A 66,786-nucleotide genomic window follows, 5' to 3' on the forward strand; every position below is an offset into this window, starting at 1 on the left:
GGGCAGGGTGGTCTGGGACATGCTGTGTGTCCTGGGGCCCATGAGAGCTGTCTCTGGGCCCATGATTTTTCATCAGGGCCCAGGGAGGAAGATCCCACAGGGTTGGGAGAGGACTTGGAGAAAGACTGTCCGGGGCCAGTCGAGGAGATTCCAGAGGAGCCATGACCCAGAGGAGGGCCCCAACCCCACCTGCGTTCCCAGGGCAGAGTCGCTCTGAGAGAGTGCGTGTGGGTGTCTAGGCGTGTGCCCACCCCAAGTGCTGTGTGCATGTGTGTGTGTGCACACACGTGTTCCTGAGAGCCTCAGTACCTTGGGCCTTCTTCTGGAGGGGTCCATATGTGGCTGGAGGTGCAGCCCAGAGGTGCGTTTCTGGATGCATCACGAGCCCAGGGCCTGGACGCAGCCTCACACTTCCCATGCCCAACCTGGCAGCATCGCTCCTTCCTGACAGCGGGGCTGGTGGAGCCCAGAGCTCGTCCTCACTGGTCGTCGCTCCCTGTCCGCCCCCCACCGCCTGGCCCATCCATCTCCCCGCGGCCATGGCTGCCACGCGGCCTCCCGCTATTGAGCAGCGAGATGAAAAGGTGTGAAGAATATGGGGGCACCAGGGACAGGCTGGCAGGCAAGATGGATGAGGGGCCAAGGAGCCAGGAGGCGCCTCCGGCAGGAAGGGCAGTTCAGCTGGGGAGGAGTCTGTAAAGGGCACGCCACTGTGCGTGGTGTGTGTGTGTGTGTGTGTGTGTGTGTGTGTGTGTAAGACAGAGCGTGTTTCTGTGCACAGGAGCGGTGGCAGGTCATCAGGCCTCAAGATCGTGTATGCAGGTGGCTGGCAGGTCAGCGTGCTCATGTCCATGATGCGGGGTTCCCGTCATGCAGACCAAAGGCGTGTGCAAGCGCGCACACACACACATGCACACACACATCAGGAGCCATAACAGGACCCTGGGCTCCTGGACTGGCACGGAGCCCTCTCTATCATCTCTCCTATTTCCCACCTGCCCCGCTGTGCATCCTGGGACAAGGTGGCCTGGCTCCACCTCCATGAGTGGTGCTCCTGGGAGCCGCTGGGACCCTCCATTACAAGCATAGAGAATGCCCCCGATCTTGCCCAGCAGCAGACCCCAGGGCTGGCGAGGCCTTGCTCCACAGCAGGGCGTGGGTCTGTGCCACCCCCATCTGTGGGATTCCTCCCAGCTGGGCAGGCAGGGGCCTGGGGCTCCAGGGGCTGAAGCAGCAGACCTCCCTGAGCTGGAGGTGGGGGTGGCCTGCCCCCCTCCCACCTGTGCCTATGTGCCCAGTAGGGATGGGCATCTGCCAACCCCACTTCCCTAGCGCCAGACTCTGGAGGAAATGGGGAGTTCTAGCTGACTTTAGGGACCCCAGCCCGCTGTGCTCCCACCTAGCACTCCAACCTGGGGGCCAGCCTGCAGTGCTCCCTCCTGGAGTGGGCTAGGCTGGGATCCAGCCTGATGACCTGCCCTGGGCCACATGGCAGCAACCAGCTTCCGGGGACCCCCTCCTCTGCCTTCCCAACCTGCCATCTGGGCGTCCCCTAGCATGTCAGCCCCAGCCAGGTCAGGCTGGACAAAACAGACAGACCCGTGGGCAGAGCAGACGTACCCAGAGGCCTCTGGCCAGGGCCGGCCTCCCACCCTGTGGGCACTATGCAGACACGGTCTGCCAGGATGGGGACAGCTTGCCGCTGCCCAGGCTGGGCCAGCCCCTCCCAGGCAGGAGCGAGGATGCACTTGGTTCAGTTGGGGAAACTGAGGCAGGGGGACGGTCGGGGTCCTGCCAGCGGTGAACAGGTCATTGGAGCACAGGGCTTCCTGCCTGCCGGGCGGGGTTTCTGCCTCTGTTAGTACTTGCTGCTATGGCCCCCTGGGCTCTCCTGCCCAAACTCCCCGGCAATTCCCCACCAGCAGCCCCAGGTCAGGGTTCTGAGCCCTGGTGAGAGGGCACCGCCTCTGCCATTGAATCCTCTGTGCTCCTGCCACTACTGTGACCCCCATCTTCCCTGAGGCCCTGTCAGCCAGGCCTGGGTCCCTGAAGATCACCCAGCCTGTCCTGGAGATGGGCCCCCGCCCTGCGCCTGGGCCCATTGATCAGGAATGGGCTGGGGGCTCCTAGCCGGGAAGGGGAGGAAGCTGGGAGGGGAGAGGAGGCTTGGCCACGTCAGAGCCTTCCCACCTGCCCTCCTCCCGCACAGCATCGCGCCTGGAGTGGACCAGCCCTGCCAGTGGCCTCGCACAGTCCAGTCTGAGGGTGGCTTGGAGAAGGGGCTGCGCACACCCAGTGCCGGGGGTCCCCCTGCAGAGACCAGAGAACCAAGACCTGGGCGATCGAGAGGGAAGGACAGTCCTGCCAAGAGACTGGAGACCGTGTAAGGGCCTGAGAGCTAAGCTGTGCTGCCGAATGGCTCGGGAGACCAGGAGAGGCTGACCGCCCCTCCCGGCAGGCGGAGGCCCCAGCTGAGAAGCCCTGCTCCAGGAGCCAGACGTCCAGAACGTCCCCATGGCAGGTAAGGTGCTGGAAGACGGGGCAGCCCCATGGGTGGGCTCAGGATCCAGGGTGAGGGGGGCAGGGCAGGGACCAGGCTTGGGGACCAAGGAAACCCCGCTAGACCCAGGACCTGGGCAAGAGGAGGGGGCAGGGGCACCCCAGGCTGAGGACTCAGATCCCGCCAGGGTGGGGCTGATCGGCTCACAGCCACCCAAGTGCAAATGTGGGGGTGTTCCCAGGCAGGGGGACAGAGCCACATCTGAGAGGTGAAAGCCTTATCAGGCATGGGTGATCTTGAGCCTGGCCCCTCCCATCTCTGAGCCTCACCCCTTGAGTGTCAAGGTGGGGGCTGGACAAGGAGCCTCTAACTTCCCCTCCAGACCTGATTCATGGCCTGTGGGAAACTCACCTCCTTCCCCTAGAGATGCTGACTTTTAGAGGAACCAGGCAGAGGGCAGGCCCCTCCCCAGCGTTACTGAGGGCACGCAGGGGTGGCACACGGACCAGGATGGGCAGGGCGAGGGCTCATAGAAGACTTGGGAGCCGGTGACCAGCCTGTGAAGCCTGCAGACCCAGCAAAGACATGAGCCTCTCCTCTGGGACCCATCACCATGATCTGGGCTGGCATCAGTTACCTGGATGATGTGACTGCCCCCAGCAGGACGGCTGAGTGATGGGCAGCTGCCCATCTGACGGCCAGATCCCAGGCGGTGGGGGCCTCAGCCCATCCACCCTTCGTGCTCCTCTTGCAGATTTGGACCCAGTATGGCCCATTCTCTCAGCGAGACCCACCCACCCCCAGACTGCAGAACACCCAGGGGCTTTAGTGAGATGCTACTTCTCATACACGCGGCTTTCAGCGTTGCTCCTTACGGGCCACGGGCCCTGGGCTCTCACCAGGCATCTGCTGTGCACGGCTCTGACCTCCTGTTAGCTCATTACATGCTGTACCATCCCAGTGATCCCCCATCTACCCATCCATCCATCCGAATTCTACCGCTGCCTAGGGGCCTCAGGTGTTAAAGTATATATAACAGGAGTTCCCGTCGTGGCGCAGTGGTTAACGAATCTGACTAGGAACCATGAGGTTGCGGGTTCAGTCCCTGGCCTTGCTCAGTGGGTTAAGGATCCGGCTTTGCCGTGAGCTGTGGTGTAGGTTGCAAACGCAGCTCGGATCCTGTGTTGCTGTGGCTCTGGCGTAGGCCAGTGGCTACAGCTCCGATTCGACCCCTAGCCTGCGAACCTCCATATGCTGCGGGAGCGGCCCAAGAAATAGCAAAAAGACAAAAATAAATAAATAAATAAAGTATATATAACATAAAATTACCATTTTAACCATTTTTAAGTGTTCAGTGGCATTAAGTACATTTATTTTTTAATTTATTTTTTACTTTTTTGTTGTTGTTTTAGGGCCACGCCCACAGCATATGGAAGTTCCTGGGCTAGGGGTTGAATCAGAGCTGCCTATGGCACAGCCACAGCAGGCAATACCATATCTGAGTGGCATCTGTGACCTACACCACAGCTCGCGACAACGCCTGATCCTTAACCCACTGAGCGAGGCCAGGGATCGAACACATGTCCTCAAGGATACTAGCTGGGCTTGTTACCGCTGAACCACAGTGGAACTCCTATTTTTTACTTATTTGTTTTATGGCCGCACCCATGGCATATGGAGGTTCCCGGGCCAGGGAGTGAATGCAAGCTGCAACTGCGACCCACGCCCCAGTCAAGGCAATGCCAGAATCTTTAAGCCACGGAGCAGGGCCGGGGATCAAACCCATGCTTCCACAGCAATGTGAGCTGCTACAGTTGGATTCCCAACCCATTGCACCGCAGTGGGAATTCCAAGCACATGTATATTGTTGTGCAATCAACCGCCCTTCCATCTCCAGAATTTAATGCAACCTGAAAAACTGAAACTCTGTCGCCATGAGACGTTACCTCTCCTTTCCCCTTCCCCAGCCCCTGGCAACCACCACCTTACTTCCTGTCTATGAATCTATTTTAGGTGCCTCTTAGGAGTGGAATCATACAGTGTTTGTCCTTTGGTTTCACTTAGCGTAGCATCCTCAAGGTTCATGCTTGTTGCAGGCTGCATCACCGTCTCCTTCTTTCTAAAGGTGGAATAATACTCCATCGCCTGTAGAGACACATTCTACTTATCCGATCATCCCTCAGCCGACACTCGGATGCTCCCACATTCTAGCTGTTGTAAAGAATGCTGCCGCGAACCCTGAATGTACACACATCTGTCCAGGTCCCTGCTCTTGATCCTGTTGGGTATATACCGAGAAGTGGAATTGCTGGATCATATGCTAATTCCATCTATAGTGTTTTGAACACCTATCAGTCGTTTTCCCCATGGGCTAAACCATTTTACATTCCACCAGCAATGGATAATAGTTCTGACTTCTCCACATCCTCACCAACACTTGTAAGGTTTGGGGTTTTGTTTTTGTTGTTGTTTCGGTTGTGGTAAAGCCATCCTTGAGGGTATAACGTAGTACCTCACTGTAGTTAGGATTTTTTTTTTTTTTTTTTTTTTTTTTTTTTTTGCCATTTCTTGGGCCGCACCGGCAGCATATGGAGGTTCCCACGCTCGGGGTCTAATTGGAGCTACAGCTGCCGACCTACGCCACAGCCACAGCAACGCTAGGTCTGAGCCACACCTGCGACCTACACCACAGCTCACGGCAATGCCAGATCCTTAACCCACCGAGCGAGGATAGGGATTGAACCTGCCACCTCATGGTTCCTAGTCAGATTTGTTTCTGCTGCGCCACAATGGGAACTCCAGGATTTTTTTTTAATTAGAAGGGGGAAGCATGGCAAAGCTTTTGGCCAAGGCTTATGCCAGGACTGCAGATCAAAAGATGGGCCCTCTGAAGTTCCCACTGTGGCTCAGAGGTAATGAAACTGACTAGTATCCATGAGGATGCAGGTTCAGTCCCTAGCCTCTCTCAGTGGGTAAAGTATCCGGCATTGCCGTGAGCCATGGTGTAGGTCACAGATATGGCTTGGATCCTGCGTTGCTGTGGCTGTGGCATAAGCCAGTGGCTCTAGCTCCAATTCAACCCCTAGCCTGGAAACCTCCATATACCCCAAGCATGGCCCTGAAGAGTGAAAAAAAACGGGAGGGCTCTTTAGAAACAAGTGAGGAGGCCAGAGCATAAAGATGTGAGAACTGGCTTTTTTTTTTTTTTCCCCCTAGGGCCACACCTGCAGCATATGGAGGTTCCCAGGCTAGGGGTCTAATCAGAGCTGTGCCCGCCAGCCTACACCAGAGCCACAGCAATGCCAGATCGGAGCCACGTCTGCGACCTACAACACAGCTCATGGCAACACCGGATCCTTAACCCACTGAGCAAGGCCAGGGATCAAACCAGAAACCTCATGGTTCCTAGTCAGATTCGTTAACCACTGAGCCACGATAGGAACTCCAGAACTGGCTTCTGGAGGCAGAATTTGGGCCAGTTTGGGGTCAGAGACGGGCGAGAGTCATTGGTGGTAATTTGAGACTCTCCTTCAGCTCAGTAGTTCTTAAGCAGCGCGAGGCAGCCAGGTCTCCACAGAGAAAGACCCCACCCCCAACCTCCAAGAGCGCCCATGTGTCCCACATCTGTAACAGGTGTCCTTTATGAAGGGCCTACTGTGTGCCAGGTCCTGAGTGTGTCCTCACAAACCCTCACATCAGCCCCATGAGGCACATGGTAAGAACCCCTAGTGACAGAGGTGAAAACTGAGCTCTGGAAAGTGGAAGGACTTGTGCAGGGCCACACGGCCTCCTGATGGCCCAGAGATTTCCTGGAGGGCCAGAGAGACCCTGGCTCTGATCTCAGCAGCTTTACGTAAGCATTGACCTCATGAAGTGATGCTGACTCGCGGATCCTGTGGCAACACATCCCTGGCAGTCAGGGAGGGCTTCCTGGAAGAAGCAGCAGCTTGGTGCAGCCTGAAAGAAGGCTGGCGGGGTGAGCAGGAGCCTACCTGCCGTCCTCTCTCCCCAGCCTTCCTCTCTGCTGGCCTCGGGGTATTTTCCCCCTCAGAGACCTACACCTCGCCCACGACCTGCTCCAGCTGGGGGCCCCACCCGGACTCCCTGTTACCATCAGGCCCTTCCACCACCTCCACCGGGGCCCAAGCCACGGCCAAAGCCACCGGGCAGGGCCCCAAGAACCCACGTGTGTCCAGCGTGACGGTTCAGCTGGAGATGAAGGCTCTGTGGGAAGAATTCAACCAGCTGGGCACAGAGATGATTGTCACCAAGGCTGGCAGGTATGAGCAGTGGGGGGGGGGGGGAGGCGGGGGCCAGGGCGGAGCGACGCGGGCTGCTGAGCACCCCCTCCCGCAGGAGGATGTTCCCCACCTTCCAGGTGAAGATCCTGGGCATGGACACGCTGGCCGACTATGCCCTGCTCATGGACTTCGTGCCCCTGGACGACAAGAGATACAGGTCTGGGGGCTGGCGGGGGATGCAGCTCAGACCTCAGGTGCCAAAACGGGGAGGCAGACCCCCACCCGCACGCTGGGTGAAGCAGGGCACAGCCCCTGAGCAGTGTTGGGGGCCTATCCTGCGCCAGGCGGGGTGGGCCGGCCCAGGGCAGCAGGTGCATCATGGGGAACACAGCTGGGCGGCGTTCTCGGAGCCCGGGCTCCTCATGTGCAGCTGGCGCTGGCACATGGGCAGTTAAGGGAGCTGCTGGCGAACCATCAGTCCTGGCTGCCAATGGGGGCAGCAGATGAGGTGCCGTCGAGGCGCCTTTGCCACCTTGCTCTGTCCCCAGGTACGCCTTCCACAGCTCGGCCTGGCTGGTGGCCGGCAAGGCAGACCCGGCCACGCCCGGCCGCGTGCACTTCCACCCCGACTCGCCCGCCAAGGGCGCACAGTGGATGCGCCAGATCGTGTCCTTCGACAAGCTCAAGCTGACCAACAATCTGCTGGATGACAATGGCCACGTGAGGCCCGGGCCACAGTGGGAGGGGTTGGGCCAGGGCAGGGGACACGGGAGTCTGACGGTGATGAAGCCCGGGGCCAGGGCTGGCTGGGCCTTTGCTGCCCAATGGCCTTGGTGCCCCGCACCCCACCTGCTGCTGACAGCCAAGGCTGGGGGCCGGGTCACCTGGCTGGGGTGTAGACAGCAGAAGGGACGCCCAGGCCAGGGGGGCCAGGCCCACCGCAGGTGCAGGAACATAGCCCTGCCGACACAAAGGACAGCGATCCCTGTCCTGATGGGCTCACCTCCTGGGGTAGAGGGCAGGTGATGAGCAAAGAATCCAGATGACAGATCCTGGGGACAAATGTCAGGAGGGAAAGGAAGCAGGGAGGGGCCGAGGCGGAGGTGGCTATTCAGTTCAGGGGTCTCAGGAAGGGGGCTGAGGAAGTTCCCTTGTGTCGCAGTGAATCAAGGACTGGCATTGCCACAGCTGGGGTGCAGGCCACAACGGCGGCTCGGGTTTGATCCCTGTCTGGGAATGTCCACGTGCCACGGGTGCAACAAAAAGAAAAAAAATAAAATAAAGAGAAATGTGAAGGAAGAGGAGGAGGGAGCCTGTGCTTCTAAGGGGGGAGCTGTTGCAGGCAGCAACAGCAAGTGCAAAGGCCCTGGGGCTGGAAAATGCTGTGAGGCGGCTCCCCTGTGGCTGGAGTGGAGCAAGGAGGGGCACTGGGAGGGGAAGAGAGCCTAAGGGGGGGCCAGCGCTGACCTACAGGGCCAGTTGGCTGCAGAGAAGATTCTGGTCTTTACTGTGAGCAGGGCGGGAGCCACAGGAGCGTTTTGAGCTGCAGCTCATCAGGGCTGTGGGGGTGGCGGGGAGAAGGGACCCAGGCACCCGGTGGAGGTGGGGAGAGTGGCAGGGAGGCAGCAGAGGACAATCCAAGAGAAAGATGATGGTGGCCAGGCAGGGTGGAGGCAGCAGGTGGGACAGGGGGTCAGATTCCAGACAGGTCCCTGAGAGCTGGGATGCGGCGGTGAGAGAGGCCAAGTGGCAAGGACGCTCCGCCACAAAGGCGCCTGGCTCAGAACGGCAGACGCACAAGCTCAGACCCGGGCCCGTCACAAGGCTGCCGCGCCCAGCCCTGCACAGCCCCTTCCGCACCCCCACAGATCATTCTCAACTCCATGCACCGCTACCAGCCCCGCTTCCACGTGGTCTTCGTGGACCCCCGCAAGGACAGCGAGCGCTACGCCCAGGAGAACTTCAAGTCCTTCGTCTTCACGGAGACCCAGTTCACGGCCGTGACGGCGTATCAGAACCACCGGGTGGGTCAGGCCACGGCTTGTGGGGCAGCTGCCAGCCCATCGCACAGGGCGACTCTGAGGCCCCAGGCCCCTGGGCCCCACAGGCACACAGACCCCTGCCCTCTCTCCTTCCCTGGGACTCAGTGGGGATCTGTCCCCAGCCATTCCCCTGCCTTCATGCCCACAGGCTCTGTGGTTCCTAAGTTGAGGGGTTCAGGGCCCAAGGCCCAGGGCCCCCAGGTTAGGGTGTCCAGGGAGGAGAGGGTGGCTGAGCCTGGGGCCCTTCCCCAGCCCCGGGGCTGGCCCCTAATGGCACTTTCTCCTCTACAGATCACCCAGCTGAAAATCGCCAGCAACCCCTTTGCCAAGGGCTTTAGGGAGAGTGACCCGGACTCCTGGTACTGGCTGGCCCCTGACAGTCCACCCCGCTGCCCTAACCCATCCCCTCACCCCTATCCTTATCCCCAGACATCGCCGAAGTCCTTGGTTCCTGAACCTTCTTTCAGGGTCATGCCCATTGGTTTGCGCTGGGGTCCCCCCACCTGACCCTGACCCCCGGCCCAGGCTCTCCATCCTGACCCCCTGCTCGTCCCACCTTTAGGACTGTATCTCCACGGCCCCTGCTCAGCGTCCCGACCCGGAGGCGCAGCAGCCTTGGCCCCTGTCTGCTGAAGGGCTCCACTGAGCAGGAGAAAGGTTTGCCGGAGGCCCGCAGATGCAGTGAGACCAGGGCCTGCATAGTGCACAGGAAGCATGGGGCAGGGTGGAGGGGAATGGGAGGACAGGGCCAAGGGGCCTCCAGGAAGGGGCTTCAGCCTGCTTAGCAAGCTCACTGGGCTTCTGTGTGGAGAGAGAAGGGGAGGCAGAGATTTCTAAGACAATTTGGGGCCCAGGGCAGAGAGAGGAGAGCAGGGAGGGCAAGTAGGCTTCCCGGAGGAGGTGGCTTCTGAGCTGGCCCTGGAGGATTGGGAAGGTTTTGGACAGAGGGGGAAGGTGGGTACGAAATTCCAGGCAGAGGGAACGGTAAGAGCGAAGGCCAAGAGGTGGGCAGCTTGGGATGGGAGGAGCGGGGGACAGGCAGGCAGCCTGAAGGTCAGGGGAGAATGGGACCCACTCAGACCATTTCCTCCCCCAGACCCCAACAAAGCTCCAGCCTTCACCTCCAGGACCCCTGCCAGGCTCCACCATCAGCTGCTGGCCCCCACTGAGGCTCTGCTAGCCCAGGCCACCTACCAGCCCCTCACCTACCAGGGCCTGTACCCTGGAGCCTCAAGCCCCCTCCGAATCCCAAGGGCCCGACCGACACCATACCCCCTCCCCAACATCCGGCCTGATAGAGATCAGGGGGGGCTGCCCCTCCCAGCAAGGATGGGGCTCCTCTCCCCAACTGCCATGTGCCTGGGGCCTGGCCAGGACCCACAGTGACGGTGGAGGAGCCCTGTGTACAGAGCGCCTACCCTGGCCTCACCTCTGTAGAGACCCCCCTCCCCTCACAAGGAGAACAGAGCAAGTGGAAGCCCAGAGAGAGAAGTGACCTGCCCAGAGTCACAGCAAGGCTGCAATGGCACCAGGGTTGAAACCAGCCCCCCCCCACATCCCAACCTGCCCCCTTCTGCCTTGGGGGTGACGCCTCCAAACGCTGCTTTACCTTTCTTCCCCCCAACATTAAACCATTTGGCACAGGTGGTCAGAGCACTTCTCTCTTCAGAGGTCAGGGAGGAGGGCCTCAGGAATGCCCATGCCCCCGTGTCTGGGCAGACATCCCAAAGCTCTACCCAGTGCGGTTGGCTTCGTTGGGGCACAGAGTGACGGGAAAGGTGGTGACACAAGCTGAGCGTCAGGGCTGCGAGGGAGGCTGTGCAGCTCAGGGAAGCACCTGCCATTCCACGTTTAGGTGCCACGTGCAAATTTGGTTCTCAAGGAGCCAGAGGTGGCAGAAGGATGCAGAACACCACAGACAGGGACCGCAGGGGTCAAGGTGGGGGTGGAAGAGGAGATTGAGAATGCGATCAGGACTCCAAGCAGGAGCTTCTAGAAAAAGTGACACGTAAACCAACACCTATAGAAGTAGAAAGTGCGGAAGAGCGGGGGCAGGAGGAGAGGCGAGCTCCCGGCTCTGGGAAAAGCATGGCTAAGGGGTGGGGCTCCAGTGGGTTCCCTTTGGAACGAGAGGGTGCGACGCGCGCCACCCAGCGGAATCAGGAGATAGGGCCCGGAGGGAGCGGAGGGCCGGGCACTCCTCCCGCAGCCCCTGGCGTCTCCGCCTCCCGAAGGGGCGCGCCGTAGACCCCCTGAACGCCGACTGGAAACATCCCGGAGCACTTCCTGCGAGGTCCCGGACACTCGCGAACGCGAAGAACGCGGGCCCGGCAAGGCTTCAACAGCCAGACACCTTGACTACCAACCCCGCAGTCGGCAAGGGCGGGGCCAGCCGCCGGGCCACGTGCAACCCCAGCTGCCCTAGGGTACCGCCAACAGCCTAGACCATCCCGGGCAGCTCCGCCGCGCCCGCCCCTGCCCCTTCCCCCCCTTCCCCTTCCCCCCCTTCCCCCTTTCCCCCCTTCCCCCCTTCCCCTTCCCCCCCCTTCCCCCCCCTCCCCTTTCCCCCCCTGCCGGAAGCCCAGGCTATCTGGTCACGCCCCTTCCGGGCCCGCCCCCAACTCGAGGAAGGGCCTCCAGCCTGGGTTGGGCCCCGCCCCGTGGGCGTGGCTGGTGCTGCTTTGGAGGCCCCACCCGCCCATGGGGACGGGAGACTCCTCCCGCGGTCCCCTCCTGGGTTTCCGAAAGACCTGGGAGTGTGAGTGCTGCCCTCTCTCCCTCGCGCGGCCCAGTGCCCTTGCTGTCCCGGCCGCGCCCCGCCGGACATGCTGCCCGACTACCTGTCGGCGGAGGGCGAGCAGCGCTGCCGGCGACTGCTAGCGGAGGTCACAGTCCGGCTCCGCGCGCGGCCTGCGGCGGCCGCGGTATTAGTGCCGCTGTGTTCTGTGCGCGGGGTCCCGGCGCTGCTCTACACGCTGCGGTCCAGTCGCCTGGCCGGGAGGCACAAGGGTGACGTCAGGTACACCGGCCAGGAACTCCTCTCCCTTCTTGGAGGAGGCCAATGAACCCCGGCGACTTCAGGGTCCTGGGCAGGGCACTTACCCTCTCCTAGCCTCGGTTTCTGCCTCTGTGGAATGGGTCTGGGGAGGCCCCGTCCTGCCAGCGGGCTGGGGCAGGAGTCAGCGACCCGCGTCCCTCCGCCTGGAGCCTGGCGCCGCGGTGCAACTGCGCGGGCGCCGCGCGGACCCTTCGAAGAGCGTCCCGCTACCCTTCAGGCAGACGACATGTCTCTGATCGGGGTCCTTCTCTAAAAAGGCAGGACTCTGCCCCCTTCTGGCGACTATGGGGAGATTCGAGTTTCGGATCCGAAGAAGCGCTTGGGGCTGGGCTACCTGACTTCCTGACCTGGCCCCGCCCCAGCGGGAACGGGGGACACCCAAGGGTCAATGTCAGCGCCACTGGGGCCACCATAAGCAGAGTTGGCTTGTCTGAGGCCCAGGGCCTCTTTCTTACCCTCTTTGCTCAAGGAGGTAAACTGAGCCCAGAGAAGTCAGGTAGCTCGCCGACACGGTCGTCTAGAGACAGACTGGATTTAGGTGGGTCACTAGCCCTCTGCCACAGCTGCTCCCCCACCCATCCATGGCCATGAGCACCCAAGAACCAGGCTCCCCGTGCCGTTCAGTTTCCCAGGTGGCAAGTGTGACCCCACTGACCGGGACGTAGTGCACACGGCCCTGAGGGAGACCCATGAGGAGCTGGGCCTTGTTGTGCCGGAGGAGCATGTATGGGGTGTCCTGCAGCCTGTGTATGACCAGGTAAGCCTGCCAGGCCCTGAGGCCCCCACCAGCCCTTATCCCCTTCACCACCTCTGCTTGCCCTGGGCTAGGAGCAGGGACCCCCAGGGACAAGGGAGTGGTCATGGACTCCTGCCATATGGTGGAGCCCCGGATACCTGCCTGGCAGCTGTGTTCCATCCTCACACAACCCAGTGGGACGGGGCCGGGGGTATATTGTCCCCCTTTCTCAGGGGACACTGAGGCTCAGGTACTTGGGTGAAGGCAGCTCGGCTCATCTTGGTGGACAGAGCTTGGGGACGGCTTTGCAAAACAGGTAGAGACTGAATAACAGTTGGGACATTTTAAGGTAGTAAAAGTAAGAAAAGGTTTTTCTTTCTTTTTTTTCTTTTCTTTTTTTTTTTTTTTTTTTTTTGGTCTTTTTAGGGCTGCACTCATGGCATATGGAAGTTCCCAGGCTAGGGGTTGAACCGGAGCAGCAGCCGCCGACCTACGCCACAGCCACAGCCATGCCAGATCCAAGCTACATGTGACCTACACCACAGCTCACGGCAATGCCGGATCCTTGGCCCACTGAGCGAGGCCAGGGATAGAACCCTAGTCCTCATGGGTAGTAGCCAAGTTCATTACCACTGAGACACACGGGAACTCCAGGGAAGGTTTTTCTAAGGGGAGGGAACAGTCTATGTAGGCCCAGAGTTTGGAATGGGTCTAGTGTGTTTGGGGGGCCTAAGTCAGTCCGCAGGCCTGGGCAGGGCCAGATGGACCGGGCCTGCACAGCTGAAGGCCCTGGAGTCCTCCTCTCTGGCCCCACCCCACCCCCAGCCCCAAAGCCCTGCAGAGGCCATACCTCCCCTGACCGCCTGCCCTCCTCCTGCCTCAGCGCAAGGTCACTGTGGTGCCCGTGTTGGCTGGTGTGGGCCCACTGGATCCCCAGAGCCTCAGGCCCAACCCTGAGGAGGTGAGTGGGATGCCCAGGGGAGAGGTCGGGTTGTCCCTGTGGTGGGGGGGGACACCCTCTGTCTACCCTCTTGCCGCCTCTTGCCCACAGGTGGATGAAGTGTTTGCTCTGCCTCTGACCCATCTGCTGCAAGCACAGAACCAGGGCTATACCCACTTCCGCCAGGGGGGCCACTTCCGCTACACACTGCCTGTCTTCCTGCACGGGCCGCACCGTATCTGGGGGCTCACGGCCATCATCACTGAGTTCACCCTGCAGCTGCTGGCACCTGGTACCTACCAGCCCCGCCTGGCCGGCTTTAGCCTGTCCAGGCGCTGAAGGCCTGGCCCCGAGCAGCCCCCACCTTTGCACTGCCAGGCCAGCCCCCTCCAGGACTAAATAAAGAGCCTTCCCTGACTCCATGGCAACTGCATCTTCTGCACTGGAGCCCTGACCTTGAGCAGACCCCATGGGACAGCTGGCTTCCTGTGGGGTGCCCCTGGATAGTCACACTGTCACCCACAGAAGTGGGCACTACCTGTGAGCACTTACTATGTGCCAGGCGCCTGGTTGGGATTTGAACCATGCCCTCTCTGACTCTAGGAGCCCAGACTCCTAGCCATCATGTTGTTCCCTCTTCTGTGTCTGGCTGACCCTGTGCCAGGTGGCAGGAATCTAGAAAGAAACCCCGCAGCTTACTGCAAAGCTCTGACTTACCAAGCTCCCACCAGGTGCCAGGCGTTGTGCTGGGGCCACATCTATGCACAAGCTAGAGGCTACCCTGCCCTCTGGGGGTGCTCAGTATGGGGGAGACCTTAGACCAGGTCACAGGGATAATCACATGATTGCACATTCATTACTCCCAGATGATAGCAGAATTATGTATCAGTCATTTAGAGGAGGGAGCTCCCATTGTGGTGCAATGGGATTGGCAGCATCTTGGGAGCCCTGGATGCAGATTTGATCCCCGGCCCAGCACAGTGGGTTAAGGTTCCAGTGTTGTTGCAGCTGTGGCTTAGGTCACGTCTGTGGCTCGGATCTGATCTCCAGCCTGGGAACAACATGCCACAGGGCAGCCAGAAAAAAAAAAAAAAAACACCAAAAAAACGTAAAGCAGGGTTCTGTGAGAGAGCTGAGGGAATGATGGTCTGACCCTGATGTGGCAGACTGGGCAGTATTAGGCAGGACAAGCGATAGAGAACTCCACCCACTAGCTGACTGCTAAGAGAGGAATGGTGATGACAAACTAGAGAGAGATACTAGCTTCAGGCATAGCTGGATCCAGGAGCTGAGGCTCCCTGTCTCTTTCTGGGCTTTCCACTATATTGGCCTCAGCCTCAGGAACATTTTCTACACCACAGGGATGAGAGGTGAGGAGAGGGCAACAGCTCTAAGATGGCATGCTACAGCATGTGATCAGTGGAAAACAGCTTCTCTTTCTGGGCCAGTCTATCCCAGAATTGTACAGTGTGGGTCTGCTTTGCTCACTTGCCCGTCCCTAAGCCTGTCACATGGCTGCTGGATTTGGAGTTCATTGATTGGCAAGGTCTGGGGAGCAGGACGAACCTCCTGGACTGAGAATAGGGAAGAGGTGGCCCCAAAGGACCAATGGAAGAGACGGGAAGTTGAGCAAGTAAAAGCCAGCCACAGTCCCCTGCAGAGAGTGATCTTGAGACCAAAGGTACAAAGGAGCAGGTGCACTCAAAGGGCAAGGGGGGGAGGTCGGGACAGAAGGAGCAGCACATGCTCAAAGCTTGGGTGGACCTGAGGGAAAGGGGGCTGCTGGGAGGGGCAAGGGGACAGGCCTCAGCGACGCATTCGGATTTTATTCCCCTCTGGGAGAGGGGAAGAGAGGTGTGGAGCATGTTTTTAAAAGCTTGAGCTGCAAAGGGACCAGAGGGCAGACGCCCTCCCCCATTTCACTTTCCCAAAGTGCCCCCACCCTCCCCCTTCCCAACACCTCCCCAGCCCCCTCCGTCTCACCTAGTCCTTCCTCCCCACACTCCCCTCCCTGTGCCCCTCACACCCCTGTGTCACCCCTGGCCCTCCAGCCTCCTCACCTGGGAGCAGAGCCACATGATGGTGGTAAAAATATCTCTCGGACAGAGTGTGAACTGGGGGGGCAGGGGAGGAGGGAGGCCGAGCCCTCCCACTAGGCAAAGGACCCTTGGGGTGGAGGGCAGGGCACTGCTGGTCTCCTGGGCTCTGGGGACGGGTTCTGAGTCCCGCCCCTTCTCCCTCCCCCACGGCCACCCTGGCTCTCCGGTCCCCTCAGTCAGGCGCACAACCCAGTGCCAGCAGCACCAGCTGGGAGCCAAGCAGGTGGAGGAGCTCAGAGGTGAGTAGCCCAGCCGGCCTGCCAGCACATGAGCCCCCTCCAAGCTGGAGCCCCCACCCCACCAGCCTTGACCTTGTGCTCTGTCCTCAGGTCCCCACTGCCGCCCAGGACCCCCCTTGGCACCCTCAGTGATGCCTCTTTGCCCTGTCTGGTTGGCCCAGTGCAGTCCCCTCATCTCCAGTCCAACGGGGCTCCTCTGAGTCCCCACCACCCATGTCTGCGCCCCCATGGCGGGCATGGCGACAGCGAGCCGGGGGCGGGTCACCATGCAGGAGCACATGGCCATCGATGTGAGCCCGGGCCCCATCCGGCCCATCCGCCTCATTTCCGACTACTTCCCGCACTTCTACCCCTTCGCCGAGCCCGCCCTGCGCACCCCAGACCCACAGCCTGCGGTGACCCCCGCCATCCCCTCTGCACCGCAGCCACAGCTGGACCTAGAGCCAGAGGGAGACTCAGATGACAGCAGTGAGTGGGGGGGTGGGGGACGGAGAAAGGGCTGTCCCTGGCTTCCGACCAGGGACGGGCAAGGCAGGAGGCCTGGGGCCGGGGCGGGGGCCGAGGTAGAAGCTGACCATGCCCGCCCCCCTCCCCGCCCTCAGCTGCGCTTGGCACCCTCGAGTTCACCCTCCTTTTGGATGCGGACAACAGCACCCTGCACTGCACGGCCCACCGCGCCGAGGTGAGGATGGGGCGGCGTCCCTGGGCCCCCGGCCTCGACCCCGGGCCTTTCCCACATCCACTCCCTCTTTCCAGGGCCTCAAGCCACCAGCCTCGGGCTCCGTGGACACCTATGTCAAGGCCAATCTGCTCCCGGGGGCCAGCAAGGTGAGGGCGAGATGCAGGTCCCTATGGCTGCCCCTTGGCCACACCCCCAGCCTGAACCCGCCTGGCCTGCAGTGCCCCTCTGCCCCAAGGCCTTGACCTCAGGCGTGCAGCTCCCCACCGCCGGAACCAGAGACCCTAGCAGAGAGGGGGACCCGGATAGGGCCCTGGGGCCTGAGAAGGCTCTGACCCTCCCTGCTCGGTCCCTAGGCCAGCCAGCTGCGGACACGCACAGTTCGGGGTACAAGGGGACCTGTCTGGGAGGAGACGCTCACCTATCACGGCTTCACCGTCCAGGACGCCCGGCGCAAGACCCTGCGGTGAGGCTGGGGCCCGAGCTGCAAGGGGAGCAGGGCTGGGGGCCTTGCCTGGCCAGGTCTGACCTGGGTGGCCACCAGGCTGTGCGTGTGTGAGGACCCACGGCTGCGGCGGCGGCGGGGGGCACCTCCCCTGGGGGAGCTGCGGGTGCCCCTGAGGAAGCTGGTGCCCAACCGAGCCAGGAGCTTCAACGTGTGTCTAGAGAGGCGGCGGCTGGTGAGTGGGGCAGATGCACAGGGTGGGGCTGTGACGGGGTCGGGAGGGAGACCGCGGCAGTGTCGGCCAAGGTGACCGGGCTCTCTGCTCTTTCAGACCAAGAGGCCCAGGAGCCTGGACACAGCACGTGGCATGTCTCTGTATGAGGTGGGTAGGACCCAGCAAGGGGTGGGGGCGGGCAGGTCTGGGGTGGCCCAGACTGAAGTGTGACAGACAAGGGCCAATGGGGGCTGGGCAGGGTCCAGGCGCAGGCAGGCTCGGGGAAGGCTTGGCCATCTCTCTCACAGGCCGTGAGCACTCATAGAGTCCCAGGGAACAGCCAGGCCCCGGTGGCTGGGCAGAGAGGGTGACACCCCTGCCAGGGCAGCCCAGAGGAGCTGTGGGGAACTGGCACAAGTCCTCAGAGAGCAGAGACACAAGCCAGCTGGAGGCAGAGGCTGACTGGTGGGACCTGTCCATGGTCAGAGCTAGGAGGGCAGGTCAAGGTCCAGGAGAGAATGGATGCGGTGGGGCTCCCTGGCTGCTAGGTCTGCCCCTGGGGCAGTGTGGGTGCCATTCTGGGGCTGGTAGCCCCAGACAGGCTGTTGTCAAGAGGCAGTCAAGGTGACTGCACGGGATCTGCAATGGGAAACCAAAGACCTGGCCAGAATCCAAGCCCCCGCCCACAAAGCTGAGGCAGGGCCCTCCCCAGCCGAGCCGGATGGAGGGCAAGGGGCTGCTGCCCTGCCCCCTAGCGGAGCCGCAAGGTGCTGCGGCTGTCAGTTAGGCCAGGCCAGGCTGGTGAGTCCCACCAGGTGGGGCAGGCACCTGGGACAAACCCTTCCTGTCCCAGACCCCACAGGCAGCAGCCCCTTGGTGCATGGCCAGTGCCCAGGGGGCAGTCCCTTCCCGAGAGAACTGAATGTGAGCAAGGCAGTTGGGCTTTCTGCGAATCAGAGCCCACAGAGAGTGTGGGGAAGCTTGTTCTTTCCAGGCATCCTCCCTGAGTCCTTCTGGGAGCAGCGGCGCAAAGGACATGGCGAATCTGGCCTCCTGGGCTGCGGGGTATTGCAGCTGCAGAGGTCTGTCTGTCCTTGGGCAGAGAACAGCCCCAGAGCCGCTTCTCTAGCAAGAGCCCCGCAGGAGGGTGGTGACGGGGTCCTAATGCAAGACCGCTTAGGGAGCCATTGGCACATTGGGGGCCCTCGGACATCAGCTCCCTTCCCCTCCTGACAAAGACGCACTGAACTGACCAGTCACATGGCCTGAGCCAGCCCCTCTCCTTCTCGGGCCCTGGAGGGTATGGCTGACCTCCAGGCCACTGGGCCAGTGACTGTCTTTGGAAACTGCACCATGAAATCAAATCCTGGGCCTGATTTCTCTGCAGCCAGTCTGAGTCCTCACATCAGGGCCAGCGCTGGTGGGTGGCTGGACTGTGGGCCACACGGGGGCTGACCCAGCCTACCCCTGCAGGAGGAGCTGGAGGCAGAGGCGGCAGGAGAGGAGCGTGGGCGCATCCTGCTGTCGCTGTGCTACAGCTCTCAGCGGGGCGGCCTGCTGGTGGGTGTGCTACGCTGCGCCCACCTCGCCCCCATGGATGCCAATGGCTACTCAGACCCCTTCGTCCGCCTGTGAGTGTGAACAGGGTGACAGGTGGGCAGCAGGGGTTCCTCAGAGCCCTTATGGGACTCACCTCTCCAGGGCCGCGCCCACCCTGAGCCCATCCTTCCCAATCAGCTTCCTGCATCCAAACGTGGGGAAGAAATCCAAATATAAGACCAGTGTTCGGAAGAAGACCCTGAACCCCGAGTTCAACGAGGTAGGCCGGGGCCACAGAGGGGGCAGTGCTGGCTGCTGGGCAGCATCCCGCCTCGGAGAGCGAGGTCCCAGTCCCAGCTCGCCGGAGCCGTCCCCCTGCCCTGGTCAGCCTCCTTCCTGCCCCTCCCGCAGGAGTTCTTCTACGCCGGCCCAAGGGAGGAGCTGGCCCAGAAGACGCTGCTGGTGTCCGTGTGGGATTATGACCTGGGCACGGCCAACGACTTCATTGGTGAGTGGGAAGGTGGGGAGCTGGGGAGGGGGGTCCAGTGGGCTCCCACATGGCTCCTGACCTGTCCCCCAACCCAGGTGGGGTGCAGCTGAGTAGCCAGGCCAGCGGGGAGCGCCAGCAACATTGGCGTGAATGCCTGGGTCGCAGTGACTGCCGGCTGGAGCTGTGGCACCCGCTGGACGGTGCGCCCCTCCAGCTCAGCGACTAGCAGGGGCCCCCCATCTGGGCCTGCTCACCGCCCCTCCCCAAACCAGCCCTCGGCAGTTCCCACGGAGCTGGGAAGACCTGGAGCTGCCTCACCCACCACACCCAGCCCCTTCAATCCCTTCCTGCCCCTCTTTCAAATCCATCCCGCTGCCCAATCATGAAGCAAGAATAAACCTCTCCTTCAAACCTGACTGGGCAGTCTGTTCTTTCCCTGCCACTCCCTCCCGGGGGCAGACAGGCCTGCTCGCCTTCCTCCCGCCCTCCAGGGCCACCGCTCCCCTCCCGACCCCTGCTCCCCCGCACTGAGGGGTAAGTGCTCAGGAGGTCTATGACAGGCTGACCCCCCAAAAGCCAAGGTGTAATATTGTGCTGACCTGTTCCTCCCAAACCTCCATCTGCCTGGGAGACAAGCCTCCATGAGTAAAGGGCACAGCGGCAGAGGGAAGAGCGAGACCACAGAGAAGGTGCAACGAGAGCCTGGGCAGCACCTGCTTTATTGTCCAGAGAGCCCAAGGCTCAGGAAGCAGCCTGCCTGGCCTGGTGCTGCAGGGCAAACTGCTGCATCCGCTCCTCAAGCTCGGGCCGGAAGTGTCGGATCAGGCCCTGGGGGAAGTGAGGTGCTGTGTGAGGCAGGGGCTGAAAGGCCCCCAAGGCCTGGGCCCTCAGCGCCACCCCCGCCCCCAGCAGAGTGCCACGCAGTGGGGCAGTGGGTACCTGCACAGGCCAGGCGGCTCCGTCGCCCAGGGCGCAAATGGTGTGGCCTTCTATCTGCTTGCTGATCTCCCACAAGGAGTCGATCTCAGCCGGCCTGGCGTCCCCCTTCACAAAGCGGGCCATCACCTTGTTCATCCAGTCCACACCTGAGCCGTGGCGGCAAGAGAGGGCCCGCTGAGCACCCCACGCTGGGGCACAGAGCACGGAACTTGAGGGGTACAGAACACGGGGAGGGTGGGACTAGGAGAAGCCACTGCAGGCTGGGAAGCAGCGGCGTTTCTCCGGGTCCGAGCCCAAGCCATGCTTGTCCTGTACCCAGCCCGGGCCTGGGGCGGGCCGCAGAGAAGGCCCGGCCCGCACAGCGCGCTTACCCTCACGGCACGGGGTGCACTGGCCACAGCTCTCATGCTTGTAGAACTCGATGAGGCGGGCGATGGCTTTCACGATGTCCGTCTGGGGTGACAAGGGGCAGTGAGGAGGCACCCAAGGCCTGAGCCTCAGCGCATGGCAGCAGGCCCTCCTGCCGCCAGCCTCCCCGGGCATCCTGAACTGCCAGGCTCCACAGGTGTTCTCTCCCAGAGAAGCCCTGCTCCCCTCCCCGTCCCACCTCACTATCTCCGGTTACACCAACTGGGACCTAGGAGCTGGCAGTTCTCCAAGACACCCAGGATGGGGTAACTAACCAGGCTGGCGTAAGGCAGGCACTGGGAGAGGCGCATGGGCCAACGCTTACCGAGCGGTCCATGACAATCACCGCAGCCGTGCCCAGGCCCGTCTGTGCCTGCACCAGCGCGTCAAAGTCCATCAGCACCGTCTCACACACGGACTTGGGGATCAGTGGGGTGGATGAGCCACCAGGGATCACAGCAAGGAGGTTGTCCCAGCCACCTATGACACCTCCTGGGGCCCCAGCCAGTCCCCAAAAGGATGGTCAGGGCTGGGGCAGGCACAACTGCCTGCTCACACCCTGCCAGCCCCCACCCCAGCCCAGGCTCCCGAGGCCCTGCCACCAGCTCTGTTCCTGGGCTCCCGCCCCCACTACCCGCTGGCCGGCCCCAGGCCTCACCCGCATGCTTTTCAATCAGCTCCTTCAGTGGCACAGACATCTCCTCCTCCACAGTGCACGGGTGGTTGACGTGGCCAGAGATGTTGAACAGTTTGGTGCCGGAGTTGCGCTCTCGGCCAAAGCTGGCAAACCACGCGCCCCCACGGCGGCAGATGGTAGGGGACACAGCCACTGTCTCCACGTTGGCCACGGTTGTAGGGCAGCCAAACACTCCTGGGTGGGGTGGGGGGATGGGATGAGAAACTGGTGGCTGCCAGTGGCAGCGACAGGCTGGGCCAGGCTTCCTGGCAGTGAGGCCTGTCCAGGTCCTGCTCTTGTGGCAGAAAGCCCCGCTTTCACCCCTTTGTTATTCTTGTCCCCCACTGGCCCCCAGATTCCAGCTGGAGCCGCAGCGCCTCCAGCACCCTGCCTCTAGCTCCTGAAGGGTCAGACAAAGCGTGGGGGCTGAGGCAGGAGGAGGGGCTGCAGGTGGCACTAGGGGTACCCCTGTGTTGTTACCGCCCTACTCTGTGTCTGGCCCCGGGTACAAAAGGAACTCAGAAACTACCTGAAGCCAGGTCCCGGGTTCCACAGGACACAGGGCAAGGCCCAGGATGAGGCCAGGTGCCAGGTCTTACCCACGTCTGCGGGGAAGGGCGGCTTCAGGCGGGGCTTGCCCTGCTTGCCCTCGATAGACTCGATGAGCGCGGTCTCCTCCCCGCAGATGTAGGCCCCAGCCCCGCGCACCACAAACACGTCAAAATCGTAGCCGGAGCCGCAGGCGTTCTTGCCGATCAGACCAGCCTCATAGGCCTCTCGGATGGCCACCTGTGGGAAAGGGCTGTGAGGGACCGTCCCCGGGAGCCCAGGAACAGTGTGTGTGAGTGGAAGGGGTACAGGCCCAGTGAGCCCATCGCTAAAGTCCAGAGTAAAAGCTCCCCTGAACACGAGCAGAGGGCCCCCAGGAGAGGGGTGGGATTTTTACGTGTATGCTGCTTTTGGAATAACATTGACCAACTCTCCAACTGTATGTTTTTGATTTTGTTTTTTCTTTTTTTAGGGCTGCACTTGTGACATATGCAAGTTCCCAGGCTAGGGGTCGAATCGGAGCTACAGCTGCTGGCCTACGCCACAGCCACATGGGATTTGAGCCACATCTGCGACCTACACCACAGCTCGTGGCAACGTTGGATCCTTAACCCACTGAGCAAGGCCAGGGATCGAACCTGCATCCTAATGGATTCTAGTTGGGGTCGTTAACCACTGAGCCACGAAGGGGAACTCCCTATATGTATTTTTTAAAGACTTCAAGGAGATAACGAAAATTTCGGCAAGTAGTTTCTCTAGGTAGTGGATCTATGAGGGATTTCTCTTTTGTGTGTGGTTTCCTATTTTTATGATGAAGGCGTATTGCTTCTTAGTACAGGAAAAGACCCTGAAGACTTATTTTTAAATATGTAATAGCAATAGCACTTATGCACAATGCAGCCATGTGCCAGGCACTGTTTCAGGTGCCACATCCCTTGTCACTGGCAAGTAGGAGCCTAACAGAAGGATGAGGTTTTGGCCCTGAACTAATTACTACAGGCATGACTAAGCCGAGAATCACTGAAATGACCCCTTGACGCCCCTACAGGAAAAATGCCCACATGTGAGCTCCCCAGCCTACCCCTGCCCCAGGAGTCATGGAGCCCTGGAAGGCCTCCCAGGCTGAGGCGCTGGAACATATAGAAAGCGAAGGAGGCTTTGGGGACCAGGTCCCATTCACGACACAAGGTGCGCAGGAGTGGTCACCACTCTCACCGTTCCACCCCGGACAGAGTCAGCGGTAAAATCTAAGAACAGGTCTGGCCAGCAACGGGGCGTGTGAATGCACGTCGAGCACCCTCTCTGGTGACGGCCCTCCCCCTGCCCACCTGCAGATTGGAGGCCTCGTTGTAGAACTCCCCTCGGATGTAGATGTAGGCGGCGCGGGCGCCCATGGCCCGGCCCCCCACCAGGCAGCCTTCCACCAGCTTGTGGGGATCGTGGCGTATGATCTCCCGGTCCTTGCAGGTGCCGGGCTCCCCCTCATCAGCATTCACCACCAGATACTTGGGCCTGTGGGAGCCAGCAGGTCACTCAGGCTGTAGGGCCACCAGGATTGGACCTTCGACCACATGCCACCCCACTCCGCCCAGGGGAGGCTCAACGCCATCTCCTTGTTGTCCTCCCAACGTGTTCCCAGGGGCTCTGCCTGCTCACCGCCAATGGCAGGGAAATCTCTGCCTATTCCACACTTGGGTGGCTATGACCACAGGAAAGCTATTCGTTCTGCTCAGTCCAAATGTCTCCCTAGCGCTTTCCCCAGAGTCCAAACTTGTCCTTGGTCACAGAGTGTGTTTCCTGAAGCTCCGCTATATCTCTGAAGCCACAAAGAGGTAAAATACTTGGCACTTATCATTTACTTTCTATGTGCCACCAAAGTGCATTATCTCTTAAAGAACACTCTCTCTTTAATCCTTGCAAAATACATATCCATTTACAGAACCGAAAACTGAGCTACAAAGAGGCCAGGAGCATGCCCAAAGCTGTATGATGAAAAGGCAGAGCTAGGAACTGAAATCTGCCAGGGTCAAAGTCATGTCGATTTCACTGGCCCTCAGGTCTCCCCTGAGGAAGAGGACAGAGACCAAGTCCCACCTACTTTAGCTCTGGTAATGTTTTCCCACTTCATTCTCTCTTAGTTTCCAAGAAAACAGCCCAAAGACCCAGGTGAGCCACAGCCACCCCCAAAGTCTCTGCTGAAACCCCGTCTCTGCCTGCCTACACACACCTGCCATCTGAGGGCTTATTCATGAAGCTCCATTTAAGGCCGGTGGGGAAGCCAGCGCCTCCACGGCCCCGCAAGCCCGACGTCTTGACCTCACCCAGGATCCAGTCAGGTCCCTTCAGCAGAATCTCCTTTGTCTTGTACCAGTCACCGCGGCTCTGGGCACCTTTCAGTCTGGACAGAGTGGGTAAGGCAGTGAGGGGAGGCCCTGCCTTGGGACCCACCAGCCTAAGGGCACCATCCTACCTCCAGTCATGGCGGCCATACAGGTTGGTGAAGATCCGGTCTTCATCCTTCAGCGAGCCAAATGAGGTTTTCTTGGGCGCTGTCTGGGGACACAGAGGGTCAGCAGGCTCAGCAGAGCTCTGAGGTCACAGGCGCCAGGTCAGAAGGTACAGATTCTTGGGTGTCCCTGATTATAGGGCTGGGCTGGGAGGAGGGTGGGGACCTAAGCCTTAGAACCCTTCGCAGCATTGTAGCTACCACCACCACTTCCCGTGAGCAGGCACAAGGCTAAGCAACTTATATCCAAAGCCCATTGTATCTTCATAACTCTGAGATGGGAATGATTCCCATTTTATAGAAGAGGAAACTGAGGCTCAGAGCAAAATGGAATTATGGAAGGGCCCACACCCCAAAGCAGCAGAGGAATCTAAGCTCAGGTCTGGACATGGCCAAAGCCCACCCCTAAACCACAGCACCGCACTACCTCCCTGGGCCCAATGTGATGTCATGTCCATTTACTGGTCTGGCCGTGCCACTGGACCAAAACTTGGTTAGGCCAAAGTCTTACATCACTCAACTTTGCTGGAAACAAAATGTGTTTTCTGAAGGAAAAGAAATGCCTCACTGGGGCTGGGACACAAAATGACAGAGGGAGGTCTGCTCGGGATAAAACTGTGGAGAGATGAGGTCTGGAATTCCATATGACCCAGCTGAAGGCTAAGGGGACTAGGCTTCCCAACACCCATCGCCTTAAAAAACAATATAAGGAGCAGAGCGCTGAAGAAGGAATGAAGAGGCGCACGTCCCTCTCCAAAGATGCCGATCTTTTCTGCATCTGTAAAATGGGGCAATGGCACCTTCACGCCCTACAAGGTTGTGGCGAGGAAGGAATGGCCCAAGGACGCGATGCCGCCTGCAAAATGTTCTGCTAGGTCGCGCCCCTATTATATAAGGGAAGCCAAGGGCTGGGGGCGGGGGTGTATCAGCCTCCCGTTTGTCCCTGTTCCCCTTCTACACCCAGGCAGGATCGGCATCCTTCCACCCGGCTGGGAAGATGAGGGTTTGTCCAGAAAGCACTAACAGCCCCCAGGAAAGGCGCGCGCACAGGTGCGGCCGCGAGACCCGGCCCGCGAGCACTCCTGGCCCGAGCCAAGCTGGGCCTCACCGTGTCGCCGCTGAAACGCACAGATACTCGCGCGGGGAGCGACCCGCCGAGCAATCGCCGTGCCGCCAGCATCGCGGGAGCCAACCTGGTCACCTCCCGCTGTCACCTTCACAGCTCTGAGGCTGAGGAACCGGCGCGACCGAGACGCTAGGCGGCGCACAGGAAGAACGTCACGCGCCAGGGCGCCGGCGGCGCGCCCAAGCTTCCCTGCGCCGCTCGCACCCCCGCCCTTGGCCCCGCCTCCTCGTAGGAGGGCGGAGAGGCCGGAAGTGGCCTGTCTGGCGCTGAGGCTGCTGGGAGACGCAGTTCTGTGTACTTTTCTACATCGGCGAGGCTGTCCCTTCTACCTCCGCGGGGCTGGCGATTAATCTCTTCCTCTCCTGCTCTGCTTTTTCACATTCGCCCGGGACCCTCAGATCTTTCGGCCTCCCTGTGAACAAACCACGCATGTCACCTTCTGCTGGATTCTGGTGTTTTCTACTTTCTACAGGTTCCGCATTTTGTGTGCTCCCGTGGTATGCACAGGTGTATGAGGGGAGGAGGAGAAATCTGATCGGTTACAGCCCGACCCTCATGAATGCGCGTCTGTGATTTTTGCCCCTCACCCACGACGAGCACCCCTGGGCTCAGGGAAGGATTGCTCTTTAGCCACAAGGAACTGGGGCCGCTCCAGGGCAGGCAGGGAGCTGCTGGCGGAGGTCTCTCCAGAGGAGGTGTGTCTAGCTGGAGTCCTAAGTAGGTTGGGGTTGCGGCCCAGAGGGTGGAGATGGTCAGTGGGTGGCACGTCCTCTTTCTCATGCTGCTAAATTCTGCCAGCCGTTCCTTCAGTCCACATCAGGAGAGTTTGGCACTTGGCGCTTCTGGTCAAAATCCCGGCGTGCCCCCCACTGCCTTCTCAGCCAGGCCATAACCTGGCATTTAAGGACTTTGCCCATCCCCTGCAGGGTCAGGCCCAGGCCACATCATGCCCCATCCTACCAAGGCTTCTTCCTTTGGGGGCTTTAGGGCGTCTCTGTCCCCTGCACCACCACCATCCTCCATGCTCCTGTGACCTGAGAAGGTCCACAGTTCTTTGCCTTCTCTTGAATCCTTGAAGCCTGACTTACTCTTTGTCAGTCCTCTGAAACCCTTTGGCTCTGAGGCCTATGGTTAGCATGTCCTTTCCGGTCTCCCCCCCCACATCCTCAAGTCTCTTGTCCTGTAATTATCCGTAGGTCTCCAGAAATGTGCTGCTTACAAAGGAATGTGACTTTGTTTTCTCATATATTCCCCACAGTAGTCTTGGTGGATAGTATCAACTCCATTTTCTATTTTCTTTTCTTTCTTTCTCTGTTTGTTTGTTTTGTTTTTTGTTTTTTGCTTTTTAGGGCCACACCTGCAACATGTGGAAATTCCCAGGCTAGGGGTCGAATCACAGCTACAGCTGCTGGCCTATGCCACAGCCACAGCAACTCGGGATCCGAGCCGCGTCTGCAACCTACACCACAGCTCACAGCAATACCAGATCCTTAACCCTCTGAGCAAGGTGAGGGATTGAACTGGCATTCTCATGGATCCTAGTCAGGTTCGTTAACCACTGAGCCACAAAGGGAACTCAAACTCCATTTTCTACATGAAAAAAAAAAAAAATCAGGGCCCACAGAGGTTTCATTTCTTGTCTGTGGTCGTGAAACTGTTGAGTGGTGGAGCGAGAATCAAACCCAGGCCTTTCTTCCTTCCCAGAATGCCTCCCATGCAGCAAACGCTCAGAACAGAACAACATCAGTGGTGTTTCCAAAAGAGGTGGCGAGAGCACGGCACCTTGTCTGAGGTCTCGCAGATAGTAGGGCAGCACCGGGCCCAGGACCCCTCTCCTGGGCAGGAAAAGAGATTGCACAGGCAGAGCCGAGGATTACATAGCTAATCCGTGGCTCAGCCCTGGGCCATGGATCCCTTCCTCTGGGGTGGGAGGAGGGGGGCAAGATGGAGCCAGAGGGTGGGTTCTGTCCTCATCCCTGTCTAACTGGGTCAGGGGAACCCAAGGCCAAGGGGAGAAGGCATCCCAGAGATGCGGGGCGTGGGGTGATGGGAACCGGGGGGTGAGGGCCAGGAGCTCCAGTTCATCCAGCCCCGGGCCCTGTGCCAAGCACTTGCCATGTGTTATCTCCTTAATCCTCCCACAACCCAGGGCACAGGAATGATGAGCCCCTGTGTTCAGAAGAGGACAGAGTGTATTAGCCATGCCGAATGGCCTGCCCAAGACGGGGCAGCTGCCAGAACCCGGCCTGAGGTCTCCTGACCCTCAGTCCCCTCTTCAGTCCCCACACGCCTAGAGCACCCACTTGCCAGGCTCCACTCAGTGTCACCTCCCAGGAAGCCCTGCTCCAGGTGTTCCAGACCCTGACTCCCACCTGTCCCAGGCTTTGTCCGTGTCTGTCTCCCCTGCCAGCTTCCAGGCCACCCACCTGGAGTCATCAAGGACCCAGTGCCTGCAGTCAACCCGACTTCCCAGCATGCCCTGTTCCTATGCCTTGGGCCTGGCCCCACGTCAGCTTTCACCTGGAATTCTGCAAAGCCTCCTTGAGGTCTCCGAGCCTCAATGCTCGACCTCTGCAGTCTCTTCTTTGCTGCATCGAACGAGCAGAATTGTAAACCTCAGTTCCGTTTCACTCCTCCCCTGCCTGAGACCCTTCGTGGTTCCCCAGGGTCCTCAGGACAAAGCCCGAGCCCCTTGGCCTGGCAATCAGTGCCCTGTGCTCACCTCTCCAGCTCCAGCTCAGATAGCTCTGCCCGCACAAGCTGGCTTTGCACCAGGGGGCCACCTTCCTCCCCTTCAGCCTCCTCCTCCCGAGGAGCCCTTGGGATGCCACCTCCCAGGAGGCTCTCCCCCCCCCCGCCCCCGTCTCTACACCTGTCATGAGCAGTTATTGCCCTAGTTCTGCCTGACTATGTCACGGTTGCATCTTCTCTCTTCTCCGACCCCCAGCACAGTGCTTCTCGAGGGAGGTGCTTCCTCAATATTGTCGTCTCATTTTATATTTGGAAAATGAAAAAAAAAAAGAATGTTTTTTTCCTTTGTCAGAAATTTAAGAAATATAGGAAAGCAAAAAAAAAAAAAAAAAGGAATAATGTGTTTTCACTAACCTGACCTAGTCCCCATGATCATTTTTGCTTGTTTCTACTTCTTTCTTTTTTTCTTTTTTGGCTGTAGCCAGGGCATGCAGAAGTCCCCAGGCCAAGGACCAAACCTACACCACAGCAGTGACAAGATCAGATCCTCGATCCACTGCCCCACCAAGGAACTCCTATTTCCACTGCTTTCTAGGTCATTTAAAAACATTTCACAGGGGAGTTCCCATCGTGATTCAGTGGTTAACGAATCCAACTAGGAACCACAGGTCGCGGGTTCGATCCCTGCCCTTGCTCAGTGGGTTAAGGATCCGGCATTGCCGTAAGCTGTGGTGTAGGTCACAGACGCAGCTCCGATCCCGAGTTGCTGCGGCTCTGCTGTAGGCCAGCGGCTATGGCTCCGATTAGACCCCTAGCCTGGGAACCTCCATATGCCTTGGGTGTGGCCCTAGAAAAAGACAAAAAAAAAAAAAATTAGACCTTAACAGAAAAACTAAAGTCTCTCTACCCCAGAGCCAAGTGGTGTCAAATCAATTATCTTCCAATCTTGTAAACACCTTTATTTGTGCATCGACTTAACCTGCAGAAAAAGGAGTGTGTGGTACTTTTTATTTGTCGTAACAGTGTTTTGCTATAATATGGTTTTTCACTCCACACTGTTTTTTGAGATTAGTCCATGTTACATACAAATTTTGAAGCATAATCTCCAGGCGACACCCGAGCTTCAAGGTGAAGGACCTGGATTCAAAATCCTGCTTAGTGCTTACTCCCTGTGTGATTTTATGTCCTGAGCCTCAGTTTTCTCTGTAGGGAAATTAAGATAACATAGACCCTAAAAGAGCGTCTCGTAAGGTTGAGAAAAGCAAATGCACAGTGCCTGACACACAGCAAATGCCCAGAGAACGTGTGACTAAAGGCACTGGCTTGTAGGTTAATTTGGAAACGATTCACATCTTTACAATATTCCAGCCTCCCACCCGGCAATGAGACGTCACTCTTCATTTTTTCAGACCTTTTAGGTCCTTCCCCAAACACGTAGAGATTTCTCTTTCAAAAAAAAATTCTGCACATTTTTATCTATTTACTTGTCTTTTTTTAGGGCTGCACCCATGGCATACGGAGGTTCCCAGGCTTGGGGTCCATCTGGAGCTGTAGCCGCCGGCCTACACCACAGCCACAGCAATGCAGGATCTGAGCCACATCTTTGACCTACACCAGCTCACGGCAATGCCAGATCCTTAACCCACTGAGCGAGGCCAGGGATCAAACCCGCTCTGCCACCCCTCTATGTCAACAATAGTTCAACAGATTAGAAAAAAGACTGATGTAATTAAGAGGAAAGAAGAAGAATATGTGACCGTCTCAGATGCAGAAGAAGCATTCAGTGAAAAAGAGCATCCCTGATAAAACTGTGCCTTAATGTAATCAGGTGTCTGTCAAAAGCCTCAGCAAAACTCAGATGGACAGGTTGGCTTGCCAATCACCCATGTAGGCATTATTTTAAGATAAGAAATGGGGAGTTCTCTTTGTGGCTCTGCAGGTTAAGGACCCGACATTGAGTCTGTAAAGATGCAGGTTGGATCCCTGGCCTTGCTCAGTGGGTTAAGGATCTGGTGTTGCTGTGGCTGTGGTGTAGGCCTGCAACTGCAGCCCCAATTTGACCCCTAGCCAGGGAACTTCCATATGCTGCAGGTGCAGCTGCTAAAAGCAAAAAAAAAAAAAAAAAAAAGATAAGAAATGGACCTGAGTTCTCTGCATATTTTATATAACCCTGCCTGACTGGAGGAGAAACCCATTTCCAAGGTGCCACACCCAGATCTGGTAGGTGGTTGGGACCTTATTGCCTGGAACCACCCCCTCCCACCCACCATAGGCACAGTTCGTCGGCAAGCCATTTGGAGGCTCAAGGTCACTCCTCAGACTGCCTCTGATGAGGGAAGAAGACATTCTATGGCAGGAAAAGTCAATAAACAATAGATGTTCTTGGAGTTCCTGTTGTGGCTCAGTGGGTTAACAACCTGATATGGTAAACATGAGGATACAGGTTCGATCCCCGGCCTTGCTCAGTGGGTTAAGGATCTTATGTAGCCACAAAGTGCCAAATAGGTCACAGATTCGGCTCAGATCCTGCAGCTGCAGCTGCAGCTCCAATTTGACCCTGATCCCAGGAACTTCCATATGCTACAGGTGAGGCCCTAAAAAGAAAAAAAGAAAAAAGAAAAAAAAAAGGATAGACGCTCTCATGAATATTTCCGGTCTCCAGCTTTATCTAGAAGGGATTTAAGGTACTCTTGCAACCGATCGGGGCCCTAGGAGGCCTTCCCAGTACAGAGCCTTGCCTGTGTCCTCCAGCTGCCTTTTGTCTGTAGATAAATTTTACTCAAAGAATCAGAGAAATGAGAAAATACAGAGAGAGGAATTCCTATCGTGGCTCAGTGGTAATGAACCCAACTTGTATCCATGAGGACGCAGGTTCAATCCCTGGCCTTGCTCAGTGGGTGCAGGATCCGTTGTTGCCGTGAGCTGTGGTAGAAGTTGCAGACAGGGCTCAAATCTGGTATTTCTGTGGCTGTGGTGTAGGCCAGCAGCTGCATCTCCCATTCAACCCCTAGCCTGGGAAATTCCATATGCCACCAGTGTGGCCCTAAAAAAAAAAAAAAAAAAAAGACAAAAAAAAGACAAAAAATAAAACACAGAGAGAAAGGAAGCCAGTCAAACAAAACGAAATAATAATAGCTTAGCCATTCAACAAAGTCAAGAACATTTAGTTCTTCCTCAAGGGCTATAGATGTCCTTTGAGCTGTTTTGCAGCTGCTCAAGTCCCCACTGGGGGGAAGAAGCTAATTGCCCGCTGCCCACAAGCATGTAGACTCCAGACAGGTTGGAACCAGAAGGCTGATGATGCTGACTCCCAACTAACTCACCACCAACCAATCAGAAGAATGTCCACCAGCTAATCTCGCCCTGCTCCTTGAAAGCTTAAGACTCCTCACTCCCCTCTCCGGGTAGCAGGGGGTGACGGGGGGGTGGCTGCACAGTCTTCGAGGTACTAGCGTGCTGTGGTCCCTCTCTGCCCAGCAAAGAAATAAAGCAACTCTATTTCCTCAATACTCTGTCTCTGTATTTCTTTTCTGTCTTTCTTTTCTTTTTTTTTTTTTTTTGCTTTTTAGGGCCGTGCCCGTGCATATGTAGGTTCCCAGGCTAGGGATCTAATCGGAGCTGCTGCTGGCCTACACCACAGCTCACGGCAACACCACATCCTTAACCCGCTGAGCGAGGCCAGGGATCAAACCCGCAACCTCACAGTTCCTAGTCGGATTCATTTCCGCTGCACCATGATGGGAATTCCTGTCTTTGTATTTTTATTCAGCACCGGTGTACAGAAGCAGCCGAGATTCTTCTTTTGCACCTGCATTAGTTTTTTCTGCAGTCACTCTGCCTTTATTTTCATAAGCAGCTACTACTGATTAGGGGTAAAATAAACACCCACTGTAGGAATTCTGTTTCTCAGCAGCCCATGAAAAACTGCTGGCCTAAGGAAATCGAAAGGCATGTGAAATGATAAGGAGAGTAATTCTAACAAATGGAATCGGGGATTTTATTTTATTATTTTGCTTTTTAGGGCTGCACCTGCAGCTTATGGAAGTTCCCAGGCTAGGGGTCCAATCAGAGCTACAGCCTCCAGCCTACTCAACAGCCACAGCAACATGGGATCTGAGCCGCATCTGTGACCTTCACCACAGCTCATGGCAACACCAGATCCTTAACCCACTGAGTGAGGTCAGGGAACGAACCTGTGTCCTCATGGATACTAGTCAGATTCGTTTCCACTGTGCCACGATGGGAACTCCCCGAATTGGGGATTTTAATATTAAGCTTTTACCTACTCCCACTAGAGTCACACGCCATATAAGGAAGCTCACTCCTCCACTACTATTCAACCTTATTCTGAAGCTCTTAGTTCATGCAGTAAGAAACCAGAACCTGACATTAGAAAGGAAGATGCTAGACACCTAATTTTTCAACAGTAAAATTATCAGCAAAGAAAACAGAAAAGCTTCAATGGAAAGTTTCTAACGGGGCGTCCATTAAGGGCTCCAGATACAAAGTCAATAAAGGCAAAATGTCCTTTTCACAAACAACAGCCCATGAGAGAATGTTATCGGCACGGAGCTCACAAAAACATCCAAACGCAAAACATCTAAACACAAAACATCACATATTCTTTCACTCTGCTCCCTGCTGGGTTGGTTTTTACATCAGTGCTCCTGAGTGAGGGGAGCCTATAGTTTTATTTTCTCCAGGAGAGCCCTTCCAGTTTTGTTAAAATGAGGTGTGTCTCCTTGCATCTTTCCCTACACATGGCAGGAGTTTTCCTTTCCTGAAGCATGACTAGAACTCATCGCAAGGCCAGCTGGAGATGAGGCCTCTGCTTAGGGGGTTATCTGGTCACCACTTCCATTTCTTTTATGGGCCATTTGTTTATTTCCTTGAGCCAGTTTTGAACACCTATATTTAAAAGAATGTTTTCTTGATGGATTGTTGCTTTTCTTTTTAACAGCTGCATCTGGAGCATATGGAAGTTCCTGAGCTGGGGGTCACTGGATCCTTCACTCACTGAGCAAGGCCAGGGATCAAAAATCCATATCCTCACAGAAATACTGAGTTGGGTTTTTAACCCTCTAAGCCACAATGGGAACAGGACTGTTGCTTTTTTTAATATAAACTATTTCTCTGGGACTCTTGTAACAATTCTGCCTTGAGGTCTAGGCTCCCTGATATCACTATTGCTACACAAGCTTTCTTTTTATTAGTACTTGGGTTTGTTTCTCTCTCTTTTTTTTTTTTTTTTTTTTTGATCTTTCGCTTGTTTTAGAGATGCCTTTAAAAACAACATCTAGTTGAATTTCATAAAACATAAATTTAATTACATAAAATTTTTTGTTATGTTATATGGATGTGTTTATGTTAACCCAGTCAGTGTTTGTCTTTTTTATCTTTTTTGGGGGGCTGCATCTGCAGCATATAGAGGTTCCCAGGCAGGCTAGGGGTTGAATTGGACCTATGGCTGCCAGCCTACACCACAGCCGCAGCAACGTGGGATCCGAGCAGTGTCTGCGACTTACACCATAGCTCATGGCAATGCTGGATCTTTGACGGACTGGGCGAGGCCAGGGATCGAATCTATGTCCTCATGGATGCTAGTCAGATTCGTTTCTGCTGAGCCGCGATGGAAACTCCTCAGTGTTTGTCTTTTAAGAAGAGCGTTCGGCCTGTTTACATCTATCGGTATTGCCACTGGGACGTATTTCTGACATGTTATTTTGTGTTATCTATTTAGATTCTTTTTTTTCCTTTTTGGTTGCACCCAGGGCATGTGGACCAAACCCAAGCCACAGCAGCAACACAAGTGACAGAGCCAGATCCTTAACCCACTGAGCCAAAAGGGAACTCCCGAGCATTCTTTTTCTTCATGTCTTTTCCTCTATTATCCAGTCTTCTGTTGCATTTTAATTGCCTTTTCTTTGTGCTAATCTCTTCTTCCCTGAAATGGTTTGAAAGTTAAACATTTCTATTTTTAGCAATTTCCTTAACATTTTCAACAGTCATACCAAAATTCCTTTTTCCAGAAAAGCTAATTAATATGTCTGTCTTCCTGCTGCATGTGAAACAAAATCAAGAATACTGGCTCCCTCTGGAGTTCCCGTCGTGGCTCAGTGGTTGACGAATCCGACTAGGAACTATGGGGTTGCGGGTTCGGTCCCTGGCCTCGCTCAGTGGGTTGAGGATCCGGCATTGCCGTGAGCTGTGGTGTAGGTCGCAGACGTGGCTCGAATCCCGAGTTGCTGTGGCTCTGGTGTAGGCCGATGGCTACAGCTCTGATTGGACCCCTAGCCTGGGAAGCTCCATGTGCTGCTGGGGCGGCCCTAGAAAAGGCAAGAAGACAAAAGAAAAGGAAAGAAAAAAAGAATACTGGGTCCCTCTGTGCTTACTTCCATCTCAAATTCTGTGCTCCTGTTTTCTGAGTTGGCCCAGTTTGTGACCTGGCAGGGAAGGCATCTCTGGCCCCTGCTTCATGCTTCTGGTGGAGACCTGGCCTCAGCCACAGAAGGCTCTCTGCTTTGCTCTCCAGCACTGGGTACAGACCGAGGACTTGGCCCCACGCCCTGTGCATTCAACTCGGCTGTGTTCCTGCTTCTTGGCTAAGACCCAAGGCTTCAGCTCCCACCCCAGCCTGCGAGTTTCTTCCGATTTCTTTCCTTCAAAGAGCGCCTTACTTCCAGTCCATACAGAACTCCCTTTTTCATGTCTATGTGGCTGGAATGTCCTTATTAACGTCTTTGTTTCTTCTCTGATGCTGATGGGTTTGAGAAGGACAGGGCACACTGCAGCTTCGGCTCTGCTATCTTGAACTGGAAATCTCCCTATTTTTTCCCATTAATTTCTTTAATTTGATAAATTTTATTATATTTAGAGTTGTGCAACCATCATCACAACCTAACTTTACAATATTTTCATCCCAAATCCCCAACTCATCCCCCCCGCCCTGTAATCTGTCTCCTTTGGTAACTAAGTTTTTCAGTGTCTGCAAGTCAGTTTCTGTTCAGCAAATAAGTTCATTGTATCCTTTTTTTAGATTTCACCTATGAGTGATAGCATATGATGTTTGTGTCTCACTGTCTAACTTCACTTAGCATGATAATGTCTAGGTCCATCGATATTCCTGCAGATGCCATTATTTCATTCCTTTTTATGGCTGAGTAATATTCCACTGTGTATATGTACCACATCTTCTTCATCTACTCCTCTGTCGATAGACACTTAGGTTGCCTTCCATGTCTTGGCTGTTGTATATAGTGCTGCAATGAACATTGGGGTACACGTAACTTGTCGAGTTTTCCCATTAATTTAAACTGGAGAAAGTCAAGTCATCAGTCATGGCTGGTGAGGTCCACCTAGGACAGGGTGAGCGTTTGGGGGGCAAGCAACACAATTCACGAGGCATGTGGCCCCATCTCCCTCCCTGCTCTTGGGCTCAGAGTGGCCTCCCATGCTCTGCAAATCCAGTGGTCCAGGTGCGAACCACTCCCTGCCACCCTGCCAGTGTCTCAGGGCCCCTCTCTGACTCTGACTGGCCCTGAAGCCCCAGACACCATCAGTGAGGTTCTGTGAATCTCCACTGGGCACAGGTCCCAGCAACCCATATGGTCCCCTCAACCCATGCTGGTGCCTCCCTGGCCCCAGCCCCACAGGCAGACACCCGGATGGGGTCAGGGCATGTGGCGTCTCCATGTGGGTGTTTTCCGGTCCCCTTGGCATTCTGCCTGCCCTCCCTTTGTCCCTTAACACAAAAGCTCTCCTCTCCTCTTTGCCCAGTGCAGCCCTTGATGGCTACAGGGGATGACAGATACCAGGAAGGGCCCCTCCGCTCACCCCACGCTGGTAGAAATGTGAGACACGGGTTTCAGTTAGAAATGCCAGGCCCTACTTCTAAATCAGCCGAAAGAAAAACCCATCGAGTGTTTACGAGAAGCAGGTTGAGCTGTTCATCTTCGGTTACGTGTTCTTCCTCCTGTGACCACTTTGCCCCTTGCAAAGACCGTTTCCTCCCAGACATACAAAACTCGGAGCGGCGAGGGACACACGGTCGAAGCTCTGTGGCTGCCGCGGGTCGGGGCGCCAAAGCCAGTATTTATGGCTTCCTTCCTGCTTCGCGAAGCCCACATGCCCTGTGCCTCCGGCCAGCACAGAGCTGCTCAAGGGGCTTAGCCAGGTGGGGTCACTTAAGCTCATAAAGAAGTCACGTCTCTCCAAATTAATTTACAAGCTCATTGCAAAGTCCGATCAAAAGCCTGTCAAGGGTTTTCATGAAACTGGAATTATCAAAATGTGAAAAGACGGGCCAAAACGAGTCTGAAGACAAACCAGGGGGTTGGAGGGAACTGCCTGCCAGACAGCGGGACTAATGAAAAAAGCCAAAGCAAGCAAGTCAAGCAGACATGTGGTGATATGTGGTGCTTCTTTATCATAATTTGCTAGACGTTCTGCAATTTTTTTTCTTTTTTTTTTTTTTTTTTTTTTTTTGTCTTTTTAGGGCTGTGCCTGTGGCATACAGAGGTTCCCGGGCTAGGGGTGGAATTAGAGCTGTAGCCTCCAGCCTAGGCCACAGCCACAGCAACGAGGGATCCAAGCCGCATCTGCAACCTATACCACAGCTCACGATGCCAGATCCTTAGCCCACTGAGCAAGGCCAGGGATCAAACCCGCATCCTCATGGATATTAGTCGGGGTCATTAACTGCTGAGCCACGGCGGGAACTCCTATTTTAGTTTCTATTTTTTTATTTTTGGCTCCACCTGCAGCGTGCGGAAGTACCCGGACCAGGGATCGAACCCATGCCACAGCAGCGACACCAGATCCTTAACCTGCTGAGTCACTAGGGAACTCCTTGGGGGCCTTGTTTAAGGAATTCATCCCCAACCGAAGGTCATAAATCTCTTACATTTTTTTTTTGTCTGCTGTTTTTTTATTTTTCTTATTCAGAGATAGGCGAACCCTTTGGCAAGGTTTCTCAGTCCTGCCACTATGGGCATCTGGGGTTGTATGATTCCTTGCTCTGAGTGGCTGCCCTGTGCATCGTAAGATGTCTAGCAGCATCCTCAAGTGCCAGCAGCACCCCACAGTTGTGACAACAAAAATATCTCCAGGGAGTTCCCGTTGTGGCTCAGCAGGTTAAGAACCTAACACAGTATTCGTGAGATGCAGGTTCAATCCCTGGCCTCGCTCCGTGGGTTAAGGATCCGGCGTCGCCACAAGCTGCAGCGTAGGTCTCAGATGTGGCTCAGATCCAGTGTCGCCGTGGCCAGGGTGTATGCTGGCAGCTGCAGCTCTTCCACATTCCACAGGTGCAGTCCTAAAAAGGAAGAAAAAAAAGTCTCCAGGCCAAGCACAATCTGGGGGACAAAATCACCCCTCCTGAGAGTCACTGCTCTGTTTGGAATTTGCATCCATCTGACGTGGTATGTGGTAGAGATTGACTAGATATCAAAATCATTTCCTCTTCCCGGGCACAGAGCCCAGTGGTGTCTGGACAGGGCAGAAGTGAAGAGTGTCACTTCCAGGGCTGGGCGGCTGGGCGCAGGGATGTCTGCATCCCTGCTTCCTCCCTCCGCCTCTCCCATCTCTTCCTGGCGCCCCGTCTCCCTCCCCCTCTTCCCTTCTCTGATCTCTCCATGTGGACTCTCTCCGGGGCCGCGTGAGGGTGGCTGGAACTTTTGCACAGGGACAGAAGTGAAGTGGATGTTTCAAGAGAAACTGCGAAGCTGCGGGACCTTCTTGAACGCAGCCTGGGAAACCCCACCTTGTGACGTCCGCGGAGTTCTCTTTGCGGAGGCAGCGGCAAGGTCCTGCTCAGCTTCCACTAGAGGGCACAGAGATGCTGGAGGGTGGCAGACCTGTCCCATTATCACAAGGTATCTGATAAGACTGAAAAGCTTTATCCCTTGTTTGTGGTGTTGGTTTTTCTCTCTCTGGAAGGTCTTTGCTTTCTGGAGGCTCTGGAATTTCATGATCAGCTTTTGTATCTTTGATCCTTTTGCATTCAATGGGCTGGGCTCTCACCAGGCCTGTCCACCTAAAAGCTTCGGCTCTGAGAAAATGTATTGTATTCAATACTTTGCTTCCCACTATTTTTTTTTTTCTACCCTCCTCTCTCTCCCTCTCTCCAGACTTCCTCCAATAATACCCTCTTTTTCTTTCTTTCTTTCTTTTTTTTTTTTTTTGTCTTTCTGCTATTTCTTTGGGCCACTCCCTCGGCATATGGAGATTCCCAGGCTAGGGGTCCAATCGGAGCTGTAGCCGCTGGCCTACACCAGAGCCACAGCAACGCGGGATCCGAGCCGAGTCTGCGACCTACACCACAGCTCATGGCAACGCTGGATCGTTAACCCACTGAGCAAGGGCAGGGACTGAACCCCCAACCTCATGGTTCCTAGTTGGATTATTAACCACTGCGCCATGACGGGAACTCCCCCTCTTTTTCTTATCTTTCCATGGTTTAATCTTTTTCTTTTCTTTTGGGGAGGGCTGCACCTACAGCATATGAAAGTTCCCAGACTAGAGGTCAAATCAGAGCTAAAGCTGCATGCCTGCACCAGAGCCACAGCCATACCAGATCCAAGCCACATCTGCAACCTATGCTGCAGCTTGCCACACCAGATCCTTAAACCACTGAGCGAGCCCAGGGATTGAACCCGTGTCCTCATGAATACTAGTCAGGTTCTTAACCCACTGAGCCACATGGGAACTCTGCCTCTTCAGTTTTGATTCATCCTATGTGAACCCCAAATTTTCCACTGGCAAGGTCCATTTCAGACTCTAACCCGCTTCCCCAGCCTCCCGTACAATGCCCAGAGCGCGCCTGGCACTGCCCTCAGCTGCTCTGTGCACCCAGGCCTCTCCCAGGGTGTTCAGGCATTCTGCCCCAAGGCTGGGGCCATGTTTGCCTTGACGTCACGAACAGCCCCAAAGTGGGGCCTCTGAGGTGCAGGATGGGTGAGGGTACCCCCCCTACTCCCCCCAACCCACCACCACTGCAGCACGCAGGCAGGACACCAGGGTCACACACAGATGTCTCCCCCAGCCCTCAAGTGACATTTCTTGCAAGTCTCAACCTACTGTGAATTCTCCTGAGAGGTCCCCCCTTTGGGCAGGAGGCTCTGACACTGGGCAAAGCTTCATGGGGACATCTTCCCCTCTAGGCTGCAGCATGGAGGTGGGCGGGGGTGGGGGGGCATGGCCCTTCCCCTCCAGCGGTCTCTGGGAGCTCTGAGAGCCCCAACCTGCTTGCCCCCCACTGCCTCCCCACTGCCTGCTCACCCAGGCTGGGTTGTCCTCTTTGCCCAGCTAACAAAGATAGTGAGGGCAGGTGGCAGGTGAGCCACCTGGGCGGCCCATGTGCTCCCACACCCACGATGCATGAAGAAGCAAGGACAGCCCCACCTGAGCAGAAGGGACTGGACCTCCACATGCCCAGCCGAGGCTGCTCAGGGCAGCTCTGCTTCTCCCCACCTCTCCTCAGCTGTGGGGGGCCCCCCTTGGCACCTGCTGTCCTGGACAGAGGCCCCCTGATAGGTGGCCTGCTGGGACCACAAAGCCAGTCTGCCTAAGCGAGCCTCTCCTCTCTGGACTGTGGGGCTCCCCAGGGCAAGGGCCAGAGTTATTTTCTCTTCCTGTTTCTTTTTTTTTTTTTCCCTCCTCTTTGGAGTTCAGTAAACACACACTGCTTTGAGGGCTCCAGAAAAACACTGTGTTTCAGGATTTGAGTATCCAAGCCAGCTGCCCCCCACTCCTGAGCACCCGAGGGGATCGGACCCTCCCTGGAAAACTCAAGGCTCGAGGCACTGCTTTTCTGGGAAATTTTATTGGTCCTGGAGAAAGGGAAGCAGGCGGCTCCCGCCTCCAGCCACAAAGCCCTTACTGTTTCCCGTTGCCGTTGATGGGGCGGTTCACATGCTCGGGGGAGGCCAGGAAGGCCTTGATCTTGGGCCGGGCGCTGAGGCGGGCCACGTAGGCCGAGAGCAGAGGGAAGGCATCCAGGCAGCTGGGGTTCAGGACCTGGTGAATCCGAAGCAGGTCCAGCAGGTTGTAGTCGGCAAAGGAGATCTGCAGGGTGGGGGGTGTGGGGTGCGGATTAGTGGCGGTGGGAGCGGGGAGCCCGAGCTGGTCCCAGCTTTGCTGAACGGATGGCTCCCGTGCTCTCTCTGCACTCGTTGCCCATATGTAAGAAGAGGGTGGCAGGGAAGGGGCAGGACAGGGCCAAAGGCTCACCTGGCTGCCCACGACGAAGGCCTGGCCCCCCTGGTTCTGGGACAGCAGGGTCTCAAAGGGCTTCAGGTGCTCGGGCAGCTCCTTCACGTACTTCTCCTTCCCTGCCTCCTGCAAGCAGATGCCGCTGCGTATCAACCCCCGCCCCGCCCAAGAGGCCCCCTTCTGCCGGCCCCCTTGGAGAATCTTGGAGAATCTTGGAGAATCGACACCCACCTAGGCCTGGACATGCCTCTGCTCACTCCCCACCCCCAGGCCACCACCACGCCCTGTCCATTTCAGCCACTGAGTCTCCTCTAGTCCATTCTTTATTTTTTTTTTTTTTTTTTCGGTCTTTTTAGGGCTGTACCCGTGTGTTCCCAGGCTAGGGGTCTAATTGGAGCTGTAGCCGCTGGTCTACACCCAGCCACAGCAACGCCAGATCTGAGCTGTGTCTGCAACCTACGTCACAGCTCACGGCAACGCCGGATCCTTAACCCACGGAGCGAGGCCAGAGATCGAACCCGCAATCTCATGGTATCTAGTTGGATTCGTTTCCACTGTGCCATGACAGGAACTCCTCCCCAGTTCATTCTTGCCGTGATCACTCACCAGACTAGTGGCGAGGCCTTGGAGGATCCTTCCAGACCTCATATTTGGATACCACCCTGCTTAGATGTCCCAAGGAGCATCCAAACCAACGATTCAAGGCCTTCCGGACCCAGGCACACTGCCCCTCCAGCCCCATCTCCTGACACACTCTCTCACACACACAGGCATGCACACTAGCCTTGCCTCTGCTAAAATGACCCCAAAGTCTTTGAACGTGCTCCAAGCCTGAGTACTTGTGTTCCTGAAAGGGCCCACACCCCTTCCAGAAGCTGGCTAAAGGTCATTCACCCCCTGCACCTGCTCCAGGATGCCCTCCTGCCCTCCCCCAGCTGAGGATCCGAGAGCACCAGGCTTAATGTCTCCTGTCCTCCCACAGGCTGCTCCTCGACTGGGTCCCTCCCCGGGGCAGGGAGGCTGAGGGGCGTGTCTAATCCAGAAGGGCTCTTGGGCCCTTCCAGAGCAGGAAGCAGCCCAAGGGAGGGATCAGCCAGAGCCCCGTGAGGGGTGTGGCATAGGGCGAGAAGGAAGCCAGCCCCTTTCTTGGTCCTGGGTGCCCACCCCGTGCCTGCGCGCTTACGTAGTTGGTGTAGATGAGGGTGGCATATTTGCAGCGGAGGTCCTCCACGCCGTCATTCACCATGTCCACCAGGGCCGCCTCCTTCTGGTCCTTTCCATACAGTCCTGGGCAGGGGGGGAGCGCAGATAGCGTGACCAGGAGCCTGAATAGCCAGTGCAACCTGATCCACCAACAGGCCACCTGGCTGCCCGTGAGCCAGGGCCAGGGAGGACCGAGGAGGATGTGCATGAAGAAAGGGAGAGCCTGAGTCCTTACTCAGAATTCAGCGGGCAGTGGCCTGCTATGGGGCAAGACCTGGTCCTGACCTTAGGCAGGTTATACAACCTCCCTGCCACAGGGTTGCCGGGCAACCTGGCTTCAACGGAAGAGGCTCAGAGGGCTGGCTGAGGCTCGCCCACCTTTGGCCTGTCCTGGACCGGGCCACCTGCTGCATCAAGACTCACCAAAGGAGCGGCCCAGGTGGCGCAGGATGGCATTGGACTGGTACAGGGTGAGGTCTCCGTCCTGGAACTTCGGGAGCTGCCGGAACAGCTGCAAGGATACACGTGCTGTCAGAGATGCTGAGCTCGGCTGCCCTCAGGCCCCCCAGCCGGCTGCCTCCCTTTGTCCTCCACCTCGGGAGCCCCTGACCCGGGACAGGGCGAAGGACTCACGCAGGAGGGCTTGAGAGGAGGCCAGGTCTCCATAGTCACCACCTCCTCCTTCCAGCTCTGATCCTGGTCGGCCAGCAGCATGCGCATGGCCTCGCAGCGCCCTGGGGGCGGGGAGGACCGGGCAGCGGGGGATGGGCAGAGACCCCAGCTTTGCTGCGCCCTGGGGAGGGGCAGGCCTGGGCGGGGGTGGGGGTGGGGGGCTCCGGGCGGGGGGGGGGGGGGCGATGGAAGGAGGAGGCCGGAGCTGGTCGTCACGTGATGGAGGGAAAAGGCGGGTGCGAGACTCCCTCGCTTGTGGGTGAGGGGCGTGGGCTGCAGCCCCCAACCGCTGCCTCCCCTCCCTCCTCGTCCCAGGCCCTTACCTCGAACGGGGAAGTAGGTGATCGTGTAAGGCGGCACTGGAGGACGCAGAGAGCTGTTAGAGTCTGGGAGAGGCGTATCGCGGGGGCGAGGGCACCCACCCGTCCTCCCCGGGGTCCCATTCCCTGCTCGGGGCGCTCCGGGGAGCCCCAGACGCCCCAAAGACCCCGGAAGCCCCCGGGATCCCCCGGAAGCCGGACTCACTGGTGGTGGCAGCAGAGGCGGCGACTGAGCTCCAGCGCGCCCCGCGGCGGCCCCGAGCCTTATACGGGTGGACGAGCCCCGCCCCGGCCCGCCCGGCCCGCCCGGCCCGGCCCCCGTGCTGAGTCACCGCCCTGGGCCCCCGGCCCGCGGTCCCCCTGCAGCGCGACCCCTCCCAGCGCTGCGCCCGCTTGACTATGTCCGCGGGGCTCAGACTTAGGGCTGGGGGACGGGTTCTAGAATCTTCCAGAGGCCTTAGGGTCCGCGCAGCTCGGCCCCTTCTCCTGCTGGTGTCGCAGATCCCAGAGACACAACCCCTGGCGTGTGGACATTGTTCCCAGAGACAAAAGATGCTGCACAAAGACAGACACGCCCCCTGTGCACCGAGAGGCCCGAGCACGCAACTCACACCCCAGTTGGGTTTTCAGACCCATGGGCCCTTAGAGGCCGCCTGGAGGGGGTGGTGGTTCTTGTCCTCGCCCCTGCGCCCCTGTACGCAGCTGCTTCTTACCGTTTTCCTCTCAGTTAACTCAGAGGCATTTACCTTCAGAGGTTACCCGTTTCTCTTCTAAGTGGAGGAGGATCTGTTTGTTACTGGAAAACTCCGAGCGGAAGTCATTGTTTTGTTTTGTTTTATTTATTTATTGATGGCTCCACCCGAGGCATGTGGAAGTTCCCAGGCCAGAGATGGAACCCTCACCAGGGCAGTGACAACCCCAGATTGTCACCTAACACGCTGGGCCTCGAGGGAACTCCCGATGTGTTTTTCTAAATCCACCTGATCACTAGGACCCTGGACCCTCCCTTTGCAAAAGTATTACTGGCAGGTTAGGTGTTTCTGGCTCAGCAGTACCAAGCTGGTCCGCGTCCCTCAGTTCTGTCGGGATGGAGCGTGATGTTAAGGAATTCCAGGACCATCACCAACACTGTTTAACTCTACCTGTCTATCTGGGAGCCCCTTTCCGGGGGTCCAGGCCCTACTCTGGGTCCCCCCATCAGCTGAGTGGGCGGAGGCTTGCAGGGAAGCCGGCCCTGGGGATGGGGGCGCTGACTTGGGCCCTGGACGAATTCTCCTAACACATCTAGGTGGAAGCTTCTGGACTTGGTGACTGCGTGGGGACCCAGGAGGACAGGCAGCCATCGAGAGTTCATTGTGTTCCTTGCTGGGCCAGGCGTCTGTGGCACTGGCTAAGGTAGGGATGTGGCAGAGGCAGAAAGAAAACCCAAAGAGGAGCTCAGCCAAGTGGTGGGATAGGTTGGGTGGACCCGATTCCTGCCTAAGGACCAAGTTTTTCTGGTTTCTCCACCTTCGACCTCGCCAGCAACTGCACTCCGCGCCCCGGCCATGATTCTTTAGGGGAGACACAAAGCTTGAAAAACACCATCAGTGTATAACTTTCTAAGTGGATAATGAAACAATTTTTTCTGCACTCCACGCTCTTGGACTTTGCCCAGGCAGCCGTGGTACAGGCAAGGACAGGCAGGGTTCTGAGGCCGAACGGTTCTGGGGTAGGGCAGGGCTGGGCCAGGCCAGCTGCACAGTGCCTGGGTCTTAGCACAAGCTCCAGTTTCCAGACTTAGGGTTTCTGCTCACAGTCTTCTCTCAGGTCCCACCACCACCCTCTTCATCTCAACACACAAAACTCTGCTCTTTTTCTTCCAGGAGAACTTCCTAGGCTCAATGGAGCTGAGCTAAATAAGCAACCTGAAATTTGCCCTTCCCAGTTCTTTTTTTGCATTTTTTTTTTTTAGGGCCACACCAGTGGCATATGGAAGTTCCCAGGCAGCTGCCAGCCTACATCACAGCCACAGCAACTTGGGCTCAGAGCCATGTCTGCGACCTACACCCCAGCCCATGGCAACGCGGGATCATTAACGCACTGAGCAAGACCAGGGATCGAACCTGCATCCTCATGGATACTAGTTGGGTTTGTTTCCCTTGAGCCACGAGTGGAAGTTCCCCTTTGCTCCGGTTGGACCCCTAGCCTGGGAACTTCCATTTGCCTCTGGTGCAGCTTTAAGAAAAAAAAAAAGAGAGAAAACAGTTGCAATTTTATATCAAAAACAGCCTCAATAGTTCCCTTCCTGCTACATTCTGTCCTTCAGCAAATTTCATAGCACTGACAGAGAACATACGCCCCCATTCCCAAAGACACACACTCACACAACCTTTCAAACGCTGTCACACACTCTCCAACACCTGCACGCACATGCACACACACACACAAAACACTAGGGACCAGAGTCTCACCAGGAGACACGGAAGCTTCCTCCTCTGGGCTCCCCAGGGCCTGAGAGGGACAGCCAGACCTCAGGCTTCCCGTGTAGGCACGGGGTGGGGGGTGGGGGACTAGGTCTGGGCTAGTGAAGCTGGGATGGGGGTGAGGTGGCAGGGGGTGGCCATAGCTGGTGTTCCCCTCCTGCACTGGTCCTGCCTCGGCCCCACATCTCTGTCCCTTCGCCATCTCTCTGAGTAGATGTTAGCCTGACCCAACCTCCCCGTTTGCCCTGGAGTGGGTGGTATTGGCCTACCTCCTCCCACCACCCCTGTGCCCTGGGCTCTGTGGACTCTAAGTGACAGGGAGAGGTCATATTAATTTGTCCCACCGCTCTCTCCTCCTGCAGCAGGTCAAAGGGCGGTCCTGGGCTGTTCCTGCATGCTGGACCATGGGGCGGGGCGGGGGCGTGACCCTCAGTTCTGGTCCATTGTCATCGCTGGTCTGTGTTGCCCACTCCCCCCCTGCCATTTGTAGTTGCGCATTCATCTAGTTGGTAGCTCTGTGTCCCCTTATCCCCACATTCCATTCCCACTTCCAGTGGGGATTTGTTCCCAGGCACTCCCAGGAGTGGATCTGCCGCATCCCACATACGTGAGCACTTTGGTCCCTTAAGTAGCACCAGGTTGACCTCCCGAAGGGCTGCACCAGCCCATTCCACACCCCAGCTGTTCTTCGGACTCACTCCAGCCCCACGTGCCCCCAGCACGTGGCATTATCGGCTTCGCAACGTTCGCCAGTCCCGTTGGTGTAGAGGATGGGCTGTTCTAAGTCGAGCCTCTCATTCCTCAGGATTTGGTTTCTTGTTAAAGCACAGTCGACTTGCAGTGCTGCACGGTTTCTGCTGTAGAGCCTGGTTGCTAAGGATTTCCGTCGTCTCTGCATATGCTCCGTGGAGCTTATTTCCTCTTCCAGACATGGTTCCTTCATACCTTGATCATTTTCTGTTTGTTTTGCAGGAGGCCCTCGTTTATTCTAGATATTAATGTTTTGGCTTTTTGTGGAAGCACCCCGGACCAGGGATCAAACCCTCACCATGGCAGTCACAGCACAGGATCCTTAACCTGCTGCGCCACAAGGGAACTCCTATCTTGGCTTTAGTCATTGCAGGTACCTTCTCCTATTCTCTCTTACTTTATGCAAAGTGTCTTTCATTGAATAGGATTCTCGTTTCTATAATCAAATTCATCAGGAGGTTTTTTTGTGTGTATTTTGTGCTTTTGAAGCTTTGCTTAAAAGGCTTTTACTTATTTGTTTATTTATTATTTTCTCTTTAGGGCCGCACCTGCGGCCTATGGAAGTTCCCAGGCTCGGGGTCTAATCGGAGCTACAGCTGCCAGCCTATGCCACAGCTCACGGCAATGCCAGATCCTTCACCCTCTGAGCGAAGCCAGGGGTCAGACTGCATCCTCATGGATACTAGTTGGGTTTGCAACACACTGAGCCTCAGCAGGAACTCTCTCCGTTGTGATTTTTAGCCTTGAATTATGTTTTTTCACATGTTAAGATTCCTACCCTGGCTGTCTTTTTTGTCGTGTTCACGTGATAGATCTTTTTTTTTTTTTTTTTTTTTTTTTTTTGTCTTTTTTTGCCATTTCTTGGGCTTCTCCCGCGGCATATGGAGGTTCCCAGGCTAGGGATCTAATTGGAGCTGTAGCCACCGGCCTATGCCAGAGCCACAGCAACACGGGATCCGAGCCGTGTCTGCAACCTACACCACAGCTCACGGCAACGCCGGATCGTCAACCCACTGAGCAAGGGCAGGGACCGAACCCACAACCTCATGGTTCCTAGTCGGATTCGTTAACCACTGCGCCACGATGGGAACTCCTTTTTCTATCCTTATACTTTTTAATGTTTCTGTACCGTTAAAAAAACTGAAGGGATTTCTATTCAGTGAAATGCTCAGATATGTACGTGTACAATGTGATGCATTTTGATAAATACACCCACCAATCAATCAAGTTACAGAATGTGCCTGTCACCTCGAAAGTGCCCTCTGGCCCCTTTTGGTTCACCCTCACCCTCTGGAGGCAACAGTGCTTTCTCTCTCTCTCTTTTTTTGTCTTTTAGGGCTGCACCCGCAGCAAAGGGAAGTTCCCAGGCTATGGGTCAAATGGGAGCTGCAACCGCCAGGCCTGGTGTCTGTGATCTACACCATAGCTCATGACAATGCCAGGTCCTTAACCCACTGAGCAAGGCCAGGGATGGACCCTGCAGCCTCATGCTTCCTAGTCAGATTCATTTCCGCTGCGTCACAACGGGAACTCCTAGTTAGGGTCTTAATAGTGTTTGCCTCTGCCTCTGATTTTAAGGGGTACTGCTCTTTGCAGGGATATTCTTGCCCAGGTCTCAACTGGGTATCTTGGGCCAAGCCTGGAGCCTTTGCTATTCCACACGCCAGGGTCCACTAAGGCGTCCACCTCAGCTTCAGATTCAGTCGGTTCCTCCCTGTTTTCTGTTAGAACTGTTTGGTCCCCTTGTTCTGTGAGAAACAGAGTGACCCCTAACTTAGTGAAGAAATCTCTTCCTATTAAAGGGATGGGACAGGCAGGCACAAACAGAAAATGTAAAAGCCGCTGGCCATCGATGGTACACGAGGGGCTCCAGGAGATGTGCCCTGGCCTCGTCCCCGACAGCCTCGTCCCCGATAGCCCCATCACACACTCCTTACCATGACTGAGCTTTCCAGTCCTTTGGGTTAAGACTGAGGAGGCTACACCAGTATCTGTAAGAAATGCTATTAAGTGGCCGGCCCCATCAGTGACCTCCCGAGGTTCGGCATTTGTTGTGTAGATGGCATCTCTAGGCAGAGCCAATGTCTTCTGTGTTCATATCAGAATTATCCCTCGGGCCCCCTGGATCTTCGGATTGCAAAACCATCAGTGGCTGAGGGGCCCGCTGTTGCTCTCAGGCATCTGGGACATTCCCTCTTCCAATGCCCTGGCTGCCCGCACACAATCTTCTCACAATCTTCTCTCCAGTGTCCCTTTTGTCCACACAGGGTACACTGGTCCTGTCTGGGTACCCACGGACCTAGGGATCCGCCAGGGCCAGGTTGGCCGGGAAAAGCCAGCCTCCGCATGGGTGGTCTCTGAGCAGACAAAGCCACTGCAATCCTTTGAGCCTTGTGCATATTTCTCTGGGCGCATTCGGCCTTTTCAGCCACATCCCTGTTATTGGAAACCGAATAAGCTGATGGGAGCAAACTGTTCAAAGGAGTCTGAGGACCAGCGGTTGCTTTCGGAAGTTTGCGCCTGATGTCGGGGGCAGACTGGGCTATGAAATGCATAGCCTACAGGGCCTGTCCCTCCGGAGAGGAGGGGCCCACGTTTGCATCCTTCCTAAAAGCCTCCACTAGCCTCCCTTGGAAGCCTGCAGGATGCGCATTCTGTCCCTGTTGGGCCTCTCTCACCTTTTTGTAATTTACAGGTTTTACTCAAGTGTCTCATGGCCCCTGTTAAACAGTGAATCACACGATCCCGTCTCTCTATCAGTAGAATCCACCTGGTAGTTCCACCGTGGATCCGCCTCAGAAACAGCATCAGTCCCCACCCGATGCCCCGCGTGGCCCTGGGGGGACTGGGCTGCCTGTTGGTCTGCATGGGCTCTGGCCGCCAGCATCATCCGCTGCTTTTCCTCAGGGGTTGCAGCCGTGGGAGAGTAAGATCTGTAAATCCCGCCAGCCGAGAGCAAAAGGTCTCACTAGTTGGGTAAACTCCTTCCTAAAGCGTTCAGGATCCTCAGAAAAACGTCCCAACTTGTCCTCTGCCATCCTTAGACGAGACATTGAGAAAGGCACGTGGATTCTAATTGTCCCCTCATTTCCCGCAGAACTTGTCTCAGGGGCAAAACCGCAGGGGCAGTTGGTTGGTAATGTGCTGGGCTGAGGATGGGCCCTTTGGGAGCTCGGGGTACAAAGAAGAGGTTCCTGAATACGAAGGGAGGCTCTTTCCATCCCTCGCTCTGTCCTCCCCTGGGGCGGTAGCCTCCCACAACTTCTGCTGACTTGGCGGCCTCCGCCTGGGCCACAGCGCCTGCTTGAAGAGGGGTTGACCTTCGTATGGCCTCATAAGCTGGGTCACTTAAAATGCCTTCTGTGTTCATATCAGAATTATCCCTCTGAGCCAGACACGCCTTAAATGAGGCCTTTGGGGGTCTCGTTGTCCAGAGGGGTTCTGGTTGAGATGGATGCAGCCTGACTCATTTCAGACCCAACCCTGAGGTGATGCCTTTAACTCCCGTGTTATCCAAAGTCAAACTACACCATGCAATTTGGGGTGCACCCTTCCACTCCAGAGGCCAAGGTCCTGGCACTCTCCTGAGGCCAAACCAGGGAGTGCAGCGGCCAGGAGGAAGGCTCAGCCCAGAAGGGACCCAGCTCAGAGTGGGACCAGAGGATGCTGCCAAGAACCACAGGAACCCACCCACCCCTGCCCGCTCCGGCAACAGATATTTCTTGAGCCCCTACTGAGTGCCAGGCACTGTTCAAGGCGCTGAGAGCTCGGCGGGGGATGAGACAGAGTCCCCGAGCCCACGGGGCCTGCCTTATATCTCCCTCCCTGTGCACTGAAAAGTCATGTCAATAAACGTCCATAGATGTGAGCATACCAGTCACTCACCTTCCCAGCGTTGGAGAAACTCACGAGAACTATGACGATAATTAGTCCCTGCAGTCTTAGGTGGGGCTCCCCAGAGGGCAGAGCCCGAGACCAGGACCTGTATGTGGCAGCTGATTTGGAGGAGTTTTTCAGCCACAGCATGTGGAAGTTCCCGGGCTAGGGATCAAACCCGTGCCATGGCAGAGACCCCAGTCACGACAATGACAGCCCCACATCCTTAACCTCCCTTGGGGGAGTGGTCTTGACAGCACTGCCTCTCTCTCTCTCTCTCTCTCTCTTTTTTTTTTTTTTTTTTTTGGCTTTTTAAGGCCGCACCCATGGCTTATGGAGGCACCCAGGCTAGGGGTCTAATCGGATCTGTAGCCACCAGCCTGCACCACAGCTCATGGCAACGCCGGAAACTTTAACCAACTGAGCCAGGCCAGGGATCGAACCTGCCACCTCATGGTTCCTAGTCAGATTCATTTCCGCTGTGCCATGACGGGAACTCCAGCACTGGCTCTTTGCTGAGTATTTTTGACAGACTTATTCACTAGAAGTCATTGTTGGTTCAAAGTCAGAAATTCCAAGCCAAGTATTTCACAGGGTCACCCTGGGTGTTGGCAATAAGTTACTTATTTTGTCATCTGCACTGTAAACTGAAAAATATGCCTCCCAGTAGGTGTGGTTCAAAAAACCCCTTTCCCCTGGCTAGAACTCGTAGGAAACAAGACAGCAGCCTTAGCATGACAGAGGCAGCTGGAAGGAACCTGGGGCCCCAGCAGCATGGAGAGTGGACACTGGCTCTGTCTTCATGACTCTGGACTTTTAGGTGGGTGAGAAGAAACTTCTGGCTTGTTTCAGCGAGTATGATTTGGAGCGAGTATTGTTTGCAGTATTATTTGTAACCTCAGCTGAACCTATATTCAGCTTATATAAAATGCGAAGCAAAGTGAGTACAACAGAGAAGTGGGAAATGGTTGGGATTTGGGGGGGCGTTCCAGCCCCTGAAAGTGAATCTGTTACTGTAAATAATCTTCTTTTTTTAATGGCCACACCCACAGCATATGGAAGCGCCCGGGCCAGGGACCGCAGGTCCAAGCTGCAACTTTGACCTATGCCACCGTTGTGGCAACGTTCAGATCCTTTAACCCACTGCAGAGCCGGGGATCGAACCCGTACCTCCACAGTGACCAGAGCTGCTGCAGTCAGATTCTTCACTCACTGCACCACAGTGGGAAGTCCAATAATCTTTTTTTTTTTTTTAAAGCAGCTTCTGGAGTTCCCATGTGGTTCAGCTGGTTAAAGATCCAGTGTTTACTATAGTGGCTTGGGTTGCTGCTGTGGCATGGGTTTGATCCCTGGCCTGAGAACTTCTGAATGCCATGGGCACAGCGCACCCCCCCCCCAAAAAAGGGCAACTTCTATATGGTTCAACTAAATACATGATGACTAAATGTTTAAAAACTTTGGTTTAAAGGGGAGCAAATCACTGACCTATCTGTGCACATATTTCAGAGTCCACACCTCAACGTTAAACAAAAGAGTGTTTGCTGTTTTCAGCTATTTTGTGTGGCCGTGTTACACAAGCCTCAAGGATAAGAAAAGGCACTTGGCATCATTAGTCATCAGGGGAATGCAAATTAAAACCATGACACCATGAGATTACCACTACACACCCATCAGAAAAATTTGAAACACTGGCAATTCTAAGTGTTGCCACAGACATAGAGCAAGTGGAACTTTTGAGCATCTCAGGTGAGAGTGTTAAAATGACTCAACCACTTTGAAAAAGCATGTGTATTACCTACCAAAGCTCCTCTCCTAGGTGTATGTTTGTGATGGTTACATTTTTTTTTTTTTTGTCTTTTAGGGCCACACCCACAGCAAATGGAGATTCCCTGGCTTGGGGTCAAATCGGAGCTACAGCTGTCAGCCTGCACCACAGTCATAGCCACACCAGATCCGAGCCGCGTCTGTGATGTACACCACAGCTCATGGCAACGCCAGATCCTTAACCCACTGATCAAGGCCAGGAATCGAACCTGCGTCCTCATGGATGCTAGTCGGATTCGTTTCCACTGAGCCACAATGGGAACTCTAAATGTGTTTCTTTCTTTCTTTTTTTTTCTTTTTTCTTTTTTTTTTTTTTTTTGTCTCTTGCTATTTCTTTGGGCCGCTCCCGCGGCATATGGAGGTTCCCAGGCTAGGGGTCGAATCGGAGCTGTAGCCACCGGCCTACGCCAGAGCCACAGCAATGCCAGATCCGAGCCGCATCTGCAACCTACACCACAGCTCACGGCAACGCTGGATCGTTAACCCACTGAGCAAGGGCAGGGACCGAACCCACAACCTCATGGTTCCTAGTCAGATTCGTTAACCACTGCGCCACGACGGGAACTCCTAAATGTGTTTCTTATAAATAGACTATAATTTAATGTTCTTTTGTCATTCTGACATCCTTTGTCTTTTACCTAGAGCCTTTAAGTCTTTTTTTCTTTTTTCTTTTTTTTCTTTTTTAGCCACCCCGTGGCATATGGAGTTCCTAGGCCAGGGATCAAATCTGAGCTGGAATTTCAACCTGTGCCACAGCTATGGCCATGCCAGATCCTTAAACCACTGCCCGGGCCTGGGGTGGAACCCGTGTCCCTGCTGCTGCAGCGACACCATCCATCCTGTTGCACCACAGCTGAAACTCCCTGTTTACTTTTTTGAACCCAAACTTTTTCTTTTGAGGCAAGATAACACCTTGGGAAACTGGAGTTCAATGTCATACCCAGGATATTATCATTGATACAATCTACCCTTCTTGTTCACCTTTACCTGGTTTTAGTTTACTGGAGTGTGTGTGTGTGTGTGTGTGTGTGTGGTGTGCACGCATGGGCATGTGCACCTAGGTCTGTGCAATTCTGTCACCTATGTTGGTTCCCGTATCCACCACTACAGGCAGGACCCTGAACAATTACTCACCACAGGATCTCTCTCTCTCTCTCCTCTCTCTCTTTTTTTTTTTTTTTTTTTTTTTTTTTTTGGTCTTTTTAAGGCCACACCTGCGGCATATGGAGGTTCTCAGGCTAGGGGTCTAATGGGAGCTGTAACCTCTGGCCTAGGCCAGAGCTACAGCCACATGGGATCTGAGCCACATCTGCGACCTACACCACAGCTCACGGCAACGCCGGATCCTTAATCCACTGATCGAGGCCAGGGATCGAACCTGCCTCCTCATGGATGCTAGTTGGGTTCCTTAACTGCTGAGCCATGGTGGGAACTCCCACCACAGGCTCTCTGGTGTCATCTTTTATAACCACACTCACGTCCCTCCCCCCTCCCCTCGCCTGTCCCTAATCGCTGGCAACCACTAATCTGCCTTCCATTTCTATAATTTGGTCATGTCAAGAATGTTACATAAATGGAATCAAACAATATGTAAGCTTTTGGGATTCGCTTTTTTTCTCTCAGCACACTTTCTAGATTCAGGTTGTCCTATATATCAATAATTCCTTCCTTTGTGTTGCTGAGTTGTATTCCTCGGTATGTTTAACCACTCACCCATTGAAGGGTGTCGGGGCTCATTCCACTTTCAGGCTGTTATCAGTGAAGCTGCTATAAATATTCACATACCGGTTTGTGTGTGTGTGTGTGTGTGTGTGTGTGAGACCATGCATTTCCATTTCTTTGGGATAAATGCCCAAGAGGCAATTGCTAGGCTGTATGATAATTTGTGTGTTTAGATTTATGTGAAACTGCCAGACTGTTTTCAGTGACTGTAGCAATTTACATTCCCACCAGCAATACACGAGCAATGCAGTTTCTTCAAGTCCTCGCCAGGACTTGGTGTTGTCCGTGTTTTTAGCCACTCTGATAAATGTGTAGCGATATCTCATTGTAGGTTTTTTTTTTTTTTTTTTTTTGGCCGCACCCATGGCATATGGAAGTTCCCAGGTCAGGGATCAAATCCAAGCTGCAGGTGAGACCTATGCCGCCCCTGCAGCAACACTAGATCCTTAACCCATTGGGCCACAGCAGGAACTCCTTTTTGTGGTTTTTTTTTTTTTTTTTTTTTTTTTTTTGTCTTTTTGTCTTTTTGTTGTTGTTGTTGTTGCTATTTCTTGGGCCGCTCCCTCGGCATATGGAGGTTCCCAGGCTAGGGGTTGAATCGGAGCTGTAGCCACCGGCCTACGCCAGAGCCACAGCAACGCGGGATCCGAGCCGCGTCTGCAACCTACACCACAGCTCACGGCAACGCCGGATCGTTAACCCACTGAGCAAGGGCAGGGACCGAACCCGCAACCTCATGGTTCCTAGTCGGATTCGTTAACCGCTGCGCCACGACGGGAACTCCTTTTTTTTTTTTTTTTTTTTTTTTTTTTTGTCTTTTCTCTTTGTGGTTTTTAATTTGCATTTCCTTCGTGGCTGATGAAGTTGAATATCTTTTCTTTTCTTTTCTTTTTTCTTTTTTTTTTTTTTTTTTTTTTTTGGTCCTTTTTAGGCTGCATTCGCGGCATATGGAGATTCCCAGGCTAAGGGTCCAATTGGAGCTGTAGCTGCCAGCCTACGCCTGAGCCACAGCGAGGCCAGATCCAAGCCGCGTCTGCAAACTACACCACAGCAAACAGCAATGCCAGATCCTTAACCCACTGAGCAAGGCCAGGGATCGAACCCGCAACCTCATGGTTCCTAGTCAGATTCATTTTCACTGCGCCAAGGCGGGAACTCCCTGAATATCTTTTCATGTGAGTAGTTTCCATCTGTATATCATCTTCAGTGAACTGTCTCTTCATGTCTTTTATCCATTTTCAAATAGAATTGCTTGTTGTTGTTTTTTAACTGTTGAGCTTTACGAGTTCTTTACGGAGTTTTCGTACTAGCCTCTAGTTGGATATGTGATATGCAAATATTTTCTCCCACTCATAGCTAGTCATCATCCTCTCAACAGGGCATTTTGTAGAGTAAACTTTATTTTTACTCAGTTTGATTTATTGATTTTTCCTTTTATGAGGCACATTTTGTCTAATGATTTTTATTTTTCCCATCATAGCTGGTTTGTAGTGTTCTGTCAATTTTCTACTGTCCAGCAAGGTGACCTAGTCACACATACATGTATACATTCTTTTTTCTCACATTTTCCTGCTCCATCATAAGTGACCAGATACAGTTCCCAGGGTTACAGCAGGATCGCATTGCTTATCCACTCCAAAGGCAACAGTTTGCATCTGTTAACACCAGATTCCCAGTCCATCCCACATGAGGTACATTTTTAGTGCCCAGTCTAGGAATCCTCTGCCTCGCTCCAAACCCTGAAGCTTTTCTCCCATTTTTCGGTCTATGGCAGCCCAGTGCTCCAGCATCATTTGTTGAAAAGGCCATCCTTTCCTTCATTGATTGTTTTTGCATCTTTGTTAAAAAATCAGTCGGGCGTATTTGTGTGGATAGTCTATGCACACTTAGTTTAAAGGTTAATTTCTATTTGTGTTTCAGCCTGTCGTATTTTGTGCTATTTCCCCGTCTGTCCTGTTCTCTTTCTTCTCTTTCTTGCCTCCTTTTGGATTGGTTGAGTATTTCCTTCCATGTTCCTTTTCTCCTAGTGTATATGATGGACAGGCTGTTCCCACTTGTTTAGGGTTACCCTAAAAACTGCTCCCATGGTCACCTCTTTGCTCGCTTGCCTCTCTGTTCACCCTGCGAGCATTCACCTTCTGCCTGAACGGCATCGATGGCTGTTGGCAAACGGACCCCAGGTTCTCCCCATTGTCCTGCACAAGCCCCTGAGCAGCGTGAGCCTGCGCTCATCCCACCAAGAGCTAAAGAATGAAGAATGTCTCTACGGCCTGCAGTCTGGGCTTGGCCGCCTGGCTTGCTCTGATCGATGGGGCATTAGCAAAGTGGACACCAGCAGAGCCCTGAAAAGTGCTTGTGCACAGAGGCTAGCTCTCTCTTGCTGCTGGAAAAACTTCTGCCTTCGAGAGGACAAAGGGTCACAGGAGCGAAGTCCCGGGCATCTCTGCTGAGGCCCAGGTGGTGGCAGTAAGGACCCCTGGGACCAGTTGGTCCCCGTTGAGTTGGCCCAGACCGGAGGAGCCACCCAGCCAAGCCAGAAAACTGGGAGAAAGAAACAATGCGAGTTGTTTCCAGCCACTACATGTTGGGGTGGTTTGTTACATAGCAGACAACAAATACGGCTGCATCCATTTTAGGCTTTCTTGGAGCCAGTGACCCCAAAAAGCACGGAGTAAGTCTTTCCTTTGGGAGAACTGCACACTTGTGTGAACGGTTATGCAGTTGGGGTTCCCGTTGTGGCTCAGTGATTAACGAATCTGACTAGGAACCGTGAGGTTGCAGGTTTGATCCCTGGCCTCGATCAGTGGATTAAGGATGTGGTGTGGCCATGAGCTGTGGTGTAGGTGGCAGACTCAGCTCGAATCCAGCTTTGCTGTGCCTGTGGCGTAGGCCAGTGGCTATAGCTCCAATTAGACCTCTGCCTGGGAACCTCCATATGCTGCTGGAGCAGCCCTAGAAAAGACAAAACGAAAAACAAAAAACAAAAAGCAGTTATGGAGCTGTATCCTTAAGTGCACTGGCCAAGAAAAAAAAAAAGTGGGAGAATGAAATAATGCCATTTGCAGCAAAATGGATGGACCTAGAGAGTCTCACACTATGTGAAGTAAGCCAGACAGAAAAAGGCAAATATATGAGATCACTTACATGTGAAATCTAAAAAAAAAAAAAAAATACAAATGAACTTGTTTACAAAGCAGAAATAGACTCACAGACGTGGGAAACAAACGTACGGTGACCAAAGGGAGAATGGGGGCAGAAAGGATAAATTAGGAGTTTAGACAAAGATATACACACTACAGTGTATGAAATACATAAACAATGAGGACCTACTATGCAGCACAGAGAACCGCATTCCATATCTTGTAATAACCTGTAACGGAAAAGAATCTGAAAAAGAATTGGTATGTGTATAATTGAATCCTTGCTGTACTAACTGACACAGCATTGTAAATCAACTCTACTTCAATAAAATAAATACTATTTAAAAATAACCACAGCAGGAGTTCCCGTCGTGGCTCAGTGCTTAACGAATCCGACGAGGAACCATGAGGTTGCGGGTTCGATCCCTGGCCTTGCTCAGTGGATTGAGGATCCGGCGTTGCCGTGAGCTGTGGTGTAAGTTGCAGACACAGCTCGGATCCTGCGTTGCTGTGGCTCTGGCGTAGGCTGGTGGCTACAGCTCCCATTAGACCCCTAGCCTGGGAACCTCCATATGCTGCGGGAGCGGCCCAAGAAATGGCAAAAAGACAAAAAAATAAATAAATAAATAAAATAAAAAATAAAAAATAACCACAAGTGGGAAAAGAAGACAGCAATATTAATGTGGTCCCTTCTCTCCAGAGGCTCCGAGTCGCGGCGTTGGGATGCAGGCCTGCGTGTGAGCATCCCATCACAAAACCAAACGCGCCCAGACAGTGCTTCGGATGCGCGGATGGGGAGCAGCAGGGGCCCCCTTGAGAGCGGGAGCAGACCGCTGGTTTATAACTCGACACTATTAATCAGGGCATTTTACACCTTGGCCAGCATGAACGCTGAGCCGTGGAAGTGGCGGCTTCGAAACAGCGCAGGCCAACCCCAGGCTGCTGGGCGCAGCGCCCGCAGGCAGGCGGGGAGGTGTTCCAGGTCCGAGGGCAGCGCAGCAGTCCTGGGAGAGCGTAGCCGCGGGAGAAAGGATGCGCAGGCGTAGGACCGCCGGAAGGGGGGAAGGACTGGGGTTCCCGCCGATGGTTTCCCCGAGTGCACGGGCTTCGCTGAATCTGAGGGCCTCAAGAGAGCAGGAGGTGGAGGAAGTTTGAATTCCCTGCCTGCCTGACTGATGCGGCTGGACATGGATCTCCCGCTCTCAGCAATCCTGGGTCTAGGTCTTCCGACCTGGGCTGGAATCTAGGGCAGCATTGGGCTTTCAGACCTTCAAACTGCACCACTGCCTTTCCCGGGTCTCAACCTGCAGACAGCAGATCACGTGACTTCTCAGCCCCTATGATCGTGTCATAGATCTCATACATATGTCTCATATATATCTCACATGCCTCATATATATGTGTCTTTGTGTATGTGTGTGTACATATATACCCCTTACCGGTTCTGTTTCTCTGAAGAATGGCGACTAATATACTATTTAAGCAGAAGAATCACCTATCAAGGCCTGTCTCTGAGAAGATAGCTTTTCGGGTGTTCCCGTGGTGGCTCAGCAGGTTAAGAACCCAGCTAGTATCCATGAGGATTCCAGTTCGATCCCTGGCCTCACTCAGTGGGTTAAGGATTCAGCATTGCCATGAGCTGTGGTGTAGGTCATAGATGCGGCTGGGACCCCGAGTTGCTGTGGCTGTGGCTGTGGTGTAGGCCGGCAGCTGTAGCTCCAATTTGACTCCTAGCCTGGAAACTTCCATAAGCTGCAGGTGAGGCCCTACAAAGACCAGAAACAAACAAAAACAAAAAACTATAGCTTTTCAACCTGTCATGTTTAGAACTATCACTTTGGTTTTCATCCTTAAATAAAGAGTTGATTTTTTCAACTGAATAATAAAAACCTTGCTTTAAAAAGCTTTACTCGGAGTTCCCGTCGTGGCGCAGTGCTTAACGAATCCGACGAGGAACCATGAGGTTGCGGGTTCGGTCCCTGCCCTTGCTCAGTGGGTTAACGATCTGGCGTTGCCGTGAGCTGTGGTGTAGGTTGCAGACGCGGCTCGGATCCCGCGTTGCTGTGGCTCTGGCGTAGGCCGGTGGCTACAGCTCCGATTCAACCCCTAGCCTGGGAACCTCCATATGCCGCGGGAGCGGCCCAAGAAATAGCAACAACAACAACAACAACAAAAGACAAAAAGACAAAAAATAAATAAATAAATAAAAAGCTTTACTTGGAGGAGTTTCCTGCTGGCCTAGTGGTTAAGGATCTAATGCAGCCATTACTGCTGACTTGGGTTTAGTCTCTGGCTCGGGAATGTCTGTGTGCCGCAGGTGCAGCCAAAAGCAAAACCAAAAACCCAGAGGCAAAACCAACTTTACTTGGAGAGAAAATCATAACATCTTATTTATTTGTTTCAATCGAGCTGATGAAACATCTAGAATGATGACTTGGCTGGAAATGTCAAACGTCAAATTTTGCCAGAGGTCAACTGACCATCTGCTTTTTCCCTCTTGCTCAATTGTTTATTTGTACAAAATATGTGATGAAGGAAGAGATGTCACTTTCTCAAGACGTAGCAATAACACCGACGCTCACGGTGGTGATACTATCGGCAGAGCTGGGTTCTTACCAAAATTGTTTCCAGCTGTTTATTGAGCACGTATTATGTGCTGAGCTAAATGTTTAGATGTGTTGTCTTGTTTGAGCATCAAGCGCAAGATCACATAGCAAGTAAAGGGCAGGATTGGGACCTGAAGTCACGCTGACCAGCTGCTGTCCAGTGTGAAGGAGCTGCATGGAAAAATGAAGTTTTGGAACTTGCACTGGGGTGTTTGGCCTCACTGGGTTTGCAATCAGGAATTGGGATCGTCGGAGTTTCCTTCGTGGCTCAGTGGTTAATGAACCCGTCTGGGATCCATAAGGACGCAGGTTCGATCCCTGGCCTTGCTCAGTGGGTTAATGATCCCGTGTTGCTGTGAGCTGTGGTGTAGGTCACAGATGCAGCTCAGATCCCGAGTTGCTGTGGCTGTGGTGTAGGCCGGCAGCTGGAGCTCCATTTCAGCCCCTAGCCTGGGAACCTCCATATGCCGCGGGTGCAGCCCTAAAAAAAAAAAAGCAATTGGAATCATCAAAGGAAAGATTCCTATTTGAAGGATATGACTTTGTCCTAAACACTGACCAACACTTCTGCCAACTGGCCTCAGAGAAGATGCCACACCTCAGCCAAAGGAACCAGAAAACCTCTGAAACGTAGCTCATTAAACCTCAGAGCACCTGCCTTGCTTTGTGAACCTTGCAAGCGGCCCCACTTCCATCCCACACTGAGGCCGGATGCTATCGGCCTGGTTCAGACTCTGTATTAGTTATCTACTGCTGCCTAACATGTCATCTCAACATTTAGCCTCTTGAAACAATGAGCATTCATTAATCTACACTTCTGAGCCAGACATGTGGGAGTGGTTTGGCTGGGTGGCTGTCACCCAAGGTCTCTATTTTAAATATATATTTTACCATTATTTAAGTATGGCAAGGCTGGAGTTCCCATCAGGGCTCAGCAGTAACGAACCCAACTAGTATCCATGAGGACGCGGCTTCGATCCTTGGCCTCACTCAATGAGATAAGGATCTGGCGTTGCCGTGAGCTGTGGTGTAGGTCACAGACGCGTCTTGGATCCTGCGTTGCTGTGGCCGTGGTGTAGGCTGGCAGCTGTAGCTCTGATTGGACCCCTAGCCTCGGAAATTCTATATGCCGTGGGTGTGGCCCTAAAAAGACGCACGCAGAAAAAGAATGGCAAGAGGCCGCTACCATCAAAAAGATAGTTTGGTCCTTGCAGATCCCAAGAGAACAAGATGTGCCACCTGGCAGGGGGGTGGGGTGGGAGGGCGCTTGAGGAAGCACCAGGGTGGGTCAGGAGGCAGAGGGAGATGAGGAACTGTGGGCAGGGGCATTAAGGTGCTTTTCACAGAAAGAAACAGCCAGGGCAGGGTAAGCAGGCTGAGGACTGTCTGGGCAGACGGGCTGTCCCTGGTGGCCTGGTACCTGGCCTGGCCGGTTATGGCAGGTGAGGCAGAGCCCAGATTGTGACAGCCCATTAGAGGGGGCCGGTGGGGGTGTGGGTTCTGAACCGGCTGCTCTGTATTTGAAGGGCACACCCTCAGGCAAGTTGTTTCTCATTTCGAGGACCCAGCCAACCCGAGGAATGGTATCCCTCCGGGGGTCAGCAAGGCCCTGAATGTCAGAGCATCAGAAGATAGAAAATAAGTCTGTGCCTAATAAACCTCTCGTGAGGCGTTCCCGTCACGGCTCAGCGGTGAACGAATCTGACTAGCATCCATAAGGACGAAAGTTCGATCCCTACCCTGGCTCAGTGGGTTAAGGATCTGGCATGTAGGTCGCAGATGCGGCTCAGATCCTGCCTTGCTGTGGCTGTGGCATCGGCAGCTACAGCTCTGATTTGACCCCTAGCCTGGGAATCTCCATATGCCACGGGTGTGGCCCTAAAAAGCAAAAAATAAAATAAAATAAAAAATAAACCTCTCATGAGGTTGCAATCAAGAGGACTGCCGGGGCTGCAGCCATCTGAAGGCTTGACTGGGGCGGGAGGAGGCCCTTCTGAGATGCGGGGGCGGGGGGGGGCTCAGGTGGGCAGGGATTTAGTGCTGGCTTTGGCAGGAAGCCTCAGATCTGTGTCACCTGAAGCTCTCCCCAGGGTTGCCTGAGCGTCTTCATGAAATGCGGCTGGTCACCCAAGAGCAGGAGCTGGGAGCAAGCCACAGAGCCTTCCATGTGGCTCTGGTCCTGGACCAGACCTAGTCCTGGATGACCTGCACTGTCCCTTCCACACCTGGGCGTTCGAAGCGAGTGACCAAGGCCGGCTGCATTCAAGGGGTAGGAAATGAGGTTGCAAATGCCGAGGAGAAAATTGTCAAAGAATCTGTGGACCTATCTGGAAACGACTACCGTCTCTTTCCGCTAAAGTCACAGAAACTCAGCTCCAAAAGAGAAGCTTTTCAGAGTTCTCACTGTGGCTCAGGTATAACTGAGTCTCCGTGAGGACACAGGTTTGAGCCCTGGCCCCACTCAGTGGGTTAAGGACCCAGCGTGGCTGTGGCTGTGGTGTAGGCTGGCAGCTGTAGCTCCGATTCAAACCCTAGCCTGGGAACTTCCATATGCCACAGGTGCATCCAGAAAAAGAAAAACAGAGGAAAGGGGGGGAGGTTATAGGGTCATGTAGAAAAATAGAGGAAGGACAGAGTGAGCTGGCCTCTCACGAACTGGAATCATGGCCTAGAAACTCCCTCCCGCCCCACGCTCCACCCTCTCAGCTATGACCAACCCCACAGCCTGCTCTGAATTCACATCCTCACAGACTCTTGTACAGAAGAGAAAGTTGTGGTCACAGAGGGAGCTCCTGGCACCTGGCCAGCTGCTGTCCGGGCTGGGTCCGGGGAGGACTCGGTTGGGCCCAGCTCCCTTCGAGGGCTCATCCCCTTGGACCAGGCACTGTGGGGCTTGGGTCCCACGTGCCTGGAGGACAGGGCCTGGTACCAGCAGGGGATGATGGGAGCTGGCAGAGTTGGAGAAAGAGCTGAGCGGCCATGCCAGGTGTGGGTCTAACTCTGCCTTGACTGGATTTATGAGCCAAAGTCCCGGCTACCCTATTTTTGGAGTCACAGGAAAAAAACCAGTGCTTCAAACTCTCGCAATGGTGACTTTTGCAGTTCCCAGGTGGCGCAGCGGGTAGGGATCTGATGGGGTCACTGCCATGGCTCAGATTACAGCTGTGGCCCAGGTTCGATCCCTGGCCCTGGCATTTCCACATTCTGGGGGTGTGGCCAAAAAAAAGTAACTTTCCATAGGTGTAGCCTGATGCCTGATCAGCCTGATCAGTAGGTCTATCTGAAGACTGAAAGATACTGAGCCTGAATCTTTGAGAGGCCACCACTTTCTCATTGTTGACACACTTTTGAGCCAACACCCAATTGTGGATGCAGCTGACAGGGGAGCCAACATGTTTTATATTGTCCCCTGGGTCATGCAAATCAGTCGAAGGGACAGCAAACCAAGCTCACGCCCACAGGATCTTGGGCTGTTTTTCTGACCTTGTGGAAACTCCCATCTGGCGAGCAAAGGCTTCCCCCTCATCCCATCCAAAGTCTTCCAACGGGGAGAGTTGGTGTTCAAGGTTCATTACCAGAAGCACTTCCTGGACAAACACTCGGCCCTTCTGGGGGGGGTCAGCGTCTCCGTAGGGTCAGCGAGAGGAGCCTCCCAGCTGCACATGCTCCCCTGGGGTTTCACATCCACACATTTGCAGAGCTGGTTTCCAGCCTCTCAGCCATGAAGGCCGACAGCAAAGCAGACCAACAGCTGGGCGTGACCTCGGCTGCTCCTAAAATTCCCCGTGGCTTCCACTTGATCGCAAGCAGGATAGTTTACATTTTACGAACATCAGCATTTTCAAGAACCACTTCGTCCATGGCTAGATTTTCCAGAGCCCACGTGAGAGCATTTTCTGGGGCTCTTGGGGAAAGAACGTGGGCTTGGTAGTCAGCTGGCCTGGGTGCCAATTCCAGCTCTGACCTCAGTTTTCTCATCTGCAAAATGGAGGTTTGAAGACCCGCTCAGTGTCTGGCACATAGGAGGTGCGTGGTAAAGAGTGTGGCATTTGGGGACCGCCCAGGATGTGAGAAGCGGAAACAGGGGAGTTCCTGCTGTGGCTCAGCGGTGACAAACCCGACGAGTTTATCCATGAGGACACGGGTTCGATCCCGGGCCTTGCTCAGTGGGTTAAGGACCCAGTGTTGCTGTGGCTGTGGCGTAGGCTGGCAGCTGCAGCTCCGAATCAACCCCTAGGCTGGGAATTTCCATGTGCCACACGTGTGGCTGTAAAAAGAAAAAAAGAAGAAGAGGAAACGGCCCAGAGAGGTTGTACTCTGGGTGAGGGCAGCCAGGCGTTCTGATCTGCAGGCAGGGAAGGACCAGCAGCCCCCATGAGGACTGGACCTTAGCCTGCAACCGCCATAGCCCACCTCCCCAGCCGGGGAGCAGATCCAGTCATCAGTCTTTAAATACTCCAGCCTTTAAGCCGGAACCAGTCCCGCTTCCACCCCCACACTTTCTCTTAGAGTTCCTGTCCCCATAAAGTTGGAGTGGAGGGAGTTCCCATCGTGGCACAGTGGTTAACGAATCCAACTAGGAACCATGAGTTTGCAGGTTCGATCCCTGGCCTTGCTCAGTGGGTTAAGGATCCGGCGTTGCCATGAGCTGTGGTGTAGGTCGCAGACACGACTTGGATCCCATGTTGCTTTGGCTTTGGCGTAGGCTGGCGGCTACAGCTATGATTAGACCCCTAGCCAGGGAACCTCCATATGCCGTGGGAGCGGCCCTAGGAAAGGCAGAAAGACAAAAATAAATAAAATAAATAAAAAATAAAAAATAAAGTTGGAGGCGGGTGTCCCCAGAGTTACCGGTTACCTCTGATAACTGTGGTACCTCTGGACCAGGATTGAAAAAAAAAAAAAAGAGCAGTTCAAGCTGGGGAGTTGTTGTAAGCAGAGGCTCTGGGTCCAGAGAGCCTGGGTTCGAATCCTGGCTTGGTCTCCTCACTAGCTTCCTGTCCTTGAGGAGGTTACTCTGTGCCACAATTTCTTCATCCTTCAAATGGGGATATTGGAGTTCCCGTCATGGCGCAGCAGAAATGAATCCGACTAGGAACCATGAGGTTGTGGGCTTGATCTCTGGCCTTGCTCCATGGGTTAAGGATCCAGTGTTGTCGTGAGCTGTGCTGTAGGTTGCAGGTGTGGCTCAGATCCGGTGTTGCAGTGGCTGTGGCGTAGGCTGGCAGCTACAGCTCCGATTAGACCCCTAGCCTGGGAACTTCCATATACTGCGGGTGTGGCCCTAAAAGGAAAAAAAAAGACCCCAGAAAAGAAAAAAAAATGGGGATATTAACAGCATCTACCAGGTGGGTTCTTTTGTGAGGATTAAATGAGCAAATGTATGGAGTTCCTGTTGTAGTGCAGTGGAAATGAATCCAATTACAAATCATGAGGTTGTGGGTTCGATCCCTGGCCTCGCTCAGTGGGTTAAGGATCTGGTGTTGCTGTGAGCTGTGGTGTAGGTTGCAGACGTGGCTCAGATCTGGTGTTGCTGTGGCTGGGGTGTAGGACAGCAGCTGTAGCTCCGATTCTACCCCAAGTCTGGGAACCTACAAATGCCATGGTGTGGCCCTAAACAGACAAAAAAAAAAAAAAAAAAGAGAGAGAGAGAGAGAGAAATACATAAAATGTTTGGGGCATTGCTTGCAGGGAGCTCAGTGCCAGTGGCACCTGTCACCTCTTCAGCTGGAGGGGCTCCCAGCCTCCCCTCTGCCTGGCGATCTCATTACGCCATCCTTGCCACACAAGCTCACCCCAGTGCCCAGATGCCCAAAGCAGGGCCCTGCCACTCCCAAGAGTCCCTTCTCTCAGCTGCAGGGACCTCTTTTAGCCATCTTCTTGAGGTTTTCTTTTTTTCTTTTTCTTCTTTTTTTTTTGTTTTGTTTTTTAGGGCTGCACCCAAGGCATAGGGAGATTCCCAGGTTAGGTGTTGAATCAGATCTGTAGCCGCCAGCCTACAACACAGCCACAGCAACACAGGATCCGAGCTGCGTCTGCAACCTACACCACAGCTCATGGCAACACCAGATCCTTAACCCATTGATTGGGGCCTGGGATCGAACCCGTATTCTCGTGGATGTTAGTCAGGTTTGTAACCTGCTGAGCCACAATGGGAACTCTTGACGTTTTCAAAAGAGCAACTCTCCCCCCGCTGTCCTGAGACCTGCAGGACGCCTGAGTGTCCCCCAGGCCTGCCCTGTGGCTTCCCTTGGCCACTGTCCCCTCTGACTGTGCTATGAGCTGCCTCGTCCCCAGGTACCCCACTTCTCACACCAGCCAGGGCTGCCAGCCTCCTTGCCCCGGGTGTGGTTGGGAGGGGACACACTCTGCTGAATGCTCAGGGGACAAGGGACACAGGACACCGAGGAGGCTCACAGGCCGTGGGCTGCAGGCCTCGCCCTCCCCGTCATCTCTTGGGGACGGGGTCATGAAACCCCCCAGGACGGCGGGCCCTCCAGGCCACGGTCTCCGCCTCCAGGGCAATGGGGCTCAGGCACCACGCTTTCCACTTTCCTCTCAGGAACCAGTCGGCCTTTCTGGGGCCTTCCCACCCAAAGAGGTCAGCTCTCCTCCTCCAGAAACCAAAAGTGCCCAGCAGCTCCCAAAATCAAACTCATAAAAGCCTCTCTTCTCAAGGCCTCTGCTGGAATCTATCAGGCAGAGGCTCCTTTAAGGAGCAGCCAGGCCTCCAGCCCGGGAGCTTCAGGCCTATAGCACAGCCCCATGGCCACCTACCCACTTGCTTGTGAACCGGGGCAGCCATCCCCTCTCTGGGCCTCCGTTTCCCTGTCTGGAAGGTGGGGGTGTTGAGTTAGATGATGCCTGAGGCCCCCCGAGCGCTCACGGGCTCTGATTCCTGAAAATCCTCTTTGCTGCGCAAAAGCCTGCCGCGACCTCTGCACCCTGGGAGTCAACTCCAGGTCCTTGGTCTGGAGGCAAGGCCTCCACGGTGGACACCAGCGCTCCTGCCCTCTGGCCCCAGCCCCTGCCTGGTCCCTCCTGCCCGCGAAACGGGCCTCCTGCTTGCTCCTCTGGCCCCAGTCCTCTCGCTACTTCCCTTTGCAAGGACCGCCTGGAGGTTATTCAGTCTTGGGTTTGAATTCCAGCTCTCCCATTGATACGCTGTGTGGCCTTGGACACGTGGCTTCATCTCTCTGAGTTCTGGCTTCCTCCCGTGGGGGGTTAGGTAAGATAACTAGGCTCTCAGAGTGGGATCAGCCTGGCGCGAGGTCACCAGGTCTGCAGACTCGGACAGGCCTGTGACAGGAGGCTGTTAGAAAACAGACTCAGTTGATGAGAGCGAGAGAGTGCACGACTGAGGCCCACAGTCGTGTGTTCCAGACCCAAAGAGCGGGCTCTTGCTGGTGTTTGCACACCCATTTCCTGATGGTAAAGGTGAGTCAGCCGCCTCACCTGGGGGCAGGGGCGATCGCAATGACCCTGATCCAGTCATTGACCTGGTGGAGGGGGGACAAGGTGGCAGGCCAGGTCCCCACAGAAGGGAGCCACAGGAGAGGTGCAAGTGCACAGGGCCCCGGGCCACTGCAGAGGGGCGGTGAACTGAGCACCGGAGGGGCGTGGTGCTGGGGCAGGAGGTGTGCGGGGCGGTGGGGGGGGGAAGAGTGTGCGGGGGGGGGGGTTGTGTGCAGGGGGTGCAGGGGAGGGGATCTGAGGGACAGGGGCTGTGAGGCAGAGCTGCCCTCTCTGGAGAGCCGAGAGCAGCTCTAAGGGTGAACCAGGCAGGCGGGTGGGGAACATTCTGGATTCCACGGGAAAAGTCACATCAAGGAGGGCCTGGCAGGCTCACCAGGCTGTGGACATTGCCTGCAGGGCAGCAAG

At 55.2% G+C, this 66,786-nt stretch overlaps 5 protein-coding genes across 10 annotated transcripts; 3 read left to right on the top strand and 2 right to left on the bottom strand.

The window, feature by feature from the left end:
* Window positions 1-2,223: 2,223 nt before the first annotated feature.
* On the top strand, window positions 2,224-10,471 carry TBX10 (T-box transcription factor 10). 2 transcript variants are annotated; one of them, NM_001435429.1, is given in 8 exon segments: window positions 2,224-2,521; window positions 6,513-6,780; window positions 6,857-6,958; window positions 7,290-7,461; window positions 8,610-8,765; window positions 9,075-9,142; window positions 9,346-9,440; window positions 9,880-10,471. In NM_001435429.1, coding segments are annotated over 8 exon segments (1,158 nt in total). In that variant the 5' UTR covers window positions 2,224-2,514; the 3' UTR covers window positions 10,170-10,471.
* A 467-nt stretch (window positions 10,472-10,938) lies between these two features.
* NUDT8 (nudix hydrolase 8) lies at window positions 10,939-13,934 on the top strand. The gene is made up of 4 exons (XM_003122437.5): window positions 10,939-11,802; window positions 12,466-12,598; window positions 13,461-13,538; window positions 13,629-13,934. The coding sequence occupies exons 1-4, from the start codon at window positions 11,609-11,611 to the stop codon at window positions 13,854-13,856; spliced, it is 633 nt and encodes a 210-aa protein (XP_003122485.1). The 5' UTR covers window positions 10,939-11,608; the 3' UTR covers window positions 13,857-13,934.
* Window positions 13,935-15,790: 1,856 nt separating this feature from the next.
* Window positions 15,791-19,638, top strand: DOC2G (double C2 domain gamma). Of its 2 annotated transcripts, XM_013994018.3 has the most exons (11): window positions 15,791-15,855; window positions 15,946-16,323; window positions 16,458-16,537; window positions 16,612-16,683; window positions 16,891-17,000; window positions 17,079-17,214; window positions 17,311-17,361; window positions 18,667-18,824; window positions 18,931-19,012; window positions 19,144-19,240; window positions 19,318-19,638. In XM_013994018.3, exons 2-11 carry the CDS (start codon window positions 16,083-16,085, stop codon window positions 19,446-19,448), a joined length of 1,158 nt encoding a protein of 385 aa, XP_013849472.3. In that variant the 5' UTR covers window positions 15,791-15,855; window positions 15,946-16,082; the 3' UTR covers window positions 19,449-19,638. The 2 variants fall into 2 exon arrangements, 1 of the variants encoding a protein (XP_013849472.3); XR_014836768.1 differs by lacking the exon at window positions 18,667-18,824 and having other exon boundaries at window positions 18,895-19,012.
* Window positions 19,639-19,922: 284 nt separating this feature from the next.
* NDUFV1 (NADH:ubiquinone oxidoreductase core subunit V1) lies at window positions 19,923-25,554 on the bottom strand. Its single transcript, XM_003122438.6, has 10 exons — window positions 25,409-25,554; window positions 24,265-24,347; window positions 24,022-24,192; window positions 23,123-23,306; window positions 21,845-22,034; window positions 21,228-21,440; window positions 20,895-21,061; window positions 20,533-20,614; window positions 20,162-20,307; window positions 19,923-20,050 (listed from the first exon to the last, which is right to left on the bottom strand). The coding sequence occupies exons 1-10, from the start codon at window positions 25,478-25,480 to the stop codon at window positions 19,964-19,966; spliced, it is 1,395 nt and encodes a 464-aa protein (XP_003122486.1). The 5' UTR covers window positions 25,481-25,554; the 3' UTR covers window positions 19,923-19,963.
* A 14,365-nt stretch (window positions 25,555-39,919) lies between these two features.
* Window positions 39,920-43,294, bottom strand: LOC100739163 (glutathione S-transferase P-like). 4 transcript variants are annotated; one of them, XM_021082742.2, is made up of 7 exons: window positions 43,269-43,294; window positions 42,526-42,561; window positions 42,164-42,264; window positions 41,954-42,041; window positions 41,511-41,614; window positions 40,346-40,453; window positions 39,920-40,180 (listed from the first exon to the last, which is right to left on the bottom strand). In XM_021082742.2, the coding sequence occupies exons 3-7, from the start codon at window positions 42,248-42,250 to the stop codon at window positions 39,992-39,994; spliced, it is 576 nt and encodes a 191-aa protein (XP_020938401.2). In that variant the 5' UTR covers window positions 42,251-42,264; window positions 42,526-42,561; window positions 43,269-43,294; the 3' UTR covers window positions 39,920-39,991. The 4 variants fall into 4 exon arrangements, with proteins under 4 accessions (XP_020938401.2, XP_020938402.1, XP_084866718.1 ...); XM_021082743.2 differs by having other exon boundaries at window positions 43,236-43,294; XM_085010592.1 differs by lacking the exon at window positions 43,269-43,294 and adding an exon at window positions 42,941-43,087.
* Window positions 43,295-66,786: the final 23,492 nt, after the last annotated feature.

Source organism: Sus scrofa, chromosome 2 (genome assembly GCF_054392235.1).
Source record: "Sus scrofa isolate SSC_HxYL_T2T_F1_AM1 chromosome 2, Sscrofa_HxYL_maternal_Yorkshire_Landrace_v2.0, whole genome shotgun sequence".
Lineage (NCBI taxonomy): Eukaryota > Metazoa > Chordata > Mammalia > Artiodactyla > Suidae > Sus > Sus scrofa.

Excerpts from the sequence above, each read along its gene's own strand:
- TBX10 (XM_085009585.1), top strand. The coding sequence starts at position 6,377 with ATGCTGACTCGCGGATCCTGTGGCAACACATCCCTGGCAGTCAGGGAG. Across the intron at positions 7,462-8,609 it reads TGCTGGATGACAATGGCCAC|ATCATTCTCAACTCCATGCA; the intron begins GTGAGGCCCGGG and ends GCACCCCCACAG. Across the intron at positions 9,143-9,345 it reads GAGAGTGACCCGGACTCCTG|GACTGTATCTCCACGGCCCC; the intron begins GTACTGGCTGGC and ends TCCCACCTTTAG.
- NUDT8 (XM_003122437.5), top strand. The coding sequence starts at position 11,609 with ATGCTGCCCGACTACCTGTCGGCGGAGGGCGAGCAGCGCTGCCGGCGA. Across the intron at positions 11,803-12,465 it reads AGGCACAAGGGTGACGTCAG|TTTCCCAGGTGGCAAGTGTG; the intron begins GTACACCGGCCA and ends CGTGCCGTTCAG. Across the intron at positions 12,599-13,460 it reads TGCAGCCTGTGTATGACCAG|CGCAAGGTCACTGTGGTGCC; the intron begins GTAAGCCTGCCA and ends CTCCTGCCTCAG.
- DOC2G (XM_013994018.3), top strand. The coding sequence starts at position 16,083 with ATGGCGGGCATGGCGACAGCGAGCCGGGGGCGGGTCACCATGCAGGAG. Across the intron at positions 17,362-18,666 it reads GTGGCATGTCTCTGTATGAG|GAGGAGCTGGAGGCAGAGGC; the intron begins GTGGGTAGGACC and ends CTACCCCTGCAG. Across the intron at positions 18,825-18,930 it reads TCAGACCCCTTCGTCCGCCT|CTTCCTGCATCCAAACGTGG; the intron begins GTGAGTGTGAAC and ends CTTCCCAATCAG.
- NDUFV1 (XM_003122438.6), bottom strand. The coding sequence starts at position 25,480 with ATGCTGGCGGCACGGCGATTGCTCGGCGGGTCGCTCCCCGCGCGAGTA. Across the intron at positions 24,348-25,408 it reads TGCGTTTCAGCGGCGACACG|ACAGCGCCCAAGAAAACCTC; the intron begins GTGAGGCCCAGC and ends CTGTGTCCCCAG. Across the intron at positions 20,615-20,894 it reads TGATTGTCATGGACCGCTCG|ACGGACATCGTGAAAGCCAT; the intron begins GTAAGCGTTGGC and ends TTGTCACCCCAG.
- LOC100739163 (XM_085010592.1), bottom strand. Across the intron at positions 40,454-41,510 it reads CCCTCATCTACACCAACTAC|GAGGCAGGGAAGGAGAAGTA; the intron begins GTAAGCGCGCAG and ends ATCTGCTTGCAG. Across the intron at positions 40,181-40,345 it reads CCTTCGTCGTGGGCAGCCAG|ATCTCCTTTGCCGACTACAA; the intron begins GTGAGCCTTTGG and ends CCCACCCTGCAG.